The sequence below is a fragment of the Oryza brachyantha genome, chromosome 12, assembly GCF_000231095.2.
Source record: "Oryza brachyantha chromosome 12, ObraRS2, whole genome shotgun sequence".
NCBI lineage: Eukaryota > Viridiplantae > Streptophyta > Magnoliopsida > Poales > Poaceae > Oryza > Oryza brachyantha.
Genome location: NC_023174.2, coordinates 15,689,632 through 15,748,921, shown reverse-complemented (window position 1 = coordinate 15,748,921; position 59,290 = coordinate 15,689,632). Strand labels below are relative to the sequence as shown.

The following is a 59,290-nucleotide window of genomic DNA, read 5'->3' as shown; positions in this document are numbered from 1 at the left end:
TGAATCATATCGTGCTAGATCGCATACTGTCTTGGTTAGGTCCGATCTATGCGCATTTAGTTCGATCTGCTTCTAGGAATCCGTCCGATCGGCTGAGATTAATGAATAAGTTGATAGATTACGTTGGTTTGATATCCTGTTATTCATATACTGCAATACTCGATCGACTTCATGCATGATTACGCTCAGATCTGTACTGTCTTGGTTGAGTCCGATCTTCTAGGTCTAGCGTGAGTATGCATGTAGTTAATTATTATTGCTTTATACTAGTAATTGGTATAGCATTCCAGTTTATATCAAATTCTCATCGGTTCATTGGCTTGATAGCGATCTAGATCTGTTTAGTATATATCCTTACATTACTAGGCATAATCTTGAGCTGTCTTGGTTAAGTCCGATCTTCTATGATTATTCTTAGCAATCTAGGTTAGATATTTTATATATCTTGATCGCCTGTCAGTCGTTCATAGCCGATGATGTCTGCCGATCTACATGCTTATTATATTTACGTCAACAAAGCAGTCGATTGCCTTGCTACATTATTTTTATACCTATCAGCTGGATTCATTTAGATCTGCACTTATTTATGTTGCATCGACTTATAAGAATTATATGCAAATTAGTTTTAGCCGATCGCGACACATGATTTAATGTTTACTTAACTATTTGAGCTTACATGTATCGGATTCTCAGCCGATCCAAACTTTCAAACAGCCGATTGATCATCCTATCGGCTAAGATCGGCTGAATCTTCAGTTATCTATCGGCTCGATGGCCGATCGGCTTGTTTCACTGTTCATCTTGTTAGTTGCAGGATCAAACTGACTGGCACGCCCGCGCATCCTTCTAAGAATTTAGGTCCTGCACTGGAGCTGTCTAAGATTGACTTCTAGGCCTTCGTGTGTGACGCGTCAACGTTCACATTTTGACGTCAACACCAAGTTTTTGAACCTAGCGGCGGCGGACGGCGGGATCCACGGATGCTGGGAGCGTGAGGTCAAAGTCGGAGAGCATGACGTGATCGTCGCCTCGGAGCAGGACGTGCGTTCTTTGCTTCAGGGTAGCAGTACACGAAGCCGAGCGCATGCAAGTACTCAAGCGCCAGAAGCACCTCAGCAGCATACAACCTCGCAGCGGCAATAGTCAGGCGGTGCCGGAGCACCGCGTGGAGGTCGCCCCTAGAGCAGTAACCATGAGGAAGCACGCATAGCGTCCGGCATCGAGGCATGCGTAGAGTAGAGGGTGGGCATGAAGGGGTGGTCGAGCGAGGAGAGGACGTGTGACTTGACGATCGAGCATATGGGCGGGAAGTGGGGCGAGATGCCGGAGGAGAGCGGGGATGGCGGGGCAGGGTCAAGCACGTCCATTGGTAGCGACGATTCTGCTTGCATGGCCGCGAGAGAGAGGGAGAGGGAGAAGCACACGCCGGCCGCCACCACGCTCCGGAGAAGCATAGAAGAGAGGAAGAAAGAGAGAGGAGAGGAAGGGAGAGAAGGAGAGGAAAAAAAATTAAAAAACTGACATGTGGGACCCATTAGATGCCACATCAGCAAAAACAGTAAAAAATGAGCTAAATTTGCTGAAAGACCTTTTTCCAAACAGATTATACGAGTTTAGGGGTACACATTTCTGATATTCCGGTTAAGGGAAAAAACAGACTCACCTTTAACTTAAGAGACCTTTGGTGGGGATGGCGGGGCAGGGTCAAGCACGTCCATTGGTAGCGACGATTCTGCTTGCATGGCCGTGAGAGAGAGGGAGAGGGAGAAGCACACGCCGGCCGCCACCACGCTCCGGAGAAGCATAGAAGAGAGGAAGAAAGAGAGAGGAGAGGAAGGGTGAGAAGGAGAGAGAAAAAAAAACTGACATGTGGGACCCATTAGATACCACATCAGCAAAAACAGTAAAAAATGAGCTAAAATTGCCGAAAGACCTTTTTCCAAACAGATTATACGAGTTTAGGGGTACACATTTCTGATATTCCGGTTAAGGGAAAAAACAGACTCACCTTTAACTTAAGAGACCTTTGGTGGACTTTTTTCTCAGAAATATATATGCACTAATCCATTACTAGTCAGCCCATATACCTGCAACAACAGGACTAGGTCCATGAACATTGGCTCACACAAAAATGACATTTTGCACAAGAGTGCTGTAAAAACAGTTAGATGGAGTGATTTAGAATAAGGGGCTGTTTGAATCTAGAGACTTTTTTTAAGTCATTTGTCACATCGGGTATTTGGACGTTAATTAGGAGTATTAAATATAGACTGATAACAAAGCTAATTACATAAATAAAGGCTATTTCATTAGACAAATTTTTTAAGCCTAATTAATTCACGATTAGCAAATATTTACTGTAGAATCACATTCGCTAATCATGGGTTAATTAGGCTCAATAGATTCGTCTAGCGAAATAGTCCAAGATTTTGGATGGGTTTTATTAATAGTCTATATTTAATACTTCTAATTAGTGTCCAAGCATTCGATGTGATAGGGACTTAAGAAAAGTTTGGAGGATCCAAATAGGCCCTAAAAAATATGAATGAAATGGTTCCTCAAGAATCAACTAGTTGCAAGTACTATGCATTCCCTGCTGAAACCAAACACATTGGGTACTGTATGAATAAAACTAAAACAAACAGAAGACCAAATTGTATAGACACAATGGCAAGGCATCAGAGTGACTTGCTTTAGTGCAAACATCATACATCTCAAGAGCGCGTTAACATCATTCAGAGTAATTTTGTTGGCCTGTACAACAAGAAGGGACAGTATTAACCTTGTCAGCCAGTAAACATGAACCTTGTTTAGCAGAAATACTAAGGGTCTGTTTGGTTGTTCGTACGACTCCAGCCTGGTTTATATCTTTCATCCAGGCTTCTCTTAGCCTGGCTAGAGTAATCCAGTTGGCTCTGTTTGGTTGTTTGTATGAGCTTATCCTGAATGACCTAAGATAGTGTTCGGTCGATTCCAGCCTGGTTTATATCTTTCATCCATGCTTCTCTTAGCCTGGCTAGAGTAATCCAGTTGGCTCTGTTTGGTTGTTTGTATGAGCTTATCCTGAATGACCTAAGATAGTGCTCGGTCGATTGTTTCTCTGTATCTTGTATCCAAAAGATGATGTTTGGTTGAATGTTTGGAACTGAGTGCAGTCACCACTTCTTAGAAATGGTGAGGTATGCCACATGATTCATTCCAATGAAAAACTATTTAAGTCCTTAGTGAATAAATTGTTAAATATATTTAATTTTATTTTTTAACATTGACATGCATTTCCCCTATGATCTTGGGCAGAGAGTAGCAGTTTTGATGACAGCTAGGCTAAGTAAGTTGATTTAAGTCCTGTGTGTGTCTATATATATATATATATATATATATATATATAGTACAAATTCATATATTAGTACTGCACCCTAACACTTGCCGAACAATATTTTATTTTGATAGATTAGATGCACCATGCAGGTGTACAATTAAAAATATGGCATGATTTCCGGAAGTGATTTATACAAAGCTACGTAATTACCAGTCTGTCACTTGAGAAACAATAATAGGCAATGTACAAGCATGGTAGCATGAACTGACGAAGCATCATACCCCAACTAAAAGGTTATGCATTATATTGGAGGAAGCGAGCACTGAACAATTTACAAAGACGGCTCGGTTACATAATTAGCTGAGCTCATTGTTCACGTCAGAACATTGTTTTGTCGGAATGACCGAAGGAGGTCATTTAATTAAGATAGAAAGAAAAAATTATAAGAAAAGATTTACATCGACAGCTAGCTATCGAGGAAGAAGGACGTGCACCAGAGCGCACGGCTCAAACCATGTGCCAACTGTCCAAACATACACCATACAGAGAAAAGCCAAGCAACGAACCGACCATCGCTATACGAAACCGATCGCCACCGAGCTAACGACACCACTATGACAAGAAGACTCTAAAACGACGCTCTCACAAGGGTTACGACGCTAAAAGACGCCGTCGTCATGTATCAAAGACTGGAAAATGTTTTCACCCAAAACTGAGCTCATTGTTCACGTCAGAACCAACATTGTATGCCCATTCCTCCCAATGTTCAAAGAATTTTGCAGGAACTCGACAGAGCACCTCAAAGCCAACTGCTGCCGTGCATGATGACTAGTTTGGAAAGCAAAACATATGTGACTTAATGAGCATGGCAGCCGATCAGCTTCACGGCGAAAGCAGCAGCTCGATGTACTGATGTTCAACTGATGTAGGGTGCTGAAACAGCAGGCTGATAAGTCAGTTGTACCTTAAAGCCCACACTTAAAGCGCTTGTACCTTCCTCTGTATGAACTGAATAATGTGTTCTGATTCTTCTGCACAAGAAGGTTCTGCAACTTGTAATCTTGCAGTACAGTTTGTTCCACGACCCCATACCTTGATATATAATCACAATCCTGAGAAATGGTTTGTATGCTAATCTATGACTATGAACTTTACATTGCAAATAATCAACTGTAACAATTACCTGAATGATATACTTCCTAATTCATTGATCCACGGCACCTAAACAACCAGAAAATAGTTAGCAAGAAGCAGTGGCGGAACCAGGATCTCTGGACGCCTAGGGCTCAAAATTGAAGACAAAACTACCTATGATAAGTCATACACCTAAGTACAGTGAAAATTTGAACTAAAATTTTATTAGCATACCTCGTGGGATGTATATTCATGATTTTCACTCTTCGTCAACAATAGGAAGAGAACTTGAACCTAATCCTAGAAGATGATATTATATACGCAAGTGATGAAAATCGTAAGAGCTTAATTATTTATAAATTACAAAGCAAAAGCACAACAAACCTGTAGATCGCTAGATGTACATAATTTATATTTATACGTAAGTTATTATAGTTACTTTTCTAATATAATTCCCATAGATGAAAAGAAATATAACCGTTAGTTCATATAGTCATTTTTCTTGCAAACTATAAACGGAAAACAAGGAATAAAATCTGGAAGAGCAGCAACAAACCTCAAAACCACATGTCCGCAACCATTTGCTGTTTGATAGGTGCATCCCGTGTTGAACAATTAATATTGCAAAATTCTTATCCCTAAAATAAGACTTCATGATATTTAGGATCACCTGCGCTCGACATTCTCTAATTGACTAATGGTTAAGAAAGGGAAAGAACAAAAAAAAAATGAGAAAGGAAGAACTTGACTTGCATTTTAGGTCTCTGACTCTTGAAGCTTGGGGAATCCAAATCAAACTACAGGGTCACTACCACACTTAAAGCGCTTGTACCTTCCTCTGCATGACCTGAATTAGTCCATCCAGACTAAATAAATAACCTGAATGATATACTTCCTAATTCATTGATCCACGGCACCTAAACAACCAGAAAATAGTTAGCAAGAAGAGGTGAATAATACTATATTAATAATAGCACAAAAGAATTGCATCGGATGAACAAGAAAATGTGACGTATGCAACTCCTAAGATTGAAAATGCTGTGTTATGATGGTAACAATTTAGGCTACGCCAGACCACAATTTACAAGATAATCAATGGCAAACATAAAGCTTGCAAACTTGGCAACAGCATTTACAAACTCATCCCAGACATATATAACAGAATGCTGTTAGCAAAATCTACGATAAAAAAATAGTCATGTGATTTTAACAATACGGATTTCACATGTATGTATACCATAGAAACATATGGTCTTCAGGCACAGCATAAACAACATAACTGATCTTTCTAAAACTCATTAAGTAGTGGTTGACTATTTCAGGACATGAAAACATCATATTTTTGAACAGGCTTGTCATGCTTCCATGAAAAGTTGAGTACATACCCCTGATGTTAATGCTATAATAACAGGCTCTAAACAATGTAATACCCACTTTTTGCCCTGGTTCAAAGCTTGGAAATTCAAATGCAATTTTTCTCTACGCAAGCTACTCTTAGTCCTACATTTTATTAGATTCCATGGAACATACATCACTGACAAGAAAACATCTCCTGTTACTAGCTCTAGGAGAGTTACCTCTGGGAACCGCAGTGGCATGGGATCTTCTTTTCCTCCAGTGGAAATTTATAATTATAAGTCAATTCCTCGCCAGCATATATACGCCTCTTTGCATAAATGAAAATCTTCTTCTGGCCCTCGACAGTAATTACTTTTGTATAGCAATTTGGCTGGTGTGCAAAAAAACAAGACACTATCTAACATGGTGTAAAAACAACAGTTAACAGTTTCATGTTAAACAGCTTACATCGCAAGAATGGTTGATGAGTCTTGCTAGCCCACCACGCTTAGTAGCATCAACCTTCATAAATTAAGAAAGTAGGCACAATTAATACATTAGAGCACATGGTGCATTCATAAAATATGATTAATATAAACCATGTTGGACAGGATTATAATCTGCAAATGGATAGGTAATACAAAGAAGTTCATGTCCCATAAAACATGGCAAATAGAACACACCTTAGCAGCTCGGCTCTTAAGTTTTGCAGCCATTTGCTTCTCGGTTTTCCTGCATGAAATAATTTCAGGAAGTGCACTGCTAAATATTTCATCAATAAAAACTTTGCGGGCTGATTTCATTATTCCAGCATGCAGCTGATGGCTTATATCCTCAACTATATCACTCATTAAAGCGTTCAGCGACCCAGAATCATTGGCTGCAGATTCTGAACGTTCTGCGCCCCCACTCCACACCAATCAATTAGTGATACAAGCGTAAATGGGCCAAACTTGCTGTCGACATGGTAAATCTACAGTAAAAAGAACTGTTATTGTTCAGACTATATACTAGTGAAAACCAAGAACAATTCATAAATGTAAATGCGCTGTAATTGGGGAAAACACATTATAACTGATCTGCCATCTTGTTGCATTAAGATAGGTATAACGAACTGAGGTTTCATCATAATAATATCTTGGTCTTTTACCCATAAGTTGAGTGAACTGTGAACCTAAATGAAGTTTCGAATTCTTTTTTCGGATTTTTCGAACGAAAGTTTTCGAATTCAAATTTGAAATTTAGTCAAAATTTCTGAAAAAAATCCAAAAAAATAGAAAAATACAGAGAAGAGGGAAGGAGAGGGCGAGGGGAGTGGGATAACCTGCGGCTGACCTGCTGCCGCCGCCTTCCTTTCCCCTGCCGCCGGCGCCGCCGCCTTCCCCTCTCCCACCGCCGCCGCCCCCGCCGTCGTCCTGGCCTGCCATGATTGTCACTAGCCGCCGGCGACGGGCTCACCTTCCCTTCTCCGGCGATGGGCCGTGGGGAGACGTAGGTGGGCTTGTTGGGCTATTTGGATCGGACACGGTCACCACCCAACCCAACCCAACCCAACCCAACACGGGCACGGGACACCCCTCCTATAACACCAACGAGACGGACTCACCGGCAGCCCGACTGTTCCGCCGCCCACTCGCCTCGCCGGAAGCAGAGCACGCCTACGCCCTCCTCTTCCATCTCCGGATATCGGCTACGCGCGCCTACCGGCACAGGCGGCACTCCGGCCGGCAGCAGCACGGGACGCCGACGGCACGGCACGGCAGTGCGGCACGCCGGCGCGGACCCCACCTACAGACCGGCGGGCGGCGGCAGCAGATTAAGGTGAGATTCGATATCAGTTCTTTGGTTTTTAGTGATGATTTTAACTTAATCCATGAATTTAAATTTTAATTTGGCACTTAATGCATATATATATTGAATCACATTGTTAATTTTGCAATTTTACCCGATTTATATACGATAATTTTTGACTAGGTATGCCCTTAGCAAAAATCCTCACGTACGCATGATATTCCATCGAAATTAATTATGTGTGATATTTTACCTAACAGTAGTCATAGTCATTGCATCGATCGGTTTGGGTTTAACTCGATTACTGCCAATTTGCTTTTGTCTGTAGTAGCTCGCCTTCTCCGGTTTAACATGATATTACATGTACACTGGTTTTTTGGCAGAGTACACTACTTCACTTGGATTGAACTTCATATCAGCAATTGTCATCTAAAAAAATAAAAGAAGATATTGCCTACTTAATTGAAGTGTTACAATTGCAAGTATGTAATTATATTCTTTTTCTGATTTGTTTTTCTATGTCAATCTTGGTTAACTACTAGGAAAATGAAATTCTGGAGAAGAATAGTAGCGCTAGTCCCGGAAGTGCAGTATCCTGACCGGCCAATCCCTTTCCGTCAAAAAGTGATATACACGGCCATTGCACTTTTCATCTTTTTGGTTGCCAGCCAACTTCCATTGTATAGGATAGACCACCAACCTCGAACCATTGACCGTGATCCAGTATATTGGCTTCATCTGATTTTGGCGTCAAACCACAATACTCTCTTGACGAATGGGATCATCTCCATTCTATTACCTGAAGTTGCAATGAAGATCTCAGTGGAAACAAAGTCCATAGTTCTCGATGCCAGTGCACCTGAGACTAGTGTACTTCTGTAAGTGATGGTTCTGTTCACTTTCAATTAATAGATTTTTGCATTGTTTTTGTTTGCTAATTGTGAACTTTATTTATGAAATCCAGGAATGGATCGCAAAAGTTGTTGGGAATATATGTTACCATTGTGGGAGCTGTTGTTAATTTTTATGTGCAAAATCAACATTTTAATGTCAATACAGCTCTAATAATGCTTCAGGTGCTTTGCTCTGATATTATTGTCATTTATCTTGATGACGTCCTAAAAAAGGGATATGGATTGTTATCTGGTATATCCTTGTTCACTGCCACCAACATTTGGTAAGATATTGAAATTATAAGCATCATGGTTGAATTGGTTTAAGACTGTAAGTTAACACTTGTCCCATTTTCTATACAGTGGAAATATCCTGTGGAAAGCCTTTAGCCCCATGTCCATCATATATCCTGAAGGCGATGAATTTGAGGGAGCTGTTGTTGCCTGGGTTCATCTTCTGATTACTAGAACTGATAAATTGTCTGCAATGTCCGAAGCCTTTTGTCGTCAAAACCTTCCGAATGCTATCAGCTTTCTATCTACTTGCTTATTTGTTCCACTTGCCATATTCTTCCATGGCTTCTATATCGTATTGCCTGTCAGGACCCGACATAATTTTCAAGCTTATTGTCATATCAAGCTCTCACATTTCTTGTATGGGCCTATCCTCTTGCACCGAGCACTGCTTATACTTCCTTATGCTGTCTCAAAGGTACTTGCTACACTGTTTCACTTCATAATGTGATAGTGATACTTCTTAGGCTTCCTGTGTAAACATTGCTACCTGTCATTTTTGGGTTGCAGGTGCTGTACATGAAATACAGTGGAAATATACTAGTGAACTTGCTGGGCAAGTGGGATGGATCTAACCATTTTGGACAATCTATCCCTGTTGGAGGGATTATGTGCTACCTAACAACACCCCCTACGTGAGTGCACATACTTGTGGAAATAATATTGTCAACTCTTCTAATTTCAATTTAAAAGTATGACTTGATACACAACTGATGCCTTTTGCTTTGCCTTATGCTTCCCTTTTCCCTCGTGCAGCTTAGCTGATTTGAACAGAGGCTCATTCCATGCATTTGTATACATTGCCTTCGTGCTTATTTCGTGTGTGATTCTCTCAATGGGGCTTATGATCTGTGCATCTTCAAAAGGAGTTTCCAATGAGTTTATTGTGTTAAATGTATGGATGAAACTCTCCACAGCATCGTTGTTTTACCCTCTTTTCACTCTTACCGTAACAATTTATTTGTTAAGTTGTGATTTGATTCAATGTAGGGGGTACGAAGCCTGAGGGTTGCCCAGTCCGACTCAATACGTGTGAACGAAATTTGGAGCCATGTCATGAAAGCAGCTTGTATTGGTGGTTTTAGTGCTGGTGTACTCATAATTTTCGCAGATCTCATTGGAGTTTTTTGTTCTGGGACTGCAATTATGCTCGCTGTTTCTGCCATATATCCTTATGTTGATGGCAGAGCTAGTGAGGTCGGCTCCTTTGGCTTCTAACTGATTTGAGTTCTCTACTTCCTATACAAAAATGAGGATGTAGAAAGAATGCAATCTAATAGCCAGCCTCAATTGTAACAAGAATTAATAGTGACTTGTTTATTTTTCATTAAGTCGTGTTAGTCTTGTAGCCTGCAACCAACCTTTGTTTTTTCTCATCTTATAATGTTCTGTGCTAAAAACATTATGCAGAATGATTTATTTACCATGTCTGTGTTGTGTTCTGTGCACTGTTAGCGAGTGAAACTATTATGCGCACATACTATATATAAAAGTTCCTCATCCTATCTTCATTGGCAGAGTTTCAACTTCAGTAGTACTTTTTCCGTTTCATAACGTAAGACTTTCTAGAGGACTTCAGTAGTACTTTCTGGAGGAGGTCGTTGTCGTGCGTAGAAGGTGGTGGCAGGCAAAGAAGACGGAGAGCCCTGCGGCGGCGGAGGGCTTAGCGTCTTCTAAGCTGCTTGTGATGATGGAGCACCCGCACGGAGGAGAGAGAGAGGGAAAGAAAGGAGAGCTGCTTTCTGTTGGCTAGCTGGCTACCCATATAGGACCTGGTTGAGGAGCTTCTTCTAGGCTTCTACCAGAAGCTGCTCCGAACGGTTCACAGTTTCTGAGAATTTATAGTTACAGATTCTGGAAAATGAACTAAGAATCCATAAGCTGAAAAAACGAGGAGAATTTATAGTTACAGATTCTGGAAAATGAACTAAAAATCCAGAAGCTGGAAAAACGGGAAGAATCCAGAAGCTGGAAAAACTGGGTTTAGGAGCTTTTTCAGATTCTCAGAAGCTGTCTACCAAACACCAAATTGTAAGATCATACTCATGATCTATATTTTGTGATGAACAATTGGCTTGTAAATTGATAGATTTAGTTGGTAAACAGTTATTGTGTTGGTGTGAGTGTGTGTGACTAATGCGGGTCAGGTTGCGATATCTGTGCCCAGAAACGGTTTGTTTGTCTCTGTGTGTGCAGGTGACTTAAGGTCAACTGTGGTCAATGGCTGGTAAGGACCATGACTAGGTTCAGGGAAGAACTGAGGTCTGGATAGTCGGGATGCGGACCATGACTAAGTTCAGGGAGGAACCGAGGTCTGGATGGTCGGAATGCCATGTGACATGGTTGGAGTAGAGTCGTGATTCTCGGAGGTCAATACCGGTCACCGGCGGTGGGATCGTGACTAAGCTCAGGGAGGAGCTGAGGTCCGGACGATCAACGATGTCGGGTGACAGTGTTGAATACGAGATGGCACATGGTGGAGGAACACTGTGTGGGATGGAGTCGTAACGGGCTTCACATGTTGCATGTGTAAGCATCGGAAAAATCGCGAACTAAATCGGATCAAGATCGGATGAGAAAAAGCGAAAAGGAGTTGGTCGGGTACTGTAGCCATGCGGGTTACTGTAGCCGTGCGGGTTACTGTAGCGAACCCGGATTACTGTAGCAGAGTCGGACTACTGTTGCGACCGCGCACTGTTCATGTTCGGTCACTGTAGCGTGCGGGTACTGTAGCACTGAGGTTTGGTTTTGGATTCTAATTAGAGAATTTTGGAGATGAGTCCTACTAGGATAAGGAGTCTGATTCCTCGTCAGAGATAGATTTTGTTGATATAAATAGGTACCGAGGGGTATGTCCTCGGTACGCTTTTTGTGAGATTTAGAATTAGAAAATTTGAGTTGAATAGTTGTTGGTTCTAGATCAACAATTTTGAGAGGAGCGTTGTTGGTGCGCTTTGTAAATTCTAGTTGATGCAATAAAGTCAAGTTCATTTGATCTACGTCTTCGACTCTCATCTACTAGTGATTTTCTTGATTCTGACGATCTGATCGGCGCTGGTGACTTTCTGGATTTCGACGATCTGATCGGCGGCACAGGAGCGGCGAGATAAAGGTAGCGGTGGCATAAGGAGCAAGGCGATCAAGATATTCTTCGACAGAGGTAATCTTTTATTCCGCGAAAGATTTTTGGGTTTTGGTTTCTCTACCATTCACCCCCCTCTGGTAGGTCTGTTTAACTCTGTTTCGATCCTACAAGTGGTATCAGAGCCTCGTTTGCATTTTTTTTTTGATTTTTATTTGATCTTCGGTTGCTATGGCTAATAAATTTTCAACTAAGCCCCATGTGTTCGATGGTACTGATTTTCCCTATTGGTGCAAAAAGATGAAATCGTATATTATGGCTGAGGATTATGATATTTGGTTAAAAGTTGAAAATCCCTATGAAATTCCTGATCAGATTAATACTACTGCTCGAAAAACTCAATTTGAAAATAATTGCAAAGCTCGTAATATTTTACTTAATGGAATATCTCGTTCTGATTTTGATCGTGTTTCTCATCTTGAAACTGCGAATGAGATTTGGACAGCCCTAAACAATTTTCATCAAGGGACTTCTAATATCAAGGAACTTCGCAAAGATGTTTTTAAAAACGATTACATGAAATTTGAGATGAAATCTGGAGAGTCCTTGGATGACTACCTTGCTCGTTTCAATAAAGTTTTAAGCAATCTTCGATCAGTTGATGTTTCTTTTGAAACGAACTATTCTCAATCTGAAGTTTCTCGACACTTTTTGAATGGTCTTGATATGTCTATTTGGGAGATGAAAGTTACATCTATTCAGGAGTCTGTAGACATGTCTGCTTTGACTTTAGATTCGCTTTACACTAAACTCAAAACTCATGAGATGAATATTCTATCCCGTAAAGTTGAGTCTATGTCTAATGCTTTGGGTTCTCCTGCATCCTCTTTTGATAATGGCTCTTCTTCATCGGCACTTAATGCTTTTTCTGCATTTAACGCCATGTCCGATGATCAACTCGAGCAACTCGAGGAGGAGGACTTGGCTGCGCTTATTAACAAGTTGTCTCGAGCTATGAATAATATCAGGTTCAAGAAAAGAGGAGGTCCAATTCGTTGCTTTGCATGTGGAGGACTAGATCACATCCGATCTCATTGTCCCAAGCTAGGGAGAGCGAAGAAGGACGACAATGGAGACAAGTTCAAGGATGATAAGCCATCACATATGCCATCCAACAGGTCTGCCTCCATATGCATGACCCCCGCGAGTCACACCTCGTTGCTCTGAAGCGGCTCCTCCGCTATGTTTGTGGCACGGTTGACTACGGCTTGGTCCTTCACCGGTCTCCTTCCACTGAGCTCGTTGTCTACACTGACGCTGACTGGGCTGGCTATCCGGACACTCGTCGCTCCACCTCCGGCTACGCCGTCTTCCTCGGCGGTAACCTTGTCTCCTGGTCGTCCAAGCGACAGCCGGTTGTTTCCCGCTCCAGTGCTGAGGAGGAGTACCGGGCTGTTGCTAACGGCGTGGCTGAGGCGTCGTGGCTCCGACAGCTCTCGGCGGAGCTCCACAGTCCGCTCACCAAGAGCACTCTCGTCTACTGCGACAACGTCACTGCTGTTTACCTCTCCACCAACCCGGTTCAGCATCAGCGGACGAAGCATGTGGAGATCGACCTGCACTTCGTTCGCGACCGAGTCGCTGTTGGCCATGTTCGGGTTCTCCATGTCCCAACTACCTTCCAGTTTGCCAATATCTTCACCAAGGGTCTCCCCTCCTCGACCTTCTTGGAGTTTCGCTCTAGTCTCAACGTCGCCAGTGGCTAGTTGTGACTACCGGGGGTGTGTCTTTTTTTTCTTGTCCAGTCGTGAACTCCGCTGCGTCGGTAAGTTCAGACTGCGGGGGGTGTCCTTTCTTTCTTATCCAGTCGTGAACTCTGCTGCAGCGGTAAGTTCAGACTGCGGGGGGTGTTGGTGAAGCCCATGTTGAGGCCCATACCCCTGTGTATTTACCCCACCCTTCTAGGGTTTGGGATGACTAATCTAATCACAATTTCTAACACTATGTTTTACGGACCAATGTTGATTCTAGTGAATTAGCATTATACAAGAGAAAATAGCGAGTATTTCCCTAGCTTACAACTTGTTTCAGAGCATTATAACAACCGATACGCAGTATAATTCAGAAACTATTTACATTTGGGACCAGTTTATTTTAAAATTCATATACATACCTTCTCCTTATCCCTTGCAAGTGTCTTATGAGAAAACTTTCCCTTTACATACGCATTTTAAAAATCAGACATCAGCCAGCGGCAGCCTTCGCAGTCAGGTAGCCAAACAAACCCACTAATACTCTTGCATATACACATATATCATGACAATCAGATGCACACGTGAAGAAAAATTCCTGTCTAACGGTCTGCAGCCCAAACAAATGAAAAGATGCATCTCATCTTTCTTTCCTAGCTTCCCCTGAATTTAACTAAACCCAACCATGCATCATCTCATCTCTTCTGCAGAAACAACATGCCCTACATGATAACCAAGGAAATATAGCAGCTAGCTGAAGCAAAGCAAGACATGAGCTAGCTTGCTAGAAAGACAAAGAGTGTTTCAGTCTCTTGCACACACAGTTGGGTTGATAAATTGAACTGTAACCGATAATTTGCTTGGAATTGTGCCTTAAAAAAGTGAGCAGAGTGCTTTGACTAATTTTACAAATGGAATCATTGCTCAACTCATAGTTCAGAAGGTTTGCACGCAACCTACACAAAGTCCAGATGATAATACCAAATAAAACAGCAAAGTAAATTGTCATGGTTCAGAAGGATTTCAATGTTCAATAACATAGAGGACTCATTGTTTATACTTATCACATAGGCATCTGCTAAAATGACTAGGTGTGCAGAAGAGCACTTGGCATATGTGGGTCAGCTGATTCGCCGACAGGTAATTATGACTTAATGACTGAACTATTCCTCTATTGATGTACCCGCTTTTGAGCAACATGTTATAGATTACTGTATCCTACAGGTTTCAGACATACGTGAGGCTCGATATGAGAAAAGTGGAATCGGAAGCAGTTACCTTTTCCGTTTGGACGATGAATATGTGGTAGGTTTAGCCAATTTTCTTCAATTGCATCCATCTAATATTCGATGCTGCTGTGTTACTTTATTTTTTGAATGTGGTAGGTTTAGACAAACAGGGAGGTATCCGACTTGCACTCTGTGAACCCCAGGCAGACCAAGAATGTGGCAAACCAAGAGTACCAAGCCCGCGGAGCCTGCTTCAGTCCATAGAGGGATTTGTTGAGGCAGCAAACCATGTCAGGACGACTGGAATCCACAAACCCCGCTGGCTGGCTGGAGTAGACTGTCTCAGACAAGGTGCCATGGAGAAACACGTTCTTTACATCCAGCTGGTGCACAGGCCATGAGCGAGAGAGAGCAAGCGAGAGAACCGCGCGCACTGTGGCAGGCTTCACCACCGGGCTGAAAGTCTCATCATAGTCCACACCAGGCCGCTGAGTAAAGCCCCGGAGAACCCAACAAGCCTTGTAGCGGTCCAAAGAGCCATCAGCACGACCCTTATGCGTCCAGATCCACTTGCCAGTGACCACATTGCAACCAGACAGACGTGGTACAAGGTCCCACGTCTAGTTGGCAAGAAGGGCCGCATACTCCTCCTCGATCGCCTAACGCCAGTGGGGATCAGCGAGGGCATCGCGAACAGAGGAGGGGAGCGGGGATATCCCCGGCTCGCCAGCGGCAGCGGAGAGGACCTTTGGGCGGAGAACGCCTGCCGCCCGCCGCGTCACCATGGGATGAGTGTGACCAGGATCCCGATGGAGGACATGCGGATGGTAAACCACAGGATCAGGACGACCTCGAGTGGCAGGACCGGACTGTGCGGTCCCTGGGTCCGGACCGTCCATTCGGTCCTCACGGTCAAACAGAGGGCTGGGGCCGGACTGTCCGGCCGGAACTCCCGGCCAGACAGAGGGCCAGAGCCGGACTGTACGACCCCTAGGTCCGGACCGTCCAGCGGCGGAGGCGGAGAGGCCGGCACCGGGGCCGGTGCCGACCGACGTCGGTAAATGAGAACCGGTCGGTTGGGAAAGGACACCGTGGCCACGCGTGGCACGGGAGAGGCCATCGGGGCCGCGCGTGGCGCGGGAGAGGACACCGGGGCCACGCGTGGCGCAGCGGAGACGACCGGAAGTGGAGTCGGTGGAACCGGGTGACCTGCATGTAAACGGTATATAGAGACAGGTGGCTGGACCACCGGGTCAGGCGGAAACACGGACTCCAGGGCAGGATCAGGAGAGGGTGGAGTGAAGGTGGAGTAGGGGAAGTCTGACTCATCAAACACGACATGCCGGGAGATAAGGACGCGGTGAGAGGTGAGGTCGAAGCAGCGGTACCCCTTGTGGTCAGGGGAGTAGCCAAGAAACACGCACCGAGTCGAACGAGGCGCCAGCTTGTGAGGAGTGGTGGCAGAGGTGTTGGGCTAGCAGGCGCAGCTGAAGACACGGAGGTGATCATACTGAGGAGGGGTTCCGAAAAGGGGGTGATGTGGGATGGGAGCTGGGGAGGCAATGGAGGGGAGACGGTTGAGAAGGTAGGTACCATTGTGGAGCCCCTCGGCCCAAAAGCAGGCAGGAAGGGAGGCCTGGAGAAGGAGGGTGTGCACCACGTCGTTCGTGGTACGAATGATCCGCTCAGCCTTGCCGTTCTGAGGGGAGGTGTACGGGCAAGACATGCGTAGGTGTACGCCACGAGAGAGGAAGAAGGCACGAGAGGCGCTTTTGTCGAACTCACGACCATTGTCACATTGGACGGCTTTGATGGTTAGACCAAATTGAGTGGTGACCCAGGCAAAGAAGTGGAGAAGGGTGGAGAACGTGTCAGACTTCACACGCAGCGGAAAAGTCCAAGAGTAGTGGGAGAAATCATCAACAATCACCATCAGTTCCCCAGATCATAGTGAATAAGATCAAAAGCATGACTCGCACGCGAAGAAGAAGAAGAAAAAGGAAGTCTAACATGATGGCCTAACTGGCACGCATGACAAAAAATCCCATCAGTTCCCCTAGTACAAGAAAGATCTGCACTACGACTGAGCCGAGCCAAAACGTCGCGGCCGGGATGACCAAGCCGGCAGTGCCAAGTAGTGGAAGAAACAGTAGTGGCAAAAGCAGCTGACGAAGGTGGAGGCGAGGAGGGAGCAGCGGAAGCCGGAAGATGGAGGGTGTAAAGGGGTCCCTGGCTGTCACATCGGGGGAATGGACACCGGGAAGCCAAATCCTTCACAGACTAGAAGAGTCAAACTCAACAGAATAGGAATTGTCAGCGGTAAAAAAAATTAGTCGTCTCCTCCTCGAGTCGCTTCTCGCCCACGGCCGCTCGCCCGCTGCCGGCGTCGGCGCCCACCGCGCGCCGCCGCCCGGCCTCCCCCAGGCCCCAGCCGTCGTCGTGTCGCTCCCCCACCCTCCGCGCGGCGGCGCCCGACCTCCCCAAGCCGCCGGCGCGCCGCGCGTCGCCGCGGAGCCTCCCGGACTCCTCCAGCGGCCGGCATCGAGCCGTCCGGCGCTCGGCCTCCCCCAGCCGCCGTCGCCCCCCCCCCCACCCACCCTCTGGCCTCTGCACGCCGTCGCCCACCAGTCCAAGCGGGAGGTAATTAGCTTTTTTTTTCCCCTCACATCTTGTCTTCAAGAAGATATGCACAATATGCAATGCGAGCACTATAATGCCGAATTTGAATTCAAAAACTTTCGTTCGAAAAATCCGAAAATTGAAATTCTGAAATTTTGCCCCTTCTATAGAAATGTGCAAACTAAAACTGTAAATCCTGGTTTGAGCCCAAGGCTTAGCTGTCTCTAGCATGCTGGTTTGCTTCTAGCATTTAGGAGAAAGGTTGCATTAGCAAGTTCATCATTTGAAAGTGCGTTATGATAGATCCGTTTGTCTTGCGCTACCTAAGCAGGATTTAGTAAGATGATGCTCACTACCTATGTGTACCTCATACTTTTCGGGCTAGAAATGTCATTTAGTTAATGGAACTATCCATTTTGTCTGATCTTGATTAGTTAATTGCTAACTTCTTCTTTTGATGATATGAATCTTGCAACTTGGGTCCGTCGCAGCTGGCTACGTGAGAACACCCCATGGTGGGCTAGGAGGAAGAACACCCCATGGCGGGCAAGGAGGAGGAAGACCCCATGGTGGGCAAGGAGGATCATGTCTCCATCTTCATTGACGGTGTCATGCCTGGTACGGGGAGTGACCAGGGCGCATGGCTGTTGGACCGGTGGTTTTGCTGCCCAATATGTCTGTAAGTTTTCCTTACCCGTCTTCATCTTCTTCTGCAACAAACTCAAACTGTCCTACATGTTAGGTTGAGAATACTCAAAATGATTCCTTTTATTTTGCAGAGAACCAGCTTACAAACCCGTGGTTCTAGGTAATGTTTGTGTTTTATTGACGCAGCTTCAATTCTCTTTTTGTTTGTTTTGTTATCGTGGCAATAATCTCCATCTCATTTTCATGTTCTTATTCTGCTACAGTCTGCGGGCACATGATATGCCTCAACTGTTGTTCAGAATCCATGTCTATTGTTGAGAGCTCAAGGTGTTGCATTTGCAAAGCTAATCATGATCATCTCCCACGACAATGTGGTGTTATTGGTCAGTTGATTTCAAAGCTAAGTCATGCAGAAAAAAGTGAGTACTCCATTCAAGCTTTTAATTCATCTATATTTATTATGTATGCACTAGTTACATGCACATGCTAACGCTGCGGTGTTATAATTTTCGCTAATAAATCATTAAAGTTCATGTTTTTGAATTATTTTTCGAGAATATGTTCAATTGATCTTTAATTAAAATCATATACTAGCTCCGTTTCTTAATGTAAGATGTTTGATTTTTTGTTGTAATGTTTGAACATTCATCTTATTTAAAAATTTAGTATAAATATAAAAATTGACAAGTTGTGCTTAAAGTTCTTTTTGATAATAAAGTAAATCACAAGCAAAATAAATGATATTTTCATAATTTTTTGAATAAGATAAATGGTTCAACATTATAAGCAAAAAAAGTCAAACATCATTACGAAACGAATGGAGTAACAAATATATTTTTAAAGTCAAGTGCAAAAGTATCATATTGTTTTTCTAAAAAATAGTTCAGTGCCATCAACAATTATATATAATCTCTCCAATTCATATACGAGCACAATATATATCCACACACTGTGGGGGAAAACATATGATGACAGGCTGCAGTACTACATACTAAATATAGACACTAATTTCAAAAACATAACAAGGTCAAGTATTGACATGGCGCGGACAATCTCATAAGTGCTGCCAACAATGTGACGTAACAAGCAGGATCCTCAAGGGGGGGTACCGTCAGTAGACCGAAGCTGCAAGTGAAGATCCATAGGAGTAGCAGCTATCCGATTATCAGTAATATCAGAGCGAGCAATGAGATCTTGAATGTATTTAGATTGAGAGATATAATACCCCTTGTCAGAATGCAGGACCTCAATTCCCAAAAAATAACTGAGGGGACCCAAGTCAGTCATCTGAAATTGTTGGCTAAGATGCCTCTTGATGAAGGAAACATGCTTAGCATCATCACCTGTTATCAGCATATCATCAACATAGAGCAGAACAAGAGTGTGACCACGTGAAGAAATATGAACAAATAAGGCTGGATCATGAGGACTGGGTGAAAACTAGCAGCCATTATCACAAAGACAAAGCACTCAAACCAAGCACGAGGAGCTTGTTTGAGGCCATATAGCGCACGACGAAGGCGACAAACATGACCTGGAGGAGCATCAACACCGGGGGGTTGCATAAAAACTTCCTCATGTAAATCACCATGGAGGAAAGCATTCTTGACATCCATCTGAGAGAGAGTCCAAGGACTACTAGCAGCCATCGCAATCATAGTACAAAATGTAGTCATATGTGCAACAGGTGCAAATGTCTCGTCATAATCATGACCCTGAGTCCGCTGAAAGCCTTGAGCAACAAGGCGAGCTTTGTACCTCTCAATAGACCTATCTGATTTGGTCTTGATTTTGAACACCCACTTACATGTAATGGGTACAACATGTGGTGGCAAAGGAACAATTTCCCAAGTACCAGCGTGGTCAAGTGCTGCAAGCTCCTCTAACATAGCAGATTGCCACTCAGGAACACCAGAAGCTTCCTTGTAAGTAGATGGTTCGGCAAAAACAACATTCACACGTGGAAAACCCAACCTGTCAGGAGGCTCAAGAGAAGTACAATCTCGTAAATTATATCTCCGACCAACCTGTGACTCATCAGAAATAACATGAGACTCATCAATATTGTTAGATTCATCGAAATCAGGAGTATTAGGATTGGCCGAAGAAGGATTAGATGGAGGCACTATGGGAACTCTGGGACGACGAGTGAAGACATGTGTGATGGGTGGTGTGGTGGTGGAGGTGGAGGTGGTCTTGACATGGAGGTTGTGAAATAGGTGGAGGAAGACATAACAAAGTGGTGGACTTATGGGAGAATATGAGGATTGAGTGGAGGAGTGATAAAAGAAAGGGCGATTCTCATCAAATGTCACATCACGCGAGATACGCATACGACAAGAGGAAGGATCATAGCAACGATAACCCTTATGTTCAAGACTGTACCCTAGAAACACACACTCGACGGATTGGGCCGTCAACTTAGTCCACTCACGAGGTGCAAGCAGGACAACATGTGCAGCCAAAAACCCGAAGGTGGTCATGGCGAGGTGAAGTACCGAACAATACTTCACCAGGACATTTTCCAGACAATTTGGAGGATGTTTGTCTATTTATGAGATCGACTGGAGTAGAAATTGCTTCACCCCAAAAATGAGAAGGAACAAACGAGGAAATCAAAAGAGTTCGAGCCGTCTCAAGGAGATGACGATGCTTGCGTTCAGCCACACCATTCTGAGCGTGGGCACCAGAGCAAGAAAGTTGAGGGAGAGTGCCCTCTGATGCCAAAAACTGTCGAAAGGCACCAGATAAGAACTCACCACCAGAGTCGGAATGGAAAACTTTAATGAGAGTGGAAAACTGTGTATGTATCATATGAACAAAAGACTTGTAAATGGCGCACAACTTGGAACGATGTTTCATGAAATAGATCCAAGTATATCAAGAGTGATCATCAATAAAAATAACATAATATTTATGACCGCCCTTGGTGGGAAAAGGTGCAGAACCCCATACATCTGACTGGATAAGATCAAAAGGTCTAGCTGAATGAGATGTACTAGAATAATATGGAAGTTGTATTTGTTTGCCAAGTTTACATCCCTTGCACTGAAAACTAGACTCTACAGATGTATGACCTAAACAACCACTATTTATTAAGGTCGACAAGCGAGATCCACAAAGATGACCCAGACGATGGTGCCACTTGGCAAAAGATGAGACAAACGATGATGCGGTGAATGACACACGAGTAGTAGAGGCAGTGGAAGTAGGAAGACTCAATGTGTCCAAAATGTAGAGGTCAGAAGAAGCTCTACGGCGATGGCCAGTCCCAATCACAATCCCGCTTTGACGATCCTGAACAAAACAAGATGAATCATCAAATCCAATACAACGTTTCTAATCTGTAATCTGTCCTACAGAAAGCAGATTCATGGACAACTGGGGTACAAAAGAAACATTAGGTACATAAAAGTGTGTACTAGAAAGTGAACCCTGATGAGTAATATAACAGGAGGTACCATCAACTGTCTGAACAGAAGCGCCATCATGAATTGTTTTGCAATCAACCGAGTGATCAGAAGTCACATGAAATAAGGCACCGGAATCAAGAACCCAAGAAGACTGAGGAGCACCACTAGGTGAGGCAACAACAACAAATACAGAGCCCCTAGGAGTGGTAGTTGTACCACGACCACAAGCAACACGACGAGCACGATAATCAGGTAGCTTCTTCAGATATTTGCTAAAACAATTTTCTGAACAATGAGTTGTCTTCTTACAATGCTCACAAGGTATAGAAGAACTACTACAGATGTACTAGTCTTCTGAGTAGCTGCAAGAACACTGTGAGAGGGTATCACCGGAGGAGCAGGTGACAATGAACGAAGTCGAGCTTCTTCAGCAGTCAATGAGGCCAAAGCATCTAAGATACATGGAGTGGGAGATGTATTAAGAAGCTGTGCATGAACAGATTCAAATTAAGACCTTAACCCCATAACAAATTGATACATCATGAATTGCTCAATGAATTTTGTCTTAGAACACCCATCACATGCTGCAGTAGATGGAGGAACCATTGCCAACACTGGTCCCATGAAAGTATCAAAGACATTATAATAATCATCAATGGTCATATTCTCTTGCTGAAGTCCATAGAGACCTTGCATCAAGGTGTGCAGATGAGCACCACTAACCTGAACAAATCATTTCTTTAAATAATCCCACATCTCCTTGGCAATGTGGAAAGGCTGAAGACACATCGTGAAAGGTGGTTTAACACTAGTGACTTGGTAGTCTTAACTCTACCATCATCATTATTCCAAGTAGTGGTTGCACTAGCATTAGAATTATCAGCTAGAGCAATGGTGCAATGCCAGTAAGATGAGAAACAGGACCATAACCACCTAGCACTGTCTCAACACAAAATGCCCATTCGCCGTAATTGTGACCATCAAACTACAGAGGAACGGAGATTGCATTGGGATGCGCCATAACTGAGCAGAGGAGCAGGAGCAAAATGTTACCACAAGGTGCAGCCCACTAGCGGCTGAGAGGACCAAAACCGCGATGGACGAATTAGGAGCAGTAGCAGAGAAACCACGGCAGCGGACGGAGTACGACAGGGACGGCGACGGAGAGCACGGTGAGGACGATAGGGACGATGGAGATGGACGCAGCGGACGGTGGGAACCGCGTCGAGCGGCTAATGCAGGGGCGCGGGGCGACGAGGCGGTGATGCAGGGGCGACGAGAACGAGGCGGTCATGTAGGGGTGATGAGGACGAAAGGACCGCAATGGGCGGGCGTCGCACACGTCCACGATGGGCCCTCCCCCCAGCACGGCAATTCATCATCGCATATGTCTCAAGCCAGATGCCAGTCTAGTAGCAGTCCGTCCATACCGCTATCCCTAATTGCCAAAAGATGAGCTAGAACGATAGTGCTCTGCCATGCTCAAGCAAGGAATTATTCGGCCCAACACATCGTCATTTTCATCATCGGTCCTGCTCGTCCGCAAACATGATGGCTCTTGGCGGTTTTCTGTCGACTATCATGCACTTAACATCGCTACCGTCAAGGATAAATTTCCTATACCCATTGTCGATTAACTGTTGGACGAACTCCATGGTGCCAAGTTTTTCTCCAAATTGGATTTGCACTCCGGTATAACCAAGTCCGCATGCATCCTTCGGACATCTACAAGACGACATTCATGACACATCAAGGTCATTTTGAATTTTTGGTGATGCCTTTCGGTCTCACTAACGCACCAGTAACATTCCATGCTCTCTTGAATGAAGTTATCTCACCATTTCTTCGCCACTTCGTGCTTGTCTTCTTCGACGACATCTTGATCTAGAGCAGCACAGCTGACGCCGCATGCCCTTGTATGACGCGACTGAGGCAAGCTAGGTGGAGAGCCCCACCGATGAGGTCACGAAGAGCGGCACTGTCCTGGAGAGGGACACGCATGCGGTCTGCTGGTGTGGCGTCGGGGCGGTAGAGAAAGGCGTCGTACGTCTACAAACTCGTCGTAGCTCCTTAAACTCTCTTTGCCCTCTCCCAAGAAATGACGACAAACAGCTGTGTCGCTGGAACCCTCGACAGCGGTGGCGCCGCGACTCCGGAAAGAGCTGGCCTTGTCTCTACACCATCCTTGAGGAGAACATGATGACGATGTCATGGATCTAATTTTGTAAAATTGAAGTGGCACATGATCGATATCACGAATAGTAATGGTTTTTTTTTCTAATACGACAAATTTGCAGTGGCACTGATCAGATTAACCCAAATACAAATCAGCAATAATTTGGTGCGGATATCCTACTCTGCCCCACTTGCTCCAAAATACAAGTGGTACTTCCACTACAAGCAACATAAGGAACCACTAGATTGGACTCTGTGCAAAGAATTGTTTCAAGCACAATTCGATCCCCTAATCCATCCCAATTCTTTGGGTGAGCTAAAGCGATTGTCGCAAAACTCTACGGTGGTGGCATATCAAACTCGTTTCTTGGCTTTGGCCAGTCGTACTTGTTGTGTCAGCCATGGGAGTTGCTATGGACGGGCAGAAGATTTGCGCCATCGGGGAATAGCCAACACCACGGTCAATCCGTGTCGTTCGCGGCTTCTTGGGCCTCGAACTAGTATTTGAAACCGGAATTAGTATTTGTTTTGTTCCGTAGCAAGTTCTTCTTTCGCAAACCCCATTTGATCAACCGATATGGTGTGTTTGATTGGTAGGCCGTTTTTAGATGAGTAAAAAACATTAAACTATTAGCATGTCCATGTGCTGTATGGAAATCATTTAGGTTCACTCAACTTATGGGTAAAAGACCAAGAGATTATTATGATGAAACTTCAGTTCGTTATACCTATCTTAATGCAACAAGATGGCAGATCAGTTATAATGTGTTATGTTCGTAGTTTTCCCAATTACAGCGCATTTACATTTATGAATTATTCTTGGTTTGCACTAGTATATAGTCTGAACAATAACGGTTCTTTTTTACTGTAGATTATCATTGTTTCTTTTCTGGCCATCCACTTTATTCTCACTGTTTGCTTTTTTGTAGTTGTGAAGGTCAATTTGGAAGATGTTCTATGTATCTTCTGTAAGGAGATGCTATTGGAACCTTGTGTGTTAAACTGTGCGCACGGTGAGCTCAAATTTATGACAAAATATTATGGATAACTCCCTTTTGTTGAAAAACTAACTTTATTATTTATTAACAGCTTACTGCTTGACATGTCTATTGTCTGTTGATGAGAAAGAAATTAAATGTCAAGCTTGTGGAGCTCCACATCCTGCTAAGCCTATAGTGTGCTGGAACCTTGATAACTTTTTAAAGCATCACTTCTGTGAAGAATATAGTTCAAGGCAGCAAAGAGTTTCATACTCAGGTATATATGTTGTATTTTGTAAAGTAATTTGTACACCATATCATTGCTGCAATGTCTTTTGTTGTCATTAGGAACTTCAGAGAAGAAAACAGGCCCAAGCAAAGTGCAATCTTCAAGTCTGAAGCATACCCATGTGGGGGTGGGCTGTGATGATTGCGGGGTATTTTTCTTTGAAGTCTAAACTTAGCCAGCTGTTAAATGCAGCTTGCTATCTATCTCAGCAACCTGTTTGAATTGATGTATCTGTTTGTTTGTTTTGCAGGTCTTCCCAATCCAAGGGAGAAGATATAGCTGCACAGAGTGTGTGGCTCCTGGTTTTGATCTGTGTGGTGAATGCTTTCAGAAGGGAACTAGTACTGTGGGACGGTTTGATCAGAATCATACAGCTGAGCACACAATGCAGCTGGATGATTCATTCCGTTTCCCCAAGTTACTGAGTTACCTGGATGAAAAGAGGATAGGCGAACAACAAGATGGCAGTGAGGAGGAGTTCGTGTTGGTGGATGAAGATGAGGTCGGGGTGGTGTGGGATGACGAGTAGGTGGATGAAGATGAGGTGGGGTGGTGTGGGATGACGAGTGACTTTGGTGTTCAATCTAACTCTCTCTGCAAGTGACAAATGATGTTTAAACTTTATGCTACATGATATACATTTGACAAGAAAACTTGAGTAGGCTGATTCCGTATGTGATCTTTTTTTTTTGAATGGATGGACTAGTTATTTCTTTTTTAAAAAAATTATTTGATTGTGCATCTAGGGAAAAAACTATCTAGCTTCTATATTTTTGTGTTCTGGCCTTCTGGGCAAGAGCGAGGAAGAGGGCGTCTTTTATTTTGGATGAGGTCGCAGTTCACGACCGACGCGCGGTGATGGCGGGCTCTCGGTATAGCGTGACGGTGGCGGCCGCAATGGGCTGGATTGCCGTTGCTGTGTATATAGCTACTTGGACCCAGATGTCGGTTGAATCTGGGCCCAGCCCACCGTCCGTCTTCCTGGGCCTTCATGCCCTCGGCCTTCGTACTTCGTTGGCCCATCACCTTTCAAGCCCAACCCTCCCTGTGCACTCGAAGAAAATATCCACATATACACTTAGCTGAGAGTATCTCCAACAGCTAGACAAATTTTGTTTCTGAAATCTGGTGTTTTGGCAAGTCTTCAAATAATATGACAAAGAAAATGGTACTCAATCTTCAATAGTTTGGTATATTTTAGTTGCTAAAACTAAAATTGGGTCCATAATTTGTTATTTTCAATCTGAAAGTTGAAAGTCTCGTCCACGCCTATTCGTGTCCGACCACGCTACCTGCTAGCTCGCTGCCCTACCCCGCCCTCCCCGTGCTGCCTCATGCCGCCGCCACGCTCGCCGCGGAGCGATGACCTGCGACGGTGGCTCCCGGAGGCGGCGACGCACAGCACGCCGAGGGCGCACATAGGAGGAGGAGTCGGCATGTGCGAGTTCTGCGCGCGAGAGAAGTGTGATGGCAACTCAAACTTGAACTCTTAAGAGCAACTCCAACATCCTCCATCCTAACCTGCCATCTTTTGGCAAATCGTAAAAAAACAGACACCAACAGTGTACCATCTGAGTTGCCAAATTTTAGCAAATTGACATATCCTCCTATTTACACGTACGTATGGGATCGGGCGTTTCACTTGGCATCTAGGAAAGTACGAATGCTCGCGCCTCGACCTGAAATTTTCAGCGTTCTTTTTTTTCGCCGACGCAAGCACATCGCCAGGTCGCCATCGCGCGCCTGCGCCCGCTCGCTAGCCGCGAGCCCGCCGTCGCGCGCCTGCCGCCCAGTGCCGTGCTCCGGCGTTCGGTCGCCCGCGTACCACCGACGATGCCCCCCGTACCGCCAAAAAACAGCAATCACAGTGAGGCTGCGGGAGCACGGCCACATCGAGGGGAAGAACGTCTTCTACTGGTTCCAGAACCACAAGGCACACCAGCGCCAGAAGCAGAAGCAGCAAAGCTTCGACTACTTCAGCAAGCTTTTCCGCTGCCCGTCGTCTCTGCCCGTGCTCCACAGGCCCCTCGTCCATCCGTTCCCGCTCACCGTACCGCCGGCGAAGCCCCTGCCGCCGTCGGCCCCGACCGCATGCAACACCGGTGGCGGTGGTGGTGGTACGGCATTGAACCAACCTCTTCTCCTGCTTTTAATGTCATGCAAAAAATCTTCTTTTTGGCATGTCATGATTAATTAGCTTTACACATCGGTGTCATGCACCTGGCTCAATTCATTTTTCATGATTTTCATGCGTGCAGAGGTCAAAGTACTCTTGCTGACGTTTTAGTTCTTGCATTGACCAATATGAAATCATTTTGCGCACGCATAAATATAATGGTGGGACGCCACGGACGGCGCGGCACAGCGTGGACGGCGCAACGTCGGCCGCCGGCGCGGGAGGACACGGACGGCACGACGTCGCGGGCGGCGCTGGAGTTGCGTCACGGGAGAACGCGGATGGCGCATGCACGGCGACGGCTCTGCTCCGGGTTGCAGGATGCGATCTTGCTCTCGGTTTCACGTAACTTCCAAACGTTTTGATGTTTTGATGACTAATCTATTTTTGGTAAATAGAATATCCCTAGTTGTTAGAGATAAAACAAATTTTTACTTGCCATATTATTTAGAAACTTACTAAAACACAGGATTTGGGAAACATAATTTGGGCAATTGTTGGAGTTGCTCTAAATATATGCACAAACGAAGAGATATGACAAAAATCTAAATTTAGAGAAGTCATATGGCAAACCATTAGAGGGCGTTTTTTTTTTAATTTGCCAAAAAAAAGATGAGAAGTAGAGATAGCAAACTTTTGGAGATGAAACGCAAACCACACGCCCTGCCTATACTACTACACGGCGAGTCCACCTCACCTAGCGTTTTGGTTCTATTTTTGGAAACGAAATACGTCGATCAGAAATTTTTCGGAATCGAAACTGAATCAATTTTTTTCGGAAATGAAAATGGATACGATATTATCCATAGGAACACGAAAACGGTCAGAAATTTCCGAAAAATTACACGGAATTTCGAGCAGCAGCCTAGTATCAATTTGGCCCAATGGCCCAACCGGCCCAAACTGAATGTATGTCCTAACCCTAGCAGTCTCGAACTCGAAGGACCAGAAGATCTCGGCATCTCGGCCACTCGCCATCAGCTGATCAGCGGGAGCCGGCCGCCGCCCGACGCCCGTGCGTGCAGGCGGAGGCGGTGGTAGCGCCGGCCGCCGCCGCCGTCCAGACCGCTCGCCCGAGTCGCCGCTTGCTTGGCTCCACCCCTCGACCTCAGAGACTTGAGAGGAGGAGGGAGAGAGAAAGAGTTGACGTCAGCGCACGGCACGGGTCGCGACCCCGACCTGTCCCCCCGGCGGCGCGGCGAAGCCGGCGTCGTCTTCATCGCCTCACCATGCCACACGCTCACTCCGATCCGGTAAGCTCCCCCCACCCACCTCTCCGGCGGCCTCGCCTCACCGTCGGCTCGTGTTAGACTTTATTTAGGGTTCGTAGCTTTAGATCCGCGTTGATCCTTTGACGATGCTTGAGTGGATGAAGAGATCAGGGGATGATGAGTGTTGTGCAGGCGGTGGAGTCGAGCTTCCGCGGGGACGCCGATGCTTGCCGTGGGAGGAAGCGCGCGAGGGTGTTGCCGCTCGAGGAGGCAGGGGAGGACATGGAGGAGAGCACGGTGGCAGCGTCCGGCGATGCGCGAGGGGATTTGGTCCGATGGTAAGGGCTTCACTGATCCTTAGCTGATGCGTTCACTTTTAGAAATTGATCGACCAATGGACTGATTTATGGTGTTCTACATCTCACGTGTTTGGTCGATTGATCAGGTTTTCGGAACGGCAGCAGGTGGCTTCCTGCAGCGATGGTGACCAGACGCAAGGCGCTGGCATGTTTGCTGCAATGCAGGAAAACACTTGCTCTGTCGACAGCAATGGCGTGGTGTATCCGCAGTCTGACCTACGGTATTCAGCTGGCCAGAATGGGACACATGGTGATGGGTATGTGCAGAACCAGACTTTGGAAGGCTGCATGTACATGAATCAGCATGGGCAGATGTGCGGCCCTTACTCACCCGAACAGCTGTATGAGGGTTTATCCACTGGTTTCTTGCCCCACGATCTTGCTATTTATGCAGTTTTTGGCGGGAAAATGGCGAACCCTGTGCACTTAAGTTTCCTGAAACAGTTCCTTTCGCAATGGAATTCCAATGCTGCGGTCGACACAAGAAACAAATCAGCAGGGAATAAGAAACTGGCTTCTGTTAGCAAATTGCTTCTTCCGGATGTATGGCTTTTATTTCTGTCCATATTATGCACATCATCCTTTTGCTTTGCTTGTCTACCTTCCTGACTTGTGTAGTTTCTGTTCTCTATGCCAGGCTCTTTCAAGTGAAGAATCATGTTGGATGTTTGAGGATGCAGAAGGCCGCAGACATGGCCCACATTCTCTTGCTGAACTTTCTTATTGGCATCACAGTAGCTATCTGCATGACCTTTCAATGGTAAGAAAAGCATCAGCTAGAACCATATTTATCCTGGATCCATTCTCACACTTTATGCTTGCAAATGTTTATTTTGTTGAACTGATAGTGTCATTCCTTTGCCATGCTTAGTGTTTTTAAACAAGTATTTCAATGGCAGTTCTACAATGATTAAAGGCATTGTTTCGATTTGGCTCTAACTAGCCACTTCCTCTAGAATATCAGTCTGCCACAGTGTTCTTATGCACTAGATGATACAATAGTATATGGAAATTTAAAGTGCATCGAATTATAGTGTCGTTTTGTTTGGCTGTTTTTCTCTGTAGCAAGTTAACACTGCAACTTAATTACGAATTTGTTTGGTTGGCGTACACTGGTATGCAATACCATGGGATACGATATGGTCCCAATACAAAGCTCATTACCACCAGTATCGAGTTCTTTGGGAAAACGTTACCACAAAAGCAATCTCCCCACTTTAATCCTCATTGTGTTTCGATTATCAGCGTAATGGGAAATGTGGTCTGGTGTTTCAACTAAACACCATCTATTCTGGTCCATCTGTTCTATGAGATCTAATGGTTAGTATTACTATTACCATCTAGGAGTAAGTGGCCATCACTTGCATTTGAAGGGTAATAAAGAATTTTTGGCCGCACCATAAATATATATGGAATTGCATGTACATCTAGGAGGTAAGTGGCCTTAGCATGTGTTTGAAGTGTAATAAAGACCTTTGTCACTGCATCATAAAGAAATATGGACATACATGTAATTTATTTTGAACATACTCACTCTGGTCATGATTATTTGATGTTTAGTACAACATTCTATTTGTTCCTTTTTTTGGAAGAGCCTTTTGAATCTTGCTTCATTTATTGATTTTGTTGGATTAGCATCACAAAGGAGTATTTGATGCATTTGTTCTTTTACATATCCTTTTTCTCTACTGGCTGAGGATTTTTTTTCCGGATATCTCACTTAAAGTTGGAATAAAAAAACAGTAAACTATTAGCATGTCCATGTGCCCTATGGAAATCATTTATGTTCACTCAACTTATGGGTAAAAGACCATCATATGATTATGATGAAACCTCAGTTCGTTACACCTATCTTAATGCAACAAGATGGCAGATCAGTTATAATGTCTTATGTACGCAGTTTCCCCAATTACAGCACATCTATGTTTATGAATTATTCTTGGTTTGCACTAGTATATAGTCTGAACAATAACAGTTATTTTTTCCTGTAGATTTACCATGTCGACAGCAAGTTTGGCCCATTTACGCTTGTATCACTAATTGATTGGTGGAGTGGAGGTGCAGAACATTCAGAATCTGCAGCCAATGATTCTGGGTCCCTGAACGCTTTAATGAGTGATATAGTTGATGATATAAGCCATCAGCTGCATGCTGGAATAATGAAATCAGCCCGCAAAGTTTTTATTGATGAAATATTTAGCAGTGTACTTCCTGAAATTATTGCTTGCAGGAAAACTGAGAAGCAAATGGCTGCAAAACTTAAGAGCCAAGCTGCTAAGGTGTGTTTTATTTGTCATGTTTTATGGGACATGAACTTCTTTGTATTACCTATTCATTTGCAAATTATAATCCTGTCCAACATGGTTTTATTTTTCCAGACTGACAATGTGAGCAACAAGAATGCTTTGGTACTGATGGGCAAGGGTGATGGAACATCTACTCATCCAAAAAAACTGAACTCATTTAATAAAGTACTGGGAGATCCTTCTGTGGCTGCTCAATCAACTGCATTACAGTATGAATTTGCTGATATATTATCGGCAGTTTGGACAACAATTTATAATGAATCAATGAAGAGTATCTGGGATGAAGTACTGTATGATCCTGTCATGGACTACTCTGATGCATGGCTAAAAGGAAAAAATGAGTCAAACCTTCTCTCTACAGTTGTTCTTGGAACCTCTAATAACCAAAAGATGCAAGCCACAGATGAAATGTCACCAAAGGTTCCTCCAGTAGGACTAAACACATTCTTTCTTTGAAATATGGGTTTAACATTTAGTACCTCCAGATGGAGGTAGTAAGATGTAAATCCTTCTCTCGTTAATGATTTATTGACAGTTCATGGTTTGCAGGCAATTTGTGATTCAAATGCTCCTGAAGGCGACATGGATTTCCCACCAGGATTTGGACTAAACCGGGAGTCTGCTGAGCATTCCCATTCGGTGTTCTTGTTTGATGTTGAACATGGTACTGACAAAACAAGTGGGAAGTCTGAATCAAGTTCCACTTTGTTTTCTGGCCCCTTGAGACGAGTCCAGGTAATGCTGGCAAATGAACTATATATGGCAGCAAAGGAAACTTTGTTCCAACATTTCAAGGAGGTCATTGCAGAGGAGATAACAAACTGTTTGTGCTTTGGACTTGAAGATGACATTAATCAAGTGAGATGACAACAATAACTATTTTTTCTTGATAGCTGTTGATATTTCAGAATTTGCATGATTTTTACATTTAAATGTTGTGTTGCAGGAAAGAATTCGCACCCCTGTTCATGCACCAGAACCATCCCGTCCTGGAATATCTGGGCATGAAACACCCTTTCCTGCTGAAATGGCTCAAGATAGTCCTGCTCAAATGGCTCGAGATGAAATGTTGGATACGGCTGAAATGGCTGTAGATACACTACCCTGCCCTGCTGATACTACGGCATATGGAACATCTGCAGACAAAATGCTCATTTCTTATGGTAAATAAGTATCATCCTCTGTTGCATTGTCTTACATGAGCAACATTAAATTATTCTAATTTCATAATTTGGATGCAGTGGGAAATCAATTGTGCTCTGCATCTTATGCAAGTATATTTGAAAAGCTGGATGTACATGAAGAAGCTGAATTGGACGAGAGTTTTGATGAGGTGCCTCCTGGAACGGAGACTGGCTTAGCTTCACTGGTGATTATGGACAAAAACAAATACCAGCCCTCAAAATCAGTAGGCTCAGTGCCGGAAATTTATAGATATACTAATTGGGCTCTCTTCAGGCAATTACTGCATGACAGTGTAATGAAAGAGTGGGCATCTCTCTTCTCAGTTGCTCTTAACAATTGTCTTGATTCATGGTTCACCAGGAAAAATACTGTAGGTAAAACAATGGATGAAACATCGAGACCCAAACAATATACTTACTACAGGAAGAGGAAATTCAGGAAAAACTGTGAAGCAGCATCATCAGAAAAACCAATGGATGAGCAGCTCTCCAGACCTCTATGTGATCTCGTTGAACGCAAGGGTAATATGAAAAATATCCATGGATCAATCAAGGCAGGGATTTCACAGAGAGTTTCTGTTGTGGATAAGCCCTCTAAAAAGCACGCCAAACCTTTACATAACAATGATATTAATTTGAGTATCCAGCAGGACTTGAAACTCCTTTCTAACAAGGTTCCAAAGAGTGAGTCATTTAATCCTCATTCCTCTGTCTCCTTCTTAATATACATTTCACAGAGTTATTACATTCATCTTTCATTGCCAGGGAGCAGGTCTTCCCATCCGACTAGTAAGCCTTTTGTTAACAACAAAGTGCCTACTGAGAATAGAACTACAGCAACAATGCCTGGAAAGAAAAGAAAGCAAAAAAACTTGCCCATTGAATCCAATCTGAAGGCAAAAGCATTGGTTTTATCTCCAGAATCACATGGTTGCAAGGCACCTATTGAGAATAGAACTACATCTACAATGCCTGTAAAGAAAAGAAAGAAAAACTTGCCCAGTGAGTCCAACCTGAAGGCAAAACCGTTAGTTTTATGTCCAAAACCACATGATTGTGAAGCGCCTATGGAGAATAGAAATACATCTACAGTGCACACAAAGAAAAGAAAGCAGAAGAACTTGTCCAATGAGTCCAACTTGAAGAAAAAACCATTGGTTTTATTTCCAGAATCATGTGGTTGTGCAAGAGCTTCTGTGAGTGGATGGGAATGGCGTGTTTGGGCACGCAATGCCACTCCATCAGAAAGAGCTCAAGTCAGAGGCTACCGTGTTAGGAGTATTCTGTCAGCTCCAGAAAGCAATGTGTTGAAAAGTTCACAAGTTAAGGGTGCATCTGCAAGAACAAACCGAGTTAAGCTGCGGAACCTGTTAGCAGCTGCTGAAGGCGCTGACCTACTAAAAATTACCCAATCAAAGGTACAGAAGTATATTTTGTCAAGTGCCAATGTTTCTATTCTTTGAGATTTGAATGACCATTTTATGTTCCTTTCTCGGTATACAGTCAAGGAAGAAGCGATTACGTTTTCAAAGGAGTAAGATCCATGAATGGGGGCTGGTGGCTCTTGAATCTATTGACGCAGAAGATTTTGTAATTGAATATGTGGGTCAGCTGATTCGCCGACAGGTCATTATGACTTAATGACTGAACTATTCCTTTATTGATGTACCCGCTTTTGAGCAACATGTTATAGATTACTGTATCCTACAGGTTTCAGACATACGTGAGGCTCAATATGAGAAAAGTGGAATCGGAAGCAGTTACCTTTTCCGTTTGGATGATGAATATGTGGTAGGTTTAGCCAATTTTCTTCAATTGCATCCATCTAATATTCGATGCTGCTGTGTTACTTTATTTTTTTTATTTGATTATTAGACAACGATAGAGTTAGATATTGTTATCTTAAATTTGATGTATGATGTAATTTTTTAGTTGATTTTGTTTGTTTTGATGTATGGCCAGGACAGTTGTGCAGCTTTGTAACCTCAACCTGTGCTAGATACTATGGTTTATATTAATCATATTTTGTGAATGCACCATGTGCTCTTCTGTATTAATTGTGCCTATTTTCTTAATTTATGAAGGTTGATGCTACTAAGCGTGGTGGGCTAGCAAGATTCATCAACCATTCTTGCGATGTAAGCTGTTTAACATGAAACTTTTAACTGTTGGTTTTACACCATGTTAAATAGTGTCTTGTTTTTTCCACACCAGCCAAATTGCTATACAAAAGTAATTACTGTCGAGGGCCAGAAGAAGATTTTCATTTATGCAAAGAGGCGTATATATGCTGGTGAGGAATTGACTTATAATTATAAATTTCCACTGGAGGAAAAGAAGATCCCATGCCACTGTGGTTCCCAGAGGTAACTCTCCTAGAGCTAGTAACAGGAGATGTTTTCTTGTCAGTGATGTCTGTTCCATGGAATCTAATAAAATGTTTCTATGGTATACATACATGTGAAATCCGTATTTGTTAAATTAGATGACTATTTTTTATCGTAGATTTTGCTAACGGCATTCTGTTATATATGTCTGGGATGAGTTTGTAAATGCTGTCGCCAAGTTTGCAAGTTTTATGTCTGCCGTTGATTATCTTGTAAATTATGGTCTGGCATAGCCTAAATTGTTACCATCATAACACAGTATTTTCAATCTTGGGAGTTGCATACATCACATTTTCTTGTTCATCAGATGCAATTCTTTTGTGCTATTATTGATATAGTATTATTCACCTCTTCTTGCTCACTATTTTCTTGTTGTTTAGGTGCCGTGGATCAATGAATTAGGAAGTATATCATTCAGGTAATTGTTACAGTTGATTATTTGCAATGTAAAGTTCATAGTCATAGATTAACATAGAAACCATTCATTGTCATATGCTTGTCCATCTCTCTTGATCTGAGCTTAAAACTTGTGTTGGAAATTGTAAGTGTTTGATCAGTTAAATCTACTGTTTCCGTTTTCCAGTAGGCAAAAATTTTGCCAACATTAAACAGCATATGTAAATTTTCCCATGGAGCTGGAATTTAGATGGGCCAAGATTTGTTTAACTCCCACAGTGTATTCTGATCACCTGTTCTCTTTTGCAGGAGGGAACTGCAATTGGGTGCTAGTGTGGTATGTATGTGTGATATCTGCTTGTAGATGTTACTGGGCAGAAGTTTGCTGCAGAAATATGTTGTTCTCGGATTTACTGACAGGTACATGTGCAATCTGCAGTTCATATGCTAATAGTTATGCACCAAAAGAGAAAATACTGACGGTCATTGTTTATTGTATCTCCATCCCAATTTATCCAAATTCATTTAACTGAAGAAAATTGATTATAAAGATTAGAGTAAATTTCACAAAACTGCATCTATTGTGGACCAAGTTTTAGAAACCACAAGGTTTTTGGTATGTGACAAATAACATCATGTATTATGCTCATATAGTTTCATAAACCCACACTTTTGACCAAATATGAGTTATAGAATTACATGTAAAATGTATCAGATTTATATAAGTACCTTGACACCTCATATACAAGTTACAACCACCTGATAGTAATAATTTTATTTTGCTATATTACCAAGCTAAGTTGGTTATTAGTGTTGTTTTGTGAATCTCTTGTACCATTATACCAGGGGTTGTGCCATATGCTAAAACCCTGTGGTTTTGTGAGACCATAATATGTGTGGTCTTGTGAAATTTACTCTAAAAAGTAATATCCAATATAGTGAATTTGATCACTCGGGCATGGAGAAGTGTTATTCCAGGGTTTAATATACGATGGTATTTAGGAACCGAACTGTTGCACTCACGGTTAAACTTATTACTGTAATCATGGGTAGTGGATATAGCCGCACAATTCCATCTACATTTGAGGACTACGAGTGTAATGCATTGTTTGCTATTATATCTGATCTTCTGGTCAACCTTTGATGCTGTTTAAATTCTAAAACTATATGGTTTGTTGTCTTTAAAATGACTTATTGGAGATTGGGGTTTTTATTCTTTATTTTGTCCATTTCTCAGGATTGTGATTATATATCAAGGTATGGGGTCGTGGAACAAACTGTCCTGCAAGATTACAAGTTGCAGAACCCCTTGTGCAGAAGAATCAAAACACGTTATTTATTTAGGCTAGATGGACTAATTCAGGTCATACAAAGGTACAAGCGCTTTAAGTGTGGGCTGATGGATCGTTGGTTGCCTTAGTGTTTCTGCTGAACGAGGTTCATGTTTACAGGCTGACAAGGTTAATACTGTCCCTTCTTGTTGTACAGGCCAACAAAATTATTACATTGACTGGATTGAGGATATAGAGTTTACCTGGCGATTTCTAGCTGGGGGTACATTTGAATGAGCCCCTGGTTATTTTCAGTTTTTTTTTTAATTTCAAGCATCTCATTAGCTGTAAAGTTAAGATAAACCCAATAAAATAATAATGACATCTGTCTTTACCTTTTGAGATGTATGATGTTTGCACTGAAGCAAGTCACTCTGATGCCTTGCCATTGTGTGAATGCATAGCGACCGGAATAGTCTTCTCGTTTCCACATAAGAAATTTCCTGTCCTACCTTATGGGCCTCTTCTGCATGTACCAACATCCAGACTCAAAACATGAGTGCAATTTGGGCTTCTGTTTGTTTTAGCTATATTCATACAGTACCCAATGTGTTTGGTTTCAGCAGGGAATGTATAGTACTTGGAACTAGTTGATTCTTGAGGGAACCATTTCATTCATATTTTTTATGCTAAATCACTCAATCGAACTGTTTTTACAGCACTCTTGTGCAAAATGTCCTTTTTGTGTGAGCCAATGTTCATGGACCTACTCCTGTTGTTGCAGGTATATGGATACATATTAATTATCATCCGTGGTGTATGCCTATGAATTTCGTCCACCAAACAACCGAATTATGTGGTATGTGTTCCATATCTTGCTTATTAACAGTTTTAAGTACGGGCCATGTCTGTTGATTTGGACTGCTCATGCATTAACCGCCACAGAATTACCATTGGCAGGTCATCATGCCCCGGGTACAGACGTGCATGAATTAATTTCTGATATCACAAACGTAAGTATTTATTTACCAGTTTATATGTACTTTGTGCAGGCGTCATGACAACAAGTTAACTACGGTGCAAAAGCAAACTAACAATCAATCCATCTGTCTTATTACAAGTTAATAACGGTGCAATTACTGCAAAAGCAACCTAACAACAAAAGCCATTTGTCCTGCATTTTGCCATTATGTCAACCGGCAGATATGCTAATTAGCTAGCAATTACATTTTTCCAGTCCATATCGTTGACCCACAATAGTTTAGTTGCTTTACACATGATTTGGCGTCCGTGATCAGCTTCGAAATGCTAACTAGAGGCCCCCAAAAATAGTTGATGTTCGTTCTAGATCTTACACTGGAAAACTGTAAGCGTTTAGAGAGAGAGGAGTGAAAAGGATTTCATCCGGAAGCTTCATGACCGCCAGAATAATATTTTAATCACAAAAAATAAGGCAACTTGGGGGACGTTTTAACGTATTATTGACCCAGTTACGACCCTGTCCTCCTGGCCCAACATCTGTTGACATAAGAATGAACACTGAGCCCAAACAAACTTTAGCGTGCTAGTAGTAGTTTTTGGAGTGAGCTATATTCTCAAATTTTGGTTCTACAATTTAAATTCAAAATACGTTTTGTATGAAGAGAAATGTCACTTAGCATTTTCAGTAGTTCGATCAATGGCAATGTGAGTCAAACAACAGTTAAGGCGTTCAATTGCCCTGGCAAAATAGTTTTCAAGGCTGTAAGACCAACTCCTTTTCAACTAGGAATTCTCCATGTTTAAGTTTAAAAGAAGAACTAAAAGATGCAACGGCCTTGTGCTCGGTCGGAAGAGCATAGAAAGGATAGCTTTTTAGGTGGCCGGTTCGAATCCGGCAGGCCGTCATATTTCATTATTACGTGCTTATAAATAATTGTACATTTTTTCCTTCAAAAGTTTCGTCAGGCCGTCAAATTTCATTATTACGTGCTTATAATTATTTTTTTTCCTTCAAAAGCTCTGTGGATGATAGTTAGGTCAATGCTTATTCGGCTAGCTAGATTTCTCTCCTCTTTTTTTTTTCAACAAGAGAAAGATGTAAGTATGAGTAATTGCTAGACATTGTTATGGAACTCAACATTACAGCAAATTTTTGGGTAGTTTCTATTGAAGCCAACTTTGGCTTTATCAATATTTTGGTAGCGCTAAAACCGAAGTTTTGGCTCTAGCAAATTTGATAGGGTATAAAATTGGCTCCAATCAAAACCTGCATTTTGTGCTTTTGTTTTGTGGAGATGTAAGATAGTCAAAAAGAAAAGGAAAAAGTAAGCATCACATTACCAATTGCTTGTATAGTGTAGCGAGACTTGTAACTGATGTATTGTTAAAACCTGCAGCAAGGTTAGCAGCCTTGGGGTCACATTCAGACTGTAGTGTGCCCAAATGAATGTTTTTTTCTCTTTTGTTTCTCCGGCCGATTCCTGTATCACTGAAATGTTCGTATATTATACGAGTAAAATTCAGCTTTTCAGATATACGCCTTGTCGTTTCGTTTATACCTATTATTACAGGCTGTTATGGACTGAGATCGATTAAAAAAAATGTAATCTGGTGGTATACATGTTTTTGGTAGTAAATGCTGGGAATACACTACGATTAAAAATCTCTAAAACCAACTCCAAAATTAAATTTTAAAATATAAAAATTTGCTTACGTATATAAGCCATGGAGGTATATCTTCAATTCAAAAAATCCTTTTTTTTTTCAAATAGAGCTGGGCCGTGTGCCCGTGTGGCTTATCCACATGCACACGTTTGCAGCAACAACTGCTTTATACTAATCATGTATACTTCTACGGTCCTACCCGCATTTCCCTCGAAAAACTTTACAAACAAATAATCGAAACAAATCAGTTCAAAAAGATCAAAAAAAAAGGAAACTAATGTAACCGTCCGTGCCAGAATCTGCTATGGTGGGCCCAGGGAATCTGCAGATTCAACCACCGGCTGTGCTTGACCTGGAATCAGGCAGATGCAGATCCCAACCGTCGGATGCCAATCGTACGGCTGAGATCCCCGCTTGGCGACTCCTACCCTGCTATATACGGCACACGTAGCCGCCGCCATCGCCGGGTAAAACCTAGCCACCTTCCCTCCCCGGCGGCCGGCGTCCATTCCACCCTCCTCCTCCGCGACCATGGCGGCGGACGGCGAAGTGCGGCGGCGAGGGTGCTGCGGCGGCGGCGCGTTCTTCCCGGAGGAGTCGTTCGCGAGCTGGGGCGCGTACGGGCGGGCGCTGATGGAGACGGGGCCGCGGCTGCGGGACCGGGTGACGGCGAGGTCGGCCGACGCGGTGGAGCTCCACGAGGTGCGCGTCCGGAGCGGCGCCGACATGAAGCGGACGCTGACGTGGTGGGACCTCATCTGGTTCGGCGTCGGCGCCGTCATCGGCGCCGGCATCTTCGTGCTCACGGGGCAGGAGGCCAAGGAGGCCGCCGGCCCCGCCGTCGTGCTCTCCTACGCCGTCTCCGGCGTCTCCGCCATGCTCTCCGTCTTCTGCTACACCGAGTTCGCCATCGAGATCCCCGTCGCCGGTACGTCGATCCAGTCCAACGTGTGATGATCTTAATTTCCAATGCATGCATGCATATCGTCACCACTTTGATATAATTAAGCCTGGGATTAGGGTGTAATATCATACAGTTAGATACGTGTAGATTCATGATAAAGGTGATTAATGAATTAATTAAGGACCTTTTCGGAACGTGATATCTCTCACATGCATTGCCTTTAGTCCATTAATTAGTATTTTTTTTTAGTTGTGAAGATTTTTTTTGTCTTTTACAAATTTGTTAGTTTGTTTCTTCATCATAATATCCTGACAAGTTTGTTGATATGGATTTAGTATTATCTTTTTTTTTTACTATAATAGTAGCGTGTACGTGACTTGAGTTGGAATATCGATTGGAAAACGATGGAAAATTTAATTAATTTCCAAGTGAGTAAAATTAATAAACTAACAGGATGACACGTGTACAGGTGGGTCTTTTGCGTACCTGCGGGTGGAGCTGGGCGACTTCATGGCGTTCATCGCCGCCGGCAACATCCTGCTGGAGTACTGCATCGGCGGCGCGGCGGTGGCGCGGTCGTGGACGTCCTACTTCGCCACGCTCCTCAACCACCACCCCAACGACTTCCGCATCCACGCCGCCTCCCTCTCCGACGACTACTCCCGCCTCGACCCCGTCGCCGTCGCCGTCATCGTCCTCATCTGCCTCCTCGCCGTCCTCAGCACCAAGGGCTCCTCCCGCTTCAACTACGTCCTCTCCATCCTCCACCTCGCCGTCATCCTCTTCATCATCGCCGCCGGCCTCTCCAGGGCCAGGCTCTCCAACCTCACCGCGGACTTCGCGCCCTTCGGCGCCCACGGCGTCTTCGCCGCCTCGGCGGTGCTCTTCTTCGCCTACATTGGCTTCGACGCCGTCAGCACCATGGCCGAGGAGACCAAGAACCCGGCCAGGGACATCCCCGTCGGCCTCGTCGGCGCCATGGCGGTCACCACGGCGCTCTACTGCGTCCTCGCCCTCACGCTGTGCCTCATGCAGCCCTACTACGAGATCGACGCCGACGCGCCGTTCACCGTCGCGTTCACCGCCACCGGCATGGACTGGGCCAAGTACATCGTCGCCTTCGGCGCGCTCAAGGGGATGACCACCGTGCTGCTCGTCAGCGCCGTCGGCCAGGCCAGGTACCTGACGCACATCGCCCGGACGCACATGGTGCCGCCGTGCCTGGCCCAGGTGCACCCCAAGCTCGGCACGCCGGTCAACGCCACCGTCGTGATGCTCGCCGCCACGGCCGTCATCGCGCTGTTCACCGACCTCGGCATCCTCTCCAACCTGCTCTCCATCTCGACACTCTTCATCTTCATGCTCGTCGCCGTCGCGCTGCTCGTCCGCCGCTACTACGTCTCCGGGGAGACGACGAACGCCGACCGGAACAAGCTCGCCGCCTGCCTCGCCGTGATCACCGCGGCGTCGGTCGTGACGGCGGCGTACTGGGGGCTGAGCGCCGACGGGTGGGCGGCGTACGCGGCGACCGTGCCGGCGTGGTTCGCGGCGACGCTGTACCTGCAGCTGAGGGTGCCCATGGCGAGGACGCCGGAGAAGTGGGGGGTACCGCTGGTGCCGTGGCTGCCGTCGGCGTCCATCTTCATCAACATCTTCCTGCTCGGTTCCATCGACGGCAAGTCGTTCATGCGGTTCGGGATATGGACGGCGGCGCTGCTCGCCTACTACTTCTTCTTTGGCCTGCACGCCTCCTACGACACGGCCAAGGCGCTCGCCGCCGAGGCCGCCGCCGGCAAGGTGGAGGAAGGCGGCAGCAAGCCGGCGGACGGCGGCGCCGGCAACTAAAGGAAGTTCACTAGCTGCTCTGCTGCTGTGTTTAATTAATTTCGTCTTATGAATTTTTAATTATTTGATGTATATATAGGCAACATATATACTGTTAGCTTCTTTGTTCATTGTCATTAGTTCCTAGGTTTAATTTAATAAAAAATACTCTATATATGGCTCTATATAGTTAAAATGAATTCGCATCGAAACTTGTCATACTGGACCTGACGATGATTGAATTTTCAGGTTTGATAGGCCGTTAATGGGCCGAAGGGTTGACCATTCTTCTCCTGATGGGCCATAGCGTTGACCAGGTTTTTAGTATTGGTGGGCCTCAATAAACCGATTTATTGCGCTGGTGCCAATATAATATTCCATCCATAAACAACAGCGTTGATTTTTTTACACATTTAAAATATAGGATAATTAAACAATGTTAAGTCGAAGGTTCATAATTAACTTAGAGTTTTATCCCAATCAGCTAAAATCCAAACTAACAACTCAAGATTCTTTTACCCCAATCAGTTAAAACCCAAACTAACAACTCAAGATAAACTAACAGCTCAAGATTCTTTTATCCCAATCAGTTAAAACCCAAATTAACAACTCAATATAGAGTTCAAGTTTGTTCATACCAGAATGAGAACAAAGAAGACTAGCATCTCAAACACTACAAGGAAAAACGAGTAGAGTTTGGAGGCAACATTTGAAAGTACGTAAATATATTGTTATATTTAAATCTTACGTACATTGTACCCAGCAAGATGATTGAAGCATATTCTTCTGATGCTTCCGTGGGCCAGTTAGATTTTAGAGTTTTTTTAGATTTTTATAAACGGGCTACCAAACAACTGTTTCTCAAAATCTAAAGACCGTATTGCATGCCTTCTATATTGTATTGATTTTCAAGTTGATTGTCGTATCAAGCTCTCACATTTCTTGTGTGGCCTGTACTGTTTGTACTTTATGTTGTTGTTGTCTCAAAGGTGCTTGCTACACTATTACACTTCCATAATGTGATATTGTGACAGTGATACTTCTGAGGCTTTCTGTCATTCTGTGTAAACATTGCTACCTTTGTTTTTATTGGGGTTGCAGCATGCTGGATCTACTCAGCACGGAACAGTTTATTACTTGCATGATGCATTTATTATATCTACATCATTCCTAGAGCTTAAAATACTTGATTACTTCATCTAGTTTTATAATTCATGTTATTTTAAATAATAATAGGGTGAAACTTTGAAAATATTCAGATTAAAAACAATAGAACAGCATGTTTGAGTTAGTTTTAAATAGTTTCTAATAAAAAAAACAGAAAGTTATTTTAACTTTTAATATATTTCAATACAAAATCACGTTCAGATCGTTACGAACTTGTTCGTTGGTCGAAACGATAGGAATTACCAGCAACAACTCCATCAATTTTCTTATAAAGTAATATATCGATATCCAAAAATTGACAAATATACAAGGTATTGACTACCCCTTGTTGGCGTGGCACGCAGTGACGTCAGTCAGGAGGAGGATGACGTAGCAGACGACGTGAGGCGGACGGGGAGAGAGGGAGAGGCACCCACCTCGGCAGCCACACACGCGGATGCGCCCCGGGCCCACCACGCGCGGCGCGTGGGCCGCATCCGGACCGTCCGTCCTCCCGGCCCATCGAACCGACGGCCCAGATCACGCGCTCCCCGGGTTTCCCCTTCTCCCAAAGGAAATTTCCTTCCTCGCGTCATCTCCTCCTCTCCTCGCCTCGCCTCTCCCCCGTCGGCCGTCGCCGTCGCTCGCCGGAGAAGGATCGCCTCGCCTCGCCGGAGAGACCCCTCTCTTCCTCCCGCGCGTCCGCTCTTCTGGTTTTCCCCCCGGTGAGTCCATACGCCCGCGCTCTTCTCTTCTCTTCTGTTCTGTTCTGCTTGGTTCGCTCAATCACCGGAGGGAGGGGAGGGAGGGAGGGAGGGAGGCTTTCCTCTTCCTTGTTGCGGACGCGTGCTTCCGGATTCCGGCCGGCGAAGTTCGTGTGTGTGTGTGGGTGTGTATGGGAAGAGTTTCAGGTCGGTGAATTCGGGCGGCGACGCGCGGGGGGCGCGCGTCGCCGCCGGGTAGAATCCGGTGGCGGGCTCCGTGCGGTGCGTGCGTGATGCTCAGCTCTCGCGGCGGTAGTTGGTTGTGTGGCTACTGAAGCGTGAGGGAGGCATGGAGGTCAAAGATACCACTCCATTATCGGATAATCCTTTCTTGATAAATATATATCCGGTCTTCGTTTTGATAAATTTCACACCAGTTAGAGAATCTTGGTCTGCGACTTCTGGATGGTTCCATCAACAAAGAGACATCAATTCAGTCTGTAATTTTTTGTCGCCTTATATATTTTCGTTTCTCTCTTCTTGAGGTGTTATGTATCAGACCTAGATTTACATGTGTACTAGTCCCCTAACTTTCTTGAAAACTACTACGTACTACTCTTTGTTGTAAATACTTACTAACTTTGTTGTAGTTTGAATGGAAGTTTTTGTGCTGAGTATCTGCGATGTTTTGGTCTTGTTGTGCTTAGGCGATCACGGAAAGCTTCAATTTTGTTGATTTGCAGGAAGTGTGGTGTGCTGCTTCCAAAAGACCAAAATTCCTCTAGCGTTTCAGGACACTGTTTGCTCTGCACAACTTGATAGTTGATAAACATCTCCTGTGCTTCCTAGAAGACGTAGAAACTACAATATGCTTGAAGCACATCGGAAGCTGGGTAGTTGATATTTGTTTCCTCTGACTAACTACAATCCTGATTCTGCTTCACTCTGCAAAAAGAACAAGCCATGACTTCTCTAGTCCATGATGTTTCAGGTATGCCTGTTCCATCTAATGTTTCCCTATATATTACTGATGTTTAAATGGTGGGGCAGTTTTCTGCTATGATTATAATCATAATAATGATAGGTGCACTGTAGACTCCATGGCTGGTGTATTGTGCACGTATCACGGTTATGGATTAGCCCAAGAAAACAGTGGCATTTGTGCCATGAATTAGTATTAGGAAATACCAGGTCTAGAAGGTAATTTTTGTACCCTCGCTGGGATGCACTTGCCATTAGTATTGACAAACATCAGCCGCAGCCTGTCATGCCACAACTTTATAGCTGATCAGATTATGGAAATATTAGGTGTTCATCCAGTAAGTGTTGACATACACTCTGCAGTATTTTGATCAATTAGACATGTAAAAGGGAATTGCTGAAATATTGATGTAACATCACTTGGTACATGTTTTCTTTCCCTTGCAGACAACCATGGAGCTGATGAGCGGCAAAAACAGCTGAGGCAAGGTGAACCTGAGGACCAGCAAGAAACCTCGGCTACTAGTACAGGTAGCCAGACAATGGTAGCAACGCCTCCGACAGATTATGCGACACCCTATGCTCATCTGGATATGGCCCATGCAATGGTACATTACATTTAACTTTTCCCTTTTTTAGTTATGGGCAAGTCGTATAACTTCTGTTCTGTCACTTTGAGCTCTAGTCTAAGAGATATAGCTACTTGGTCATTGTGCAATATGGGAGAAACATGGAGAATCACTATGGAGGTTCAGTTTTAGATTTGGATTATTAGGCATGAAAACCACTTGTTTGGACTAATACTCACAGATATACATATACTAAGAGAAATTTTGCATAATGGTGACAAATAACTATTTGAATTTGGATTCGGTTCTTGGGCCTGAAAACCATTTCTTCTGACTAATACTAATAATTGAATGGATTTTAAACTCTTGAGGGGATATCCCCCCGTCTCTTGCATGCCATCTAAACAGTTACAAAAACATTGAAATAATTTGTCAAAATAAATTAATATGTGATATATCACTCGATAAACATTCATGGCGGTGACAAAAAAACTAAGACCCAGTTTTCGTGTGATTCTGTTATGAATACCATTCACTTGATTGTTAAACAGGTGTGCATGACTGCCATGACAGTTATACCATACCGTATTTATTCCTCTATCCCACCTTTCCTTACATGTATGTCAACAAATGTCTACCTGCCCATCACATGAGTCTCCACTCTCCACACCTAGCAAAATTTTCTTCATTAGTAACCTTTAGCAAACAGAGTGTTATGGTCATTGCACCAGGAATTGCTTCTTTACTTGGATTTTCAGTTCATGCATAATGCTAAACACCATTTGTAATGTTTATTGTCTAATTCCGCATATTTTGTTCAGCAGGGTCAAATTGCTTACCCAAATATTGATCCATATTACGGAAGCCTTTATGCAGCTTATGGTGGACAGCCTATGGTAATCTCTCATATATAAATTATAGCTGCATGTACTTTGCATGAGGAGGGTAGGCCAGTATCACATTGTCCTATATGGCCTAATATGTCGCATCCGGACAAAAACAATTTTGCATTATTCTGGGCCTTCGTAACCTACTTTCACTCTCTGTTAAAATGCTTTTTCTAAGACTTCACAAAATTGGTGCTATTTTCAGATGCATCCACCATTGGTCGGGATGCATCCAGCTGGACTACCACTGCCTACTGATGCAATTGAAGAACCTGTCTATGTGAATGCAAAGCAATATAATGCCATATTAAGGCGTCGCCAATCTCGAGCCAAAGCTGAGTCTGAAAAGAAGCTTGTCAAGGGCCGTAAGGTAAATCTTGATTAGCACCTTTTACAAAACCATATAACATGGAATATTAATAAGTTGTCATTTTCCTGATGCTCTATTATAGTTCGAGTTGGTCAGAAGCACAAGTGAACAACTACTTGCTTCAAGTAGTCGACTAAATTCTCCAATGTACACATCCCACTTCCATACTAAGATCAATCTACTCTACTGTAAATCTTATGGTGAATATCCATTCAAATCTTGTATCATGTCTATATTTCTGCGCACTAAGTTTTCAATGTCTGTGTGGATATTGCTTATTGCAAAAGATGTAAGGATCTGGGAATTAGATACCACACAACGAAAACTGTGTCAAATATGGAATGTGGGCTGATTTTTCTCTCTCAATTTTCACGTGAAATTTTTTAGTTCAAGTTGTCTTTTGCGCTATATTTTTGCACCAAAAAGTTACAAATTCTTGTTACTTGGATCACTGCATTGGTTCTAATCTCAATAGACTTCAATGTTGGCACTATCTGTCAGAAGTTAACTGAGAACTTCCATGAAATTATACCATGTTTGGGTGTTCTTACAAGGTTTATGTGTTTCTCACTGTCAGGAATGTGCAACTCTTTCAGCTGCCAGTTCTTGGCACCTATATTCTGCATCTTCTAATGGTTTTCATTCATCTGCACTGTGCAGCCTTATCTCCATGAGTCACGACATCAACATGCCCTGAAAAGGGCTAGGGGAGCTGGAGGCCGATTTCTTAATTCCAAGTCAGATGACAAGGGAGAGCATTCCGATTCCAGTTCCAAAGATAATCAGGATGGAGTTGCACCCCGCGATAGCAGCCAACCGTCTAGTTCTCTGTCTCCGAAGGGTGCATCTTCAGCTAATCAAAATAAGAAGTCAAAAACCTGCAACTAAAAGGATTAATAAGCACCTGGTGTGAAACATGGCAATAGGTTTTGTACAGTACAAGCTAGTGATCGACAAAGAATGGTGCCATTGGTTGTTGTAGGATATGCTCCGTAGAGAATATAGACAGGGAAACAGATTTTTGCAGCCTTTGGTTTCAGTCTGCTCAGTTTCTTTACCTTCTTGTACAATGAGTAGTTTCGTCAGTTGTGCTTTGTCATGGGATAGCTGCAGTTTTTCAGTGAAGTCTTGTAGTCTTAAAAGAATTACTTAACTTGACCATTGTTTGCTTTGGAGTGGATTGGTCTGTTACTGCCTTGCATCATCATCTGCAGTTCACAGAATAAAACATTGGCTATATGTGTATGTTCATGACATAAACATAATGTAGGGCATGTAGTGACTTCATCTGGAGATTCATCTGTTGTGCACACACCCACTGCAGATGCCAAATGATACTCTCATCTTTGCTTGGAACTTTCATGTGATCCTAACAGTTGTGATGGCACTCCATGATCTGTGTTGTGTGACTTATGTGCTTGCCCTCCTGATATGATTCTTGCATTGCATAGCATACATGTAAATGTAATGCATGCTCTCCATTGAGTTGCCTGATGATTATGTGAGACTAAGAACATATCTCTGAACCTGATTTTGATAGGCCTATACAAATCCAGGCATGTCTTCTCCATCATGTTACTATAACATGAGCGTATGCTTTTCTCGATAAGATAGAAATTAGCAGTCATTACCAAGAAGAATATACTTTCTCGAGAACATTGAAAACATTTTAATTTGTACCTTTTCTCGCACGAGCACATCTCGCTTTTTCGCTTAACAAGAAAAAAGAAAGATAGTACTAGGAGGAAGAAAAGGCTCACGCCAACTCTGAATAAGGCTTTATCTGAATCTCGACTTTCTTCAGAGGTTCTGAACTTGTTTTTGAAGGGTAGATTTCTGAACTTAATGTGAACAATTCTGAACTTTGGTTTGCCTTCTGGGAAGCTGGTAATGGAGATTTTTCCTTTTTTATGTATTAAAAAAGTTCTGAACTTTTTCTTTGAAGGATAGAGTTCTGAACTTCTTCTTTCAAGGACAGGAGTTGTGTACTTTGTGTCATAAATCCAGCTAATCTAAAGCATGAACTTTCTGAAAATCTGAACCAAAACTCGCGTGCACGCCCTCTCTGCAATTGAAAACCTTTGCCGGCATTGGTGACCCACGTGATTATCTTAGGCAACACTCTGTGATTATGTCAGGTGCTTACCAAAGTCCAGACACACGCTGCCAAGTCACCATGCTTCTCCCTTAGCACCCAAGTTACTAACAAAAGCATAGATCTCCATCTCCTCATCTCAAATTCTTAAACAAATTAGCACAGACATAAACATGCATATGATAGAGAAGAGAGAGAGAGAGAGAGATGAAAAATGGGAGAAAATTAATAATCAATTGAGGCAGAAAGCAAATGATAATGCTTGTTAATAGGGACCCTCTTCTGAAGAATTATGAGTGAGGCAGAGCAGGCACGCAGACAAGAACCCAGAGGGTATTTGCATATTTGCAGCTGCAGAGAATGCCAGAATCTACACAGGTTGTGTGTACGTACCCAACACTAATCATGTATTTCCTGCATGTAGTTACGGATGTAAATTTGGGTCAATCTTATAATCATTTCTTTGCCTAGATTGATCAATCTATTCAGATTATAAAAAGGCAGATAGATGAATACTATTTTTTTGGATAACTAATTATTCCTCCTGATGTATCTTGAATCTGCCTGCACATGAAGCAGTTCTGGATGGCTAATTATTCTTCATCCATTAGCTTGAATCTGCCTGCACATGAAGCAATCTAATCAACAATCTGTTCTTCAAAATGCATGCAACTGACCAATCAGAAATTGAGTGATCAAGTGAAGTGAGCTTCAGTATTGTTACTGAATCAAGACCTGGTTCTTGTCAAAAAATTTTTGATGGAACAGTCAGTGGCAATAGGATCAAGATGTTGATGGCACCCCCCTAAAAAGAACACAAAAAGGAGAGGAGGCATGCATCAGCTACCTCCCCAGAGAACAGTGAAAGGGATGCTTGACATGCTTTGCTTGCACTACAAAGCCAGGCCCCATACCTCCTCCAATAAGGCCTCTCTCTTGTAGGAAGCATATTTGGTGTTTGTGAAGTTGTGGGTGCATCCATAACCCTTTCCTCTTTGTGGTGTGTGTTTGAACGGTTAGCACTTGGTTCGGGGCGTGTGCTCTAGTACACATCCTTCATCGACAGCCAACTATCGTTGTAAAACTTTTCTTCCTATCTTAATTACATTGGATGACCTCCTTCGGTCATTTTGGCAAAAAAAAATCCATAACCTGGTGTTCACTATTAAATTTTGTTAGATAATAGAATCCATTCCTGCCTTTGCTTCAAAAAAGATGCAAACAATTACTACAAATGTTCAGTCAAATGACTGCAAATTATAAAAATCACAGCTTGATCAAAATAAAAACAAGAACACTACTTAGAATACCAACCTAAAGCAAGAGATAAAACTTCCATCTAGAGCTGGCGCGAAACTGCATAACTTCCATTTCCATTTATCAAAAAATGCATCTCCCTTTCCTTCATCTAATTGGTGCATTTTTAAATTGTTACTATCTTCATTTCATATTGTAAGATTTTCTAGCTTTGTCTAAATTCATCAATTGATGAATGTATATAATTTATATATATATATAGATTTATTAGCATTTATATGAATATAGATAAGACTAAAAAGTTTTATATTGTGAAACAGATTGAGCATAAGAGAACAAGTAATGCAAGTAGGAATTCATGAAAGGATGACATGCTGGGATGGCAAAAGTGGACATGAGCTCTTATCATGCCATGGCAGGGGGACAGAAATACATTGGTGTAAGACAGACAGACAGGCCCCTTTAGGCCCATTGACCCCCCCTCCCACACACTTGCCCAATATCCATCATGACCCATTAATTGTGTTGTTATGGTTGGTACTAGTTACCATTCTTGTTCTTTCTTAATTTGCTGCATGCATGAGATTATATAATAAAGAGGTCTTTCCCTTTCTCTCTCTCTCGTGCCTGCCATGTTCTTGCAGTGCACTACTGCACCAGTATCCACAATTCCAACAAATGTCTCCATAGCCATCATTTGGTTGACAAGAATGAAACCATACAACTTATAGTTAATTAGTGATAATATTTATACTTATAGCAGCATAACACTCCTACCAAAGTTGGTTGGTTACAAATATGTATATATAAATGTGTGGAACATTTGTAACTAATTGCAGGCATTAAAGCCTGAGTCTACAACATCTACCTCAAGTCATGTCAATGCTAGTACCATTCTCCGGTGTTTATGTGGCTTTGGTCCTTCTTCTCCATGATACTACTCCATTGCAAGCAAGCACATATATAAAAAGTGACATGACATGAGAGTATGTCTAGTACTGAGAAGAGCACCATGATTGTCCCAACTATGGAAGAAAAAAAAGAGGATGCAAAAAATTGCTGCAAAAAAATGGTTAAGAAATGCACAAAAAGCAATGCCATGGTGTGCATGTCAACCTTAGAAAAGAAAAGAAAAGAAAAGAAAAAACTAAAAATGCTGCCCTCAAGCATGTAGAAAGTATGGTGCTTTTGTTCTCTCTCTAGTCCCATGTCCTTTTGATGAATGCATAAAGACAATGACAAGCTTGGGAGTGAAGGGAGATGGGTGGCCAACATCCTCACTTGTCACCCATGGAAGAGAAAAAATGCAAAAAGAGATGGAAGATGAGAGTGAAAGAGAGAAAATTTATTGGAAAGTGATGGTTGGTGCCTCACTCTCTTCATGCCAAGAAAGTGACTTTCAGGACAAAGTGGGGGTCCTGCTAGGGGTTTTTAGGGGTTAAGGCTGTTGATAGTACATCACTACAGCTAGATCTGTGTGTCATCAGCAAACACTGAACAAATGTGATGCACATTTGGCTGCATGATCTTGACAAACTGCTTTTGCTCTGGATTTGAAAGGCTATGTTTGTAATGTAGTGGGAGTAGCAAGGTGCAGGAGTGCTTTGCCTTTCTTTTTTTTTCTTCTCTTATTTTCATGCCACTCACTCAGCCAGTAGTCCCTCCTTTTTGTTACTACCCTCTAAAGAAAAGCTGATCACCCAAAAGCAACTCAATGAGTTCTCAAAAACAAAGAGAGTGTGACTACACATGCCAATTGGTGTTTAAGCAGTTGAAACTGAAGTCAATGAATGGTCTGCAACTCTTGATCATGAATCTATCCTAAACTCAGAAAAACAGAAGGTGTTATGTTAGCACCATCTCTGAAAGTGTATAAAAAATTGCACATATTCAACCCCTAGTACCCTTCATCTAGTAGAGTATATGCAGCAATGACAAACAATTGAATGCACTCTGTCACTCAGCAGTGGAAAGCTCAAGCCCAGAAGCTTGCCATTTCAAACCCAGCAGAGGCACTTGAACTGCCTCCATCCATCTACACAATCTCATGAGTAATGCCATTAACTGCACCAGGTGCTTAAATGCAGGATCTTGCACCCATCAGCTTTTACCCCTGCCTGCCATTCTGAGGCAACAAGGCATTGCACTTTCCATTGAAATTATTTCACCTTAGCTCTTTTTATGTTTCAAGCAATCTTTTGTGTGAGGTACAGATGCAAGAACAGATCTAGGTCAATAGACAATGCTTGCTTGGCATTGTTGGAGGCCTATTTGAATGCATACCTATCACCTTTTGCATATGTGAGTGTACAATGTACAGCCACGAACATTGCAAGTTTCTTCAGTGAGGAAACCTGATAAGGAGAAGATGTAAGAACAGTTTCCAGTTTTCTGTTCTTCCTAGATCCTTCTTGGTACAATGCTAGATCTTGAGATCTCGCGGTGTACTGCATACAATTGTTTCTATTGTTCTGATGTAAATGCAGAGATAGGACATCATAAACTTATATGTGAAACAATTTAAGCTGATAAACACTGGAGATGGTGAACTCCATTGGCAACTGCATGTACTCCCTTGTTTGTGTAGAAATAGCAAACAGATTTCAGATCTGGATTGAGACAGGTTAGTTATGTACAGGTACAGAAACAGTCATTAGAGTAGTGTAAAAAAAATTTACTGTTCACAGTCTGTTATCTTCAGGGCGATGGCTAAATTCAGAGTAAAAATCTTGTACTGAACACTGTGCAGATCATGAACTTTAGGACATCACCAAAGCAAATTTCTGCCTCACATTTCATCCCAGCACCGAAAGAAATTCCACTGCAGTTAAGCTCATTCATTGGCCAAAATCTGCTCCCTTTAATTCCTTTCTGCACAAGCACATTTGGTGATCATGGGGTAAAGCCTGCATTTGTGGAGCTAGTGGCATCACTTTGGATGCAAGGCTCATCAGCAAAGCCCAATAGGAAGGTGCTAATGTATGCTAATCTCTTTATTTTAATTACTCCTGTTGAACATTACTATCTCACTCACTCACTCATGCATGCATGCCTTGCCTTGCCCCTGACACCAGGGCAGGCTGGGTGCTCCACTGACAACTGCAATGTGTGGATAAAAACTATCATATCCCAAGAAGCCCCCACTAATTACCCCCATTTGGCACTTGAGGCTCTAATAAAAAGACTGTTTCTTTTTCTCCATTTGATCTAGGAATTTGAACAACTTTATGTATTCTAATTTTCATTTGTGCAATGTGCAATGGATTTTGACAGGAAGACCATAAGAACAGCATCTCACTCAACCACCGGCAGATCCACAGCCTACTAACCCTAGGTGGCCGCTTGGACTCGTCGGCGAACGCGAAGTGAAATTTAGTGTTAATTTAGAGACTAAAAGTAATAATATTTTCATCAAAAACACTTTTCTCTAATTTTTTTTTCTGGATCCGCCGTTGTGTCAACACTACACACAGTTATAACAAATTGAGAAGTTTGGATGGTTTGTTTCTGAATGCTAGTACCTACCTTAGACTGTAACTGAACAAATTAAGCACAAACAGAAGCAAAATAGGAGTAGAAAAAAAATGATAAAACAGAAACATAAATTGACTGGGAGGAGCATGAACTGAGGCAACCCCACAAGAAAGTATCATGATTCCCTGTATGCAAATATTCTCCTTGCCAAGTGGTCCTAAGCATGCACTTCTGACATTCTGAAGCATTGCACATTTGCACCACACCACAGTCCACAGGAATAAAGGGATGAAGTCTGAAAACATATCGTCGCATTCCAGCAGCACAATCTCTCCGAAAATTACCTCGCTGAGACATTATCAACAAGGATCATACCATTCAGCAAGGCACCATTTCAAATGCAGGATTTTAGTTTTTTCCCCAAATTTTCCATCTGAAACTAAACTGAAATTTGTACTGGCACTGAGCTAAAAATTTCTAGTGAAACTGAAGTACAATTTTCTGATGACACTGAGCTAAAATTTCTGTTCAAACTGAAGTATCTTTTCCTGCTGATACTGTGCTAAGAATTTCAGCTGAAACTGGACTACAAATTTCTGGTGTGTCTGCTGAAAGTCTGAAACTGAAATAAACTTGTGCTGAAACTGAACTGTTAGCCCCTATTACTACTATCTCCGTCCTAAAATAAGATTATTTTTTAGTTTTTTGATATTATGTTTTGACTCTTCGTCCTATTTAAAATTTTTGTGTGATTAATATTTTTATTCTTACTAGATGATAAAACATAAATTAGTTTTTATACAAATTTTTCAAATAAGATGAATGGTCAACCGTTAGGCATGAAAAACGAAAAATAAAATTATTATAGGACGAATGTAGTAGGTTATTATTGGTACTACTACAGCTACAAGAGGTGGAATAATAAATAAACTGAAATCGTTTTGAGCAAAGTGGAAAACAAAAACTGAGCAGGAAGTGAAAGAGTGGATGGGACGGGGATGCGGCGTGCGCTGCGAGCTGTCGCCCGAGGCTGTAGCAAAGCCTGACGGCGACGCACATTTCTGCCGCTGCTGCTGCTACCCGCCACGCCGCCCGATGCGTATGCTGCTGCTACAGAGCCAATTTTTCATCTATAGTCAACAACTCATATTATAGTTATCTATAAAACATCAATACATGGTCACACATATCATACATATATTTTGTATTAAAGTCCGTATATAACTGGCTACAAATATACTTATAGCTTATAACATGTTACTGTACCTGCTCTACTGCTCTGATCGACCTCTATAGCAGCCTAGCAGCAGCAGCGAGCGAGCACGAGAGGCAATGGTGGTGCTACCAAAGCTCAAACGGAATCCAACATACTCCTAGGCAGCAGCAAATGCCTGCAGCATCAGCATCCTCTCCCTCTCTCTCTCTCCTCTCTCCAGACAGCACAAGAGTGTGGTTAATTACTTGTTACTGTCACTGTCAGGAGCTCAGTACCATAGTAGAGAGAGAGATCAGCAGTTAATAGTACTACTGTAATAGATTAGCAATAAAGCATGGAGTGAAATTTAGGTTGATATCTGTCTGTCTGTCTGTTCTGTTGATGCAAGTTTAGTTAAGCTACCAAAAGAAAAGGATGAACTAAGTGCTAGCTAGGGCACAGGCCGTGCACTGCTACTGCACGCTTAAGCCTAGCCTAATTATGATGTAATGAGACCAGCGTACAAGGATTATTTCTTGCTTGCTCTACCTTCAAACAGCTAGCCCTGCCTCTCAATGCAGTGATACAAAAGAAAAAAAAACAGGAGATAGTACTTTACATAATCCTGCAGCCAGGCTCCAAATGCAGAAACATTTTCTTCCCTGCCCTGCCTATAAACATCACTACTATAATCTTGACAAGATTTGTGTTAGCAATGATCCAAACAAAAACGCTTAATCTGTACAGTGCTTTGCATAAAAATAGCAACAGCACTACCGCAGCACCGGCCAATCCATGGATCCAGCGACATTGAATGTTACTACATGGATGGATCGATCACGAGGCAGAAGCATATACTACATTGATGGCATCGGGATTCAGGCTCGCTGCAGCAGCTGCAGGTGAGGGGGGGCAAAAGGGATGGAGCTGCGACGAACAGAGAACAGAAGAGAAGAAGAGAGCCAGCAGCGGCAGCAGCAGCAGCAGCAGCAGCCATGGCTGAGCTCTCGTCGTCGTCGTCGTCGTCCTCCTCCTCCTCCTGTCTCCAGACACGCATGCTTGCATTACAGCTGTAGGTCAACATCTCTTGCTACAGTAGTACTGCGTTACTGTGCAGGCTTAACTCTGCTGCTGCACGGGGTGGAGCTGCTCTATGCATAGGGGTGCACAGGAACCGGTTTAGAAATTTTTTTTAGATAGAGTTTATTTATTTTCATACATAAACTTTCTTGATTTAAATTTAAGCATTTGCAACCGTTTCAAAACACTTAAAAAATAGGTGACATCTTATATTTTTCAAAACACTTAAAAAGGGGGTGACATCTGATATTTTTGTTGCATCTTAAAAAGTGAGTAACTGCTTCTGCCTTGCCTTGTATACATAGGATAGGAGCATCTGCCTGCCGGCTTCAGTTCAGCTAGCTCATCCAGAGTAGCAATAACTCAAGACTGATGCTCTCTCATGACTAGTCCTGCTCCACACTATTCATACTCTTATGTAATACCACCCCACCTCAGAATATAATTATTTTTAGATCATCTTTTTTCTAAATATGTTTACTTTTAGGTAGTCAGTACATTGAAAATTTATAAAAGTAAGAAATAAATGCATTGAAATTAGGTAAAAAACAAAATAATTGTCTTGGGATTTTATAAAGTGAAACGTATTCTAGCCTTATTTTTTTTTTTATTAGCATGTGTGGAACGAATAATAATTAAACTATTTTGGAGCGGAGGGAATACTATCTTTTGAAACATATTATTCCCCCACAACATTACCACATATTATTTACTTGATTATAGAGATAAATTTAATAGTTAAAAATAAAGTGAATAGATAGTTTTTTCATAAATCATATTTTTCTAGACATGAAACAATTAATCTGTAGCAATAATTCGACAAATATAACAGTAGTGTATTTGTTCGGTTCATCTGAGTAGTCAGCAAACTATGCATGAATAAATTAAATATCATTTCCTTAAATAAATCTATGATTAATTTATAATATGAAACAGCGCGAGAGTCACGTAGAAAAACAATCTAACAAATGCAAATGCACAATTGACAAGCCGATGATCGACTTATATATCAATGTATAATTATATCCCACGGTATTAGACTGCTGCACGTATATCAATTTGTTCTTATTAATGCACAGAAGTACTCCTCTGTGGAATACCGTTTGTTCTGATCTGATCTGATGCTCATTTGGCTCAACTCATTACGTGGTAATACTGCAGTAATATGTCATGGTACTGTTGAATTGCTTGAGCATTTTCAATCTGTCCCAACATTCATTCTAAAATAAGGGGTTATTTAGTTTGAAATTTTTTTTGCAAAAACATCACATCAAAACTTTAAACGCACATTTGAAGAATTAAACTTAGGCCGTGTTCGGCCACACCAATAAGATATCTAACTCTTTTCGTTTTCCACGCACACGCTTCCCAAACGGCTAAACGGTGTGTTTTTTCGAAAATTTTCTATAGTAAAGTTGTTCTAAAAAACATATTAATCTATTTTATGTTTTTTAATAATTAATAATTAATTAATCATTTACTAATCTATTAGTACGTTTTCCGCGCCGGAGAACTAATACCCTTCCCCACATCTACCAAACGGGGCCTTAGTCTAATTACTAAACAAATTTCAGATTCCGCTTGAAAACCGTGAGACGAATCTTTTGAGTCTAATTAATCCATCATTAGCACGTAATATAACCATTCTGATAAAGTGATAACTGATATGAAAAAAATATTTTAAATGACCATTTAAACGATAATACGAATGATAGTACTATCGTCCTAAACATCACACCCAATCACGTACACTGCAGCTGAGAGAAGCCGACTATAAGCATATTTTAAAGAGATAAGAGGAGAGAGAGAAAAAATGTGAGCTACTAATTTATAGGCAGCTACACATGGGCTCCAAGAACAAAATGTGTGTATGACATGTGGGACTATATAGTGATATTTTGTAGGTAACTATTATATGAATTGACTATTAAATTGACTATAGATAAATTATACTGTAGTAGCTATAGTAGCCAGTAGTTGGCTGTACTATTGATGGATGAGCCCATAGAGTACTGTTACTGGTATACGATGCTACGATACGGATGACTGTGCAGCTGGATGTCACGTCAACAGATGCAAAGGATTGCAGAGACATGGATACAGTGCTGCATGCAGTCCCTCATATGCCGCACAGTGCACTCGCTGCTACAGAAGCTTGACTGGCATATAAACTTGACAGCAAAATCCATGGCACCCACAAGGGGTGGTTACGAAAAAAACGAAACAAATTAATCGGAGAAACTAAACTAACCAAAATTTTCGGTCATCAGTTAGAACTAATCAAAATAATTTTGGTTTATTCGGTTATTGTATCGAAAAATCGAACTAATGTTGTTCTAATATAAACAACAGTACATCAAAACTCAGACGGACGTGATGGCGGTCGGGCGGCAGGCGGCGGAGCACGGTGGGCAGCGGACCACTCCAGAGTGCGGCGGGCGTCGGAGCGCGCCGACGAGCAGCGATGGAGTGCGGCAGAGCTCGGCGGACGGTGCACTCGGGAGAGGATGAGGACGATTTCCCTCTCGCGCGCGGCGGAGGCGCCGCATTCTCCCAACGCGTAGCCCAAGACGTTGCCTCGTGCGGGTCGAGGCCGAGAGCCGTGTACCTTGCTCAGAATGTGCACTTCTCAGTCCGGCGCATGATCCAGCCTCTGTTGCGCTGGAGATCCGGTGTGGTGAGCTAAGGCATAACGTCACCTCAACCGACTGTGAATGCCTTAGGAACTAATCTAATTTGGCAATCCATATTTTAAATTGTTGATCATCTATTTGGCAATCCATATTTTAAATTGTTGATCATCTAAAATAGTTTTATTCTTTGTGTCTCTCTGTACTCTATCAGATCCTCCATATCTTGTTGGTGGATGGAGAGAGCCAAACATGTAGCCTCTCTCCTAATAATAAGGATGAGATTGGTGTTCTACCGAAGCTCGATATTTATCATTCATCCTCTATTTTTAAGCGGCGCCGCTATACGTACGATTCGTGTACGATTGATGGTCCGCATGGCACGCGCCAGCGCCGTGTGTGTCGTACACGAATCGTACATTGTACGCGAAGCATTTTCTATTTTTAAGATGGAAGATAAAATATATGTCCAGTGGAGGATGCTCTAAGAATAAGGGGGTGTTTAGATTCCAAAAAATTTTGGAAGAGGGGTCATGTCGGACGTTTGATCGGATGTCAGAAGGGGTTTTCGAACTCGAATAAAAAAACGAATTTCATTGCTGGAAACTGCGAGATAAATCTTTTGAGTCTAATTAATTCGTCATTAGCACGTAAAGGTTATTGTAACACTTATGACTAATCATGTACTAATTATGCTCAAAAGATTCATCTCACGGTTTCTTTTATAACTGTGTAATTAGTTTTTCGTTTCATCTATGTTTAATGTTTTATTTATATGTTCAAAAATTTGATGTGATATTATAAGGAAAAAATTTTGGGAACTAAAGGAGACATAAGCAAAAAAAAAAAAAAGCGACAAAGGAGATCCCGGTGAATATCCGCCGTCGCCGAGGACGAATCGCGTCGCGTCCAGTTATTCCTCTACGACACCACGCGGCCGCATCTGAGCCGTCCATCACTAACGGCCTGGGCTAGATCCTGCGGCCCACGAGCGGTCAATGGCCAGTCCACGTAGCCGTCTCTCTTCCCCGTACGATGCTGATTGCTGCCTTGCTGGCCAGCCAGGGTCACTGCTCGGATCTTCTGCGGATTTTCACTCCTTCCTTTCTGGAATTTTGGGTGGTGTTCTCTTTTTTTTTCCACGAGATTTTCAGATTTTTCTTCGTTAACTGATCTTGTGATAGTTGTTTCTGATGAAGTTTTTGGTAGAGACTCGTTTCGAAATAAGTTTGTGAAAATAATCAACTTGTCAAAAATCGGTTATGTGAGGATATAAATGATTT

General features: G+C 42.9%; 4 protein-coding genes and 1 long non-coding RNA gene across 19 annotated transcripts; 4 read left to right on the top strand and 1 right to left on the bottom strand.

Moving 5' to 3' along the window:
• Positions 1-3,623: 3,623 nt before the first annotated feature.
• Positions 3,624-7,156, bottom strand: LOC102721975. 2 transcript variants are annotated; one of them, XR_001551531.2, is made up of 6 exons: positions 7,116-7,156; positions 6,475-6,764; positions 6,260-6,313; positions 6,031-6,182; positions 5,333-5,370; positions 3,624-4,411 (listed from the first exon to the last, which is right to left on the bottom strand). It is a non-coding gene; the product is annotated as an uncharacterized LOC102721975 (long non-coding RNA). The 2 variants fall into 2 exon arrangements; XR_005812936.1 differs by lacking the exon at positions 3,624-4,411 and having other exon boundaries at positions 5,016-5,370.
• Positions 7,157-7,420: 264 nt separating this feature from the next.
• Positions 7,421-10,267, top strand: LOC102721693 (protein transport protein Sec61 subunit alpha-like). The gene is made up of 7 exons (XM_040529542.1): positions 7,421-7,612; positions 8,125-8,460; positions 8,547-8,759; positions 8,839-9,187; positions 9,280-9,404; positions 9,526-9,664; positions 9,760-10,267. Exons 2-7 carry the CDS (start codon positions 8,129-8,131, stop codon positions 9,985-9,987), a joined length of 1,386 nt encoding a protein of 461 aa, XP_040385476.1. The 5' UTR covers positions 7,421-7,612; positions 8,125-8,128; the 3' UTR covers positions 9,988-10,267.
• Positions 10,268-17,453: 7,186 nt separating this feature from the next.
• Positions 17,454-25,690, top strand: LOC102714061 (E3 ubiquitin-protein ligase PRT1-like). 2 transcript variants are annotated; one of them, XM_040529478.1, is made up of 8 exons: positions 17,454-17,471; positions 17,942-18,129; positions 18,230-18,258; positions 18,362-18,517; positions 24,616-24,699; positions 24,776-24,943; positions 25,024-25,103; positions 25,206-25,690. In XM_040529478.1, the coding sequence occupies exons 2-8, from the start codon at positions 17,990-17,992 to the stop codon at positions 25,482-25,484; spliced, it is 936 nt and encodes a 311-aa protein (XP_040385412.1). In that variant the 5' UTR covers positions 17,454-17,471; positions 17,942-17,989; the 3' UTR covers positions 25,485-25,690. The 2 variants fall into 2 exon arrangements, with proteins under 2 accessions (XP_040385412.1, XP_040385411.1); XM_040529477.1 differs by having other exon boundaries at positions 25,015-25,103.
• Positions 25,691-28,091: 2,401 nt separating this feature from the next.
• On the top strand, positions 28,092-42,687 carry LOC102722915 (cationic amino acid transporter 1-like). Of its 9 annotated transcripts, none has more exons than XM_040529472.1 (20): positions 28,092-28,384; positions 28,535-28,680; positions 28,788-29,244; positions 29,339-29,461; positions 30,693-30,980; positions 31,080-31,427; positions 31,557-31,865; positions 31,954-32,170; positions 32,249-32,875; positions 32,957-33,609; positions 33,695-33,817; positions 33,902-33,982; positions 34,276-34,329; positions 34,406-34,557; positions 34,959-34,996; positions 35,284-35,394; positions 36,212-36,434; positions 37,030-37,104; positions 37,206-37,258; positions 39,188-39,391. In XM_040529472.1, the coding sequence occupies exons 1-15, from the start codon at positions 28,361-28,363 to the stop codon at positions 34,978-34,980; spliced, it is 3,624 nt and encodes a 1,207-aa protein (XP_040385406.1). In that variant the 5' UTR covers positions 28,092-28,360; the 3' UTR covers positions 34,981-34,996; positions 35,284-35,394; positions 36,212-36,434; positions 37,030-37,104; positions 37,206-37,258; positions 39,188-39,391. The 9 variants fall into 9 exon arrangements, with proteins under 9 accessions (XP_040385406.1, XP_040385407.1, XP_040385408.1 ...); XM_040529473.1 differs by lacking the exon at positions 39,188-39,391 and adding an exon at positions 37,298-38,057 and having other exon boundaries at positions 37,206-37,220; XM_040529474.1 differs by lacking the exon at positions 39,188-39,391 and adding an exon at positions 37,298-38,057 and having other exon boundaries at positions 37,191-37,220.
• Positions 42,688-43,367: 680 nt separating this feature from the next.
• Positions 43,368-47,451, top strand: LOC102699641 (nuclear transcription factor Y subunit A-7-like). 5 transcript variants are annotated; one of them, XM_015842927.2, is made up of 7 exons: positions 43,368-43,490; positions 44,213-44,460; positions 44,898-45,058; positions 45,841-45,915; positions 46,112-46,276; positions 46,359-46,423; positions 46,937-47,451. In XM_015842927.2, the coding sequence occupies exons 2-7, from the start codon at positions 44,433-44,435 to the stop codon at positions 46,971-46,973; spliced, it is 531 nt and encodes a 176-aa protein (XP_015698413.2). In that variant the 5' UTR covers positions 43,368-43,490; positions 44,213-44,432; the 3' UTR covers positions 46,974-47,451. The 5 variants fall into 5 exon arrangements, with proteins under 5 accessions (XP_015698413.2, XP_015698411.2, XP_006664197.2 ...); XM_015842925.2 differs by having other exon boundaries at positions 46,359-46,476; XM_040529838.1 differs by lacking the exon at positions 46,359-46,423 and adding an exon at positions 44,554-44,788 and having other exon boundaries at positions 43,376-43,490.
• Positions 47,452-59,290: the final 11,839 nt, after the last annotated feature.

Coding starts and splice junctions, on each gene's coding strand:
- LOC102721693 (XM_040529542.1), top strand. CDS start 8,129: ATGAAATTCTGGAGAAGAATAGTAGCGCTAGTCCCGGAAGTGCAGTAT. Junction 8,760..8,838: donor TTCACTGCCACCAACATTTG/GTAAGATATTGA, acceptor TTTTCTATACAG/TGGAAATATCCTGTGGAAAG. Junction 9,405..9,525: donor TACCTAACAACACCCCCTAC/GTGAGTGCACAT, acceptor TCCCTCGTGCAG/CTTAGCTGATTTGAACAGAG.
- LOC102714061 (XM_040529477.1), top strand. CDS start 17,990: ATGGCGGGCAAGGAGGAGGAAGACCCCATGGTGGGCAAGGAGGATCAT. Junction 18,130..18,229: donor TTTTGCTGCCCAATATGTCT/GTAAGTTTTCCT, acceptor TTTATTTTGCAG/AGAACCAGCTTACAAACCCG. Junction 25,104..25,205: donor TGGGCTGTGATGATTGCGGG/GTATTTTTCTTT, acceptor TTTGTTTTGCAG/GTCTTCCCAATCCAAGGGAG.
- LOC102722915 (XM_040529472.1), top strand. CDS start 28,361: ATGCCACACGCTCACTCCGATCCG. Junction 29,245..29,338: donor GCAAATTGCTTCTTCCGGAT/GTATGGCTTTTA, acceptor TCTCTATGCCAG/GCTCTTTCAAGTGAAGAATC. Junction 33,818..33,901: donor GTCAGCTGATTCGCCGACAG/GTCATTATGACT, acceptor TGTATCCTACAG/GTTTCAGACATACGTGAGGC.
- LOC102699641 (XM_006664133.3), top strand. CDS start 44,433: ATGACTTCTCTAGTCCATGATGTTTCAG. Junction 44,461..44,897: donor TCTAGTCCATGATGTTTCAG/GTATGCCTGTTC, acceptor TTTCCCTTGCAG/ACAACCATGGAGCTGATGAG. Junction 45,059..45,840: donor TGGATATGGCCCATGCAATG/GTACATTACATT, acceptor TATTTTGTTCAG/CAGGGTCAAATTGCTTACCC.